The sequence below is a fragment of the Mustela erminea genome, chromosome 19 (assembly GCF_009829155.1).
Source record: "Mustela erminea isolate mMusErm1 chromosome 19, mMusErm1.Pri, whole genome shotgun sequence".
NCBI lineage: Eukaryota > Metazoa > Chordata > Mammalia > Carnivora > Mustelidae > Mustela > Mustela erminea.
This window is the reverse complement of record NC_045632.1, coordinates 29,701,334-29,773,422: the sequence shown is the minus strand read 5'-3', so window position 1 is coordinate 29,773,422 and position 72,089 is coordinate 29,701,334.

Sequence of the window (72,089 nt, the reverse complement as noted above, 5' to 3'; positions counted from 1 at the left end):
AAGTTGATTTTATGCAAAAGTAAGTAATAAAGAGGGATATTTCACAATATTAAATGATGTAATACATCAGGAAAAAAGAATAATTTTAAATTTGTATGTACCTAAAACAGAGCCTTAGAGTATACAGAGCAAGCAACAGAATTAAAAAGAAGAAATACTAAAACACATAAGCAGAGTTGGAGATATTAATGTACTTTTCTCAATCATTGAAAGATGAATGTTTAAGAAATTATAACATGAGCCACCCAAACTACATGACATTACAGAATATTGCACCCACAACTGTAACACTGCAAGATACATATTCTTCCTTAAGTAAATATGGAATACTTACCTATTTGGGGCTGGGAGGCAAATATCAATGAATTTCAAAATTGATATTATCTATGGTATGTTCTTTGACCACAGTGCAATTAAACTAGATATTAATTTTTTAATTATTAGAAAATTCTCAAACATTTGGCATTAAAGAGTGCATTTATAAATAACAGGCCTCAAAGAAAATATCAGAATAGAAATTAGAAAATACTTTGAGTTTAAGAAAAGTACAATATAGTAAACATCTTGGAATGCAGCTACAACCATGTTTAGTGTGAGATTGATGGTCTTACAGGCACTTGTTTAAAAAGATAGATTGAAAATAAATGTATCCATGTCAAGAAGTTTGGGGGGGGTGGAAGCAAATTATGCTCAAAATAAGAATGATAGAACTAGCAAATGGCAGAAATTAATGAAAAAAAAAAAAGAGAATCAACAAATCTAAAGAAAATTTGTTTAAAAAATCAATATAATGGTAAAACTTGGCAATAATGGAGATAATCAAGAAAAAAAAGTATGCAGGAAAAGATGATCCAACAGGCTTGGGTTGCCCAAACTCTGTGTTTGTAAGAAAGGGCTGCATTCAGTACAGGCTCTTAACCAGCTCCTGGGAGATGAGCTCTGAGATTAATATTCTAGAATATTCTGCTTGGTAAGAGTGTTACAGGTCTGAGGCCTTGGGCCATGCAGTACTAGTCTGATCAGATCGTTTACACTGCCAATGTAATTTATGGTGAGCACCTGCTTTTAGGACAGGGAGCAGGAGTATGACTGAGGACCTGAAGTTAGTCTCACACGTGCCTCATGCCTACATGAGTGATGCCCAATAAAAACCCTGGACCCCAAGGCGCATGTGAGCATCTCCAGTGGATAACACTTTGCACGTATTGTCGCACATTATTTTTGGGAAAATCAAATGCATCTGTGTGACTCCACTGGGCAAGAACACTGGGAAACTTGCACCTGGTTTCTCTTGGACTTGTCCTCATGAACCTTTTCCTTTGGCTGATTTTGATCTGTATCCTTTCACTATAATCAACTGCAACTGTGAATATAACAACTTTACTTAGTCCTGCAAGCCCCACCAGGAAATTATGGATACTGAGGGTGGTCTTGGGGACCCACAACAACAAACAACAATGACAACAAAAACAACACACACACACACACACACACACACACACACACACACACACACACGTCACAAATTACTGACAGTAGGAATAAAAGGATAGTAAGAAATTACTCTGACAATTTAAAATAGCCTGAATTTAAACTAATAACATTTAAAAACTTGGAGAGAATCAGCAAACTAATACAAAACACAACTGAAAAATTACAAATAAAGTAGAATATATGATAAACTGTATATCTACTAAAGAAACAATAAGCATAATCAAAAAATCTATTTACAAAGTAAAGCAATTCCTCTTGAGCGTCAGTATAGTGAAACCAGTTTGAAGAAAAATTAGAGTAAAGAATTTACACTTCCAGATATCACCATCATTACAAAGCAATGGTAATGTAGAGTATGCTTTTTTTTTTTTCAAATAGTAGACATACAAATAATGAAACAATATAAATGTCCCCAAACCCCAGATCCAATGGACAAATGTAATACTTTAGTGCAATCAAGAAAGAGTGAATGTTTTGATAAATGGTGCCAGGCCAGATGGATATTTATGAAGAAAAAGAAGCAAATCTTGGCTTCTATTTCCCACCAAAGTCAAGAAAGAGATTTGGTCAGAGATTTAAGCATAAAAGGTAAAAATAGTTTCTTAGAGGTGATGTAGGAGAATTTTTTGATGATGGAGACCCCTGGAAACCCCTGGATTTTTTATACGTAGTGTCTAGCTGGCAGGTGTGCTCTTGGAGAATAAGAGTGAGAGCTGAGCCTGTGGTCTCCTCAAAACCCAGTGATTCCCTTTGGCCAACAAGGAAGGCTAGCACTGCTGAATTAGTGTCATTCTTCCCTTCCCTTTACATTCATCCCACAGTGTGCTGTTCCTTCCGCACACACAAAAATGGGGGATGCAAGGTGAACTGGGGTAAATCAGAGGAGGAGACGAAGCATGAAGAGACTGTGGACTCAGAGAAACAAACTGAGGGTTTTGGAGGGGTGGGAGATTGGGAGAGCCTGTTGGTGGGTATTAAAGAGGGCAGGTATTACATGGAGCACTGGGTGTGGTGCCTAAACAATGAATCTTGGAGCACTGAAAAAAAAGGTGGGGTGCTTTTGGGAAAAGAAACTTTCGCTGTCCTGAGTTGGGGGTGGACTGGGGAGCAAAGGAGTCACCAAGTCTTCTAAGGAGCTTGGAGAGACTCTGACAAAAATAACTAGCTTTTAGTTTTGGAGCCTCTTCTGACAAGATGCAGTCTCGGATTTGGGAATTTCAGTTCTTAGCAGTAGGCAGGGCCAGGTGGGAGAAATCAATCCTCACAATAGCAGTTAGGAGGACACAACCAACTATTGCCATAGCTGTCAATAATAACATCAACAAAAGCTGACATTTCTTGAGCTCTCAGTATGTGTCAGGCATAGTGCTAATCATTTTACAAGCACCAGCTCATAGAATCCCTCCAAGATGGTGCCAAGATGGACTAGAATATCAATTTCATGAGAGTAAGGAATTTTGTCTGTCTTGCACTTTGTGTTTCAAGGCAACTTAAGAGACTGCCTCGTTTGTTAGTAGACCGTTCATGCTCCATAGCTGGTCAAATGAGCTTGTTGGCTCTTATCACTATATCTACTGCACAGATAACATGAAGGTAAACTTGCCTGCATCTAAGAAGTGATCAAGCAAGGATATTGCTCAGGTCATTAAGCTCCAAAGACCACAGTCTTCACCATGACCCTATTTTGAAGTTTTAGGAAAATAAAACTGGTCAAAAATGGAAAGAGTAAAAAAAAAAAAAAATTGAAAGACTCTTGGTGGAGCATTTTACCCAAAGGGTCTTGCTGACCCAAATCTCTATGGCTTTACAGCTGTCCCCTTGTTTTAAAGTCAAGGGATGATGTTGTCAGGATGTTGTGGAGAGGCAGGAAGGAAACAAAAGTATCACTCAATACTTGTTCACAGGATGAAATGAATGAGTGAAAGGAACTTTGTTGATCTTATTGATGATTCCCTTAAGTAGTCAATGGAACATGTTCATCTGCTCACTTCTCAGGATCACAGGAAACTTTTCATATTCAGACAAATTATAAAATGAAGACTGTTGTGAAATTGAACACCTACACATATTGAGGGAGGAAGAAATGTAGACACAAGTGGATCCTGGTTCCTAAGTAGCCATTTCCTGTGAATATTTAGTCCCTGGTGACCGAGCCATCTAGATCAATGGTGATTTCATTCTCCCAGGACACCCTTCTCTACATTTGGCCCAAGAAGTTCTGTGTCCTCCTTTGCAAAAACAACCAAAGTAAACATGAACAAATCTTACTAAAAGACTCTTTATGTTATTATGTCTAAAGTGATTTTTTTAGCCAAGAATGAACTATGACCACAAATTCTCTAAGGTAGCTTCATTCAGAGAATGAGCCTCTAGGAATAGTTTAGGGAATTAGTGATTTTCAAATGAATCTCAAAATTTGCTCTTAGAAACTGTTAATGTTCTTTTATGATGTATTATTTCTGTATTATCCTGATTCCTTTCAAATGCAAGTTATAGAAACCTGACTTAAAATAGTATAAACAAAAATGGTAATGCAGTCGTTCACATAGTTGGAAAGTCTAGGGTCATGTGGCTCAGATAAGATATCCCAGATATCCCAGATTCCATATAAATTTTTGGATTATTTTCTCCAGCTCTTTGAAAAATACCAGTGGAATTTTTATCAGAATGGCATTAAAAGTATAGATTGCTCTAGGCAGTATAAACATTTTAACAACGTTTATTCTTCCAATCCAAGAGCATGGAATGGTCTTCCATCTTTTTGTGTCTTCTTCAATCTCTTTCATGAGTGTTCTGTAGTTCCTTGAGTACAGTTCCTTTACCTCTTTGGTTAGGTTTATTCCCAGGTATCTTATGGTTCTTGGTGCTATAGTAAATGGAATCAATTCTCTAATTTCCCTTTATGTATTTTCATTGTTAGTGTATAAGAAAGCCACTGATTTCTGTACATTGACTTTGTATCCTGCCACATTACTGAATTGCTGTATGAGTTCTAGTAGTTTGGGGGTGGAGTCTTTTGGGCTTTCCATATAAAGAATCATGTCATCTGTGAAGAGAAAGAGTTTGACTTCTTCATTGCCAATTTGAATACCTTTTATTTCTCTTTGTTGTCTGATTGCTGTTGCTAGGATTTCTAATACTATATTGAACAAGAGTGGTGAGAGTGGGCATCCTTGTTGTGTTCCTGATCTCAACAGGAAGGCTGTGAGCTTTTTCCCACTGAGGATGATATTTGCTGTCGGTCATTCATACATAGATTTTGTGAAGTTAAGGAATGGTCCCTCTATCCCTATACTTTGAAGCATTTTAATCAGGAACAGATGCTGGATTTGATATCCAGGATCTATAAAGAACTTCTCAAACTCAACACACATAAAACAGATGATCATATCAAAAAAATGGGCAGAAGATAGGAACAGACACTTTCCAATGAAGACATACAAATGGCTATCAGACACATGAAAAAATGTTCATCGTCACTAGCCATCAGGGAGATTCAAATTAAAACCACATTGAGATATCACCTTACACCAGTCAGAATGGCCAAAATCAGCAAGACAGGAAACAACATGTGTTGGAGAGGATGTGGAGAAAGGGGAACCCTCTTACACTGTTGGTGGGAATGCAAGATGGTGCAGCCTCTTTGGAGAACAATGTGGAGATTCCTCAAGATATTAAAAATAGAGCTTCTCTATGACCCTGCAATTGCACTACTGGGTGTTTACCCCAAAGATACAGATGTAGTGAAAAGAAGGGCCATCTGTACCCCAACGATTATAGCAGCAATGGCCACAGTCGCCAAACTGTGGAAAGAACCAAGATGCCCTTCAACGGACGAATGGATAAGGAAGATGTGGTCCATATACACTATGGAGTATTATGCCTCCATCAGAAAGGATGAGTACCCAACTTTTGTAGCAACATGGAAGAGATTGTGCTGAGTGAAATAAGTCAAGCAGAGAGAGTCAATTATTATATGGTTTCACTTATTTGTGGAGCATAACAAATAACATGGAGGACAAGGGGAGATGGAGAGAAGGGAATTGAGGGAAATTGGAAGGGGAGGTGAACCATGAGAGACCATGGACTCTGAAAAACAATCTGAGGGTTTTGAAGGGACGGGGTGTGGGAGGTTTGGGGGAACCAGGTGGTGGGTATTAGAGAGGGCACAGATTGCATGGAGCACTGGGTGTGGTGCAAAAACAATGAATACTGTTACGCTGAAAAGAAATTTAAAAAAAAAAAAAAAAGAAAGAAAGAAAGAAAAGAAAGGATGGGAAAAAAAAAATACATCCCAGAGTTCAGATGATGTCATGAGCATTCCTTCTCTCTTGCTCTAGTTTTAGGCTCTACTCTCCCGTGTGCTTCATTCTCTGGTAGGCCCTCTCAAAGTGGTAGCCTCCAATGGAATCAAGTGTGCTTCATCCCTCTGGCTCCCAATTCCAACCAAAATCCAGGAATTTAGTATTCTTGGCTTGCCTCAGGCCCATGAACATCCCTAAACTGAAACCAAGACTAGACAGAAAAATAAAAGGACCTGCTCTAGGAACTTAACCCCATAAAAAAATGTATCCAATATCACATACCTTGAAGAAGTTTGCAAATATGATTTGAATTGTTGCCTTTCACCTCTGGAAGCTAATCTTTTTGATATATTTTATGAAGTAAGACCCTTTGTGGGCAGAGTCTACCATTATTTTGCTGGACTAGTCCTGGTTGGTTCCTTCTGTATGTGTATGCTTCACTTCTACAAACTGCTGTTCTCCTCCTCCTCCAGAAACTAGTGGGTGGGGGGTAATCATAGAGTCCCAATGGATACAGTTAACTATAAGAGAAGAGTAGGGAGATAAGACACATGCCTGGAAGGTAGGGCCTTGATATCTGGAGTCCCCAATTGGTATATCATTATTTACTTATAAGTGATTAGTTCTTATGGTGTAGGTGTTAATAATATAGACTAAGGAATAAGATGGATCAGTATTGGTGTCAGGGCTATGATTTAATATAAATTATTTAATACATATGTAAAATGAAGAGATTAATAATATCTATCCCACAGGTGTGTGCCTCACTCATCACCAGAGGAGCTGTCACTATTATCTTGTCTACCCAATATTTACCTTCATGACCTGCATGGTCCCCCTTTTCCATGAGTTGTAGGATTTACCATAGGAAGAGGTTTTCCCCTCCTAAATCCTAGACTTGACTCTCCCAGCACTTCTCCCTCCTATATAATAAATTCTCAGATAACCCTCGGTTCAAATCTTTCCTCTTCTACTTACCAATTGGTTCACATTGACCAAGATAAATGCTCTGGTCCTCAATCTGCTCATCTGTAAAATGAAATTATGTTGAAGTTTAAATTGGACAGTGTGTATAAGACATCTAGAACACAGTAGATGCCAAGTAGTTTTCCTTTATTTATTGATTACTTGCATACATGTGCCAATCCTTGTTTTAAGTACTTTGGAAGTTTTAACTCATTTAATCATTTTTGTTAAAAATCAACCCTACCATCATTGTTTTATAGGAAATGAAAAGAAATGTTGAGAAGTACAGCCAAGTTACCCAAGATTACACTGTTGGTACATGGTGGGAGTAAGATTTGAACCCAGGCAGTCTGACCCAAGTTCTGTTATCTTAATCATTTTTCTTCTCTCATCTACTTCTTATCAGAAGATGGACATGTGATCAGAATTGAGTGAGAGGATAGGATGCCATCTTTTACCTTTTTAGTAGAGCTTGAATCCATCCTACTACTCAATGGCATATTTGCCCAAGGAAGCATTTGGTTATGGAGAGTGGCCACATTTCTCTAAGACTTACCATCACCGTTTATGCCTTGCTCTGAGTAGTAACGACACCAATTCCTCTTCATGGGACAGGTGCCATGTGTAATCACTGATCACACATCATTAAGGTTTACAACATGCAGTGAGACAGCATCAAACCCCTAGGATTGCTCAGTCAGGATATGGCAGATCCATGATTTGAACCCAAGACCCTTGGTCTTCAAAGGGCTTGCTTTTAATGGTCATGCCATACCATCATTCGTGTAACAAAGAACCTTGAGCGTATAGAGCAAATATCCTTTGCATTTCTATGATGGCCTTGTGTTTTTAGAACCCATGTTAAGATCTTAGCTAAGGGAACCTGGGTTAGTCAGTTAAGCATCCAATTCTTGATTTTGGCTCGGATCATGATCTCAGGGGGATGAGATTGAGCCCTACATCAGGTTCTGCATTGGGTGTGAAGCCTTTTTAGATTCTCTCTATGCCTCCCCTTTGTCCCCCTCTCCCCCCGAAAAAAAAAGACCTTAGCTAAAGGAATACTTTTACTTAATTTTTTTCAGCCTGCATTTATTAAGCATTTACCATGGTCTAGACAATAACTATGTGAACCAGGAGGGAGAGATCACTTTTGACCTCTTGAACTGAACTTTAAGCCATTGCCCCAGTCACAACAGCTTGCTTTAATTCCCACCAGCCTTGCGTGATGGAAAGTACCAGTGTGACTTTAGGATGCATCATCAAAGTCATCAATTATCCTAGTTACAACACTTAAAAACAAACCCCTGTTTCAAGTTCTTGCAAAACAATAACTAAAAGAATAAAAAGTCTTACCATGAGTAAAATAAGTTTTGGATTTACTTTCCTAGTGGTGGTCATTTCATTGTAATCATAAGCTTTATTGCAAGGCACAAAAGCAAGGAGATGCTGATCTCACAAATATTGGACCTCCCATCATCCTCGTCATCATACACTTTAGATTATATACTGGGCCAGGAATATCAAAGTTTGCATGGATTTGAGGATGAACAAAGCTAATACTTAACTTAGAGTCACAGTTAGAAGGTAAATATTATACCAGTCAAATCTGACCAATATTAATGAGCTATGTCTGCCAGTTCGACAATAGGAAGATGCCCTTTTCTCCACTCTTTATCTCCCGAGCTTTATTTGTTTCTTAGCCCACTTGGGCAGTGGCATGTAAATTTGGGGGAGAGAATCAAAAAACGCTTGTCAGAATAAATGGTTACAGTTTACTAATTTCCAAATGACCCCATGTAACATTATTCTAAAGTTTCTCACTATTAAAATCTGGGCTCTCCTGTCTCAGAAGTGACCCCTCTGGCTAAGAAGACCATCAAGAATACGTGGCATCTCAACCATCTCCTGCCCACAGACCAGCCTGATTAATCCCGATTGAGTCTTTGGAAAGCACACAAATATAAACTATTCATTTATTTCAAATCGGCGGGCGCCGTGGGGAAGTTATCACATATAATCTAGTGTTAGTCTATCCACTGCATCATAAAAATTAATTTGTCTAATTAATGACATTAGTACTTTTATACATGCATAATTCATATTAATTGATAGGTCTGCCTAAAAAGAATACCTTTTGGAAGAAAAATGATCCCATTAGCGCAAGTTTAATCCAAATCAGGGCTGACAAAGCATGGAGCCTTCAAGGCGTATCTTCAGCTTTGTTAATTGTCATAAGCATTCTAAATTGATTATTCTTACATTAGCATGAGACATTTCATTCATCAATGCTTTGCTGTAAAGGAAATTTGTCTAATGGATTTGGGTAGCTCAACTAAATAAGTAGTATTTTTTTTTCCCAGGGTAGCTAGAGGGGCATTTGAAGCATATTAATTCACTAATACTGGAGGGAAGAAAAATTAGCAGTGGAAATATATAGAAATATCATACAAAATTAGATTTCTGACACTGAATAATTTTTGTGATATCTATTTCAATGGTAATTGAGTGAGTGTGCCTGCACTTTTATTGCTTTTCTGTTTTGCAAGCTCCATGATAAACAGCTAATGTTAATATTTCTTATGAGTTATGTTCCTGCACCTGGTAGGGCCACAGGGGTATGAAGTGGAGGATGAATAAGATGAATATGCATTTTTGGGGGGATACTGCTAGGAGGCACAGGGATTACACAAGGATTGGCTATAGCACCGTGGACCTTGGGCTTCTGGGAAAATCATCTGCAGCCAGCTAAGCCATGGAAAGATAGTAAACACAGATTTGATTGTGTCCCCGTTCAGAGAGCCTAGAGATCTGGAGATTCATTGAATTTGGGGACTGCCCCTTCTTTTTTTAGGAGACACTGTGGAATTTGTTTTAATGGCCAAAACCAAAATTACTGGTTCCTGGCCAAGATTTCCGCAAAACTTTGTTGGGATCCTCTTTGGGAAGCAATAAGTTAAGAATGAGCTAGGCAGGTAACAGTTGCTTCTATCCTCATTTTGGACTGTGTAGACAGCTTCCACACTATAGGTTTGGGGCACACGTAAGAAATTTGTCTGGGGTCAGCCATACTTGTGCTGTAAGGATCTTAGTTAGCCCCAGACATTGTCCATGTTAGTCTCCTCCTTGGAGTATCTCCTTCTCCTACTTCTCCTTCTCCTCACCAGAATGGATTTGATGTATTTCCAATACTTTATGCTGTCATAGGCACTGGAGACAGCATACCTGTATTAGAAACTATGGGACCTTGGGCAAGCTGCTTGATGTCTTTGAGCTTCAGTTTCTAATAGCAGCAATTTCACTGTGGTGTTGTGATGATCATGAAAATGAAATAATGCACACACAACGGGTTTAGGATCATGCCTGGCTCATCACAGCTGTCCAATAAAATGAAAAAAATATTATTTGCTATTATTTGGCTGAACTAAATGGAGACGAGGAGAGACTTCGTGTGTGTGTGTTCTTACTCCTTTTTAAAATTTCCCTTTCCTCCTTTTTTGAAGGATTTTTTACTCCAAGTGAAATTTTTTTCATTATCTCAATTTGCCGTGAGTTTTAGAGAGGACTCTTGTGGTCACTTGTCCCTCCCAGAAATTCTGGGCAAGGAAAAAGTACTAACCACCCTCATCAACCTTCCAGACACTGTCATAGTCGTTATTACAAGTAAACCATTTACTTCAAGGCCTCTGTGCTTTGTCAAAAGAGCCAACCTTGTGGGGTAGATTAAACTCACGTTTCAGATTTAGATAAACCTGAATTGGAAACCCCTCTCATTCATTCATTCATTCACTAATTTATTCAGTAGATGTCGAATGAGAGTACCTGTTGTATACCACACACTGTGCCAGGCCTTGGGGATACTGATGTGTGCTCAAGAAGCTGACATTCTAGTCAAGTTGATGGAAATTTTGCCAGAGAGCATCAGCATAAAAAAGAGAAGAGAGAGAAGTGCTGGAAAGGGAGGTAGACCAGAAAGGTGGTGCAGAGTGGCTGGGTTCTGGGCAGAGCAGGTAGGGAGATTTCTTGAACAAGGACGGACAGAAGAGGACTTTGCTGTGGAAGCAGACCCGTGAAAAGGAACCCTCTTTCCAGGCAGAGGGAACACCAGGTGAAAAGCCTCTGCAGAAGGAAGGTCCTTGGCACATTTAAGGCATGGAAAGGAGTGTGTCACTGCAGAATTTTCATCGGGGGGAGGGGGATAGAAAATGAGTCTCAGGGCGGGGGTGGGGGTGACCTGAATCAAACCCATCTCTGCCATTTACTCACTAGATTTTCTTGGGAAGATTTCGTAGACTTCTAAGCCTCAATTCCCTCATCTCCAAGATGAAACTGACCATGCTTGTTTTCTCACAAGGTTTTCTTCACAAATAAATGAGAGATCTCAAGATTAGAGATAAATCTGGACTCATCAAATGTTGTTCCCTTGTCTCCTTCTAATCCCTGAGTAGCACTCAGTGACCAATATTGAAATATTCCCATTCTTTTGAATAAAAACCTAATTTATCTGGGGGTTTTCACACAGTCCAGTAGACAGTTGCACACTTCCTTCAACCAGAGGAACTACCCTCTACTTTGTGACTGTTTGTCTCACTCAACAAGACTGCGAGAGTCTGGAATAAATGGTGAGGACCAGAAAGAAGCCTGTCCCCCATGGCCCCCCACTTCTAAAACAGAGCTGCTGCAGTCTACACTCTGGCCTCATCTTTGGATCTGTTCGTCTTCTAGTGTCTGTGCTCACTGCTGGCTCCTCTGGGATATTTTCAGGAAACTCCCTCCAGGCCCCACATATCCGAAGATGTTCTCCCTGACCCTTCAGAAATGGAATCATTTCTTGCCTAGGCTGTAATCTCTAATCTTCTTGTTCTAATAGCTAATGATTTTCACATCCATTTTCAATCTGTTCACCAAGCTCTCTGTTTAGGTCTCAAGTTACAACAGAAAGGAAACACTTCCTCAAGTTGTTCATTTTGGTTTCCAGTAGACAGAATTTGGGAAGGATAGAGATATTACATATCCCACAACTAAAATATACCAGATGTGTGGCTTTATTCTGGTTTTTAACGTATAATATTCCTGTTTTCCTAAATGTAACTTAATATTGCTTTCAGCATGGAATGTGATACCCAAATTAGACAAAACATAAGCCATACCACTGCCTGAATATATATTTATACATAGACTAATGGAAGGGGCTAGGACAAATGATCTGTGTTGGGTATTCCAAACGTGAAAAAATGAGGTTTGTAGCGCTATATTTAATAGCTATTGGGGGAGTGCTTACAATAATTGGTTATTGTTGAAAAGAAATGTCAGATATCATTATTGGCATTTACAATTTTAATTAGCTTGATCCCTGAGTCCAATATGTTATATCTTCCTCCTTTCAATTTTTTTTTTTTTTCTGGAAGGAAATAAAACCAACAGGCTTTCACAGTTATTTAAGGAAATGTTATTAAGACCCACAATGCTGGGATGTACTAGTAGTTTAATGGATAAAGAATATGGGTCATTTTTCATGTTAAAACCAGGCTTGAAATGAAATACTCTCCCTGTTTCCTACAGAGCCAGAGAAGCAGAATGCACTATTTTCTTGAAGTCCTTGGTTTGTTCAAGGTTTCCTATAGTCTTTGATCTCTGTGTCATCCATTCTCCACTGCCCATCTTTGTTTCAAGGAAGAGGATGAGTGGGGACCGCTCCAGGAGATTTTGAGCGGGAGAACCAAACTCTGTGTGAGGCAAGGCTCTGAGGCTTAAAAGGCAAAGTCTTTCCAGCCTTCCGGGCACCTCTGGAGTTAGACATTTCCTGCTTATCTACAGGTGGTTCTGGTTCTGTACATGGCCAGTATCATCCTAACCATGCCCTTTCATTCTACAAGGTGTTTAATAAAACCCAAACACACACAATTACCGGAGCCATCTCTAATCATCTCCATATAGAGCATTTTGCTGGTGAGGTATAGTATGTGCTTCTCCTCAGCTGTAACACTTTGAACTCACATACCTCAAGCGATCACAAGGTCATCTCTTTTCCAAAGCAATCAATTTGGAATGTAGATAGGTTTTCAAAGACCACTTTGGTATTTATCCATTGTGATCTTGTGACAGAGTAAGAGATCTATACTTCAGTGTTCATCCCCAACTCTTGAGCAGAGCTCTTAACACCTTTGAACTTTCCTATGCAGCAAAGGTACTAGGAGCATCTTTGCTTCTGATATTTGTTCTTTGACTTTGGTTCCTAACGCAGAGCTCCGAAATTCCTTGTAATTTCTTGGGTGATAGGAGAATTTTTGTTTTGATGAGGTTACTCTTGGGGTCCTGGATAGCTGCAGGATGGAGGCTGGTCCTCAGACAAAAGCATGATTGGAAGCTTGGAAATTTCAGCCCCACCTGCTATCCTCTGGGAAGGAGAGGAGCTGAAGATTGAACTAATGATCAGAACTATGTAATGAAGCCTCCACAAAATTTCCTGACCTACATAGTTTGGAGAACTTCCAATTGGTGAACACTTGCATATGCCAAGGGGGTGATACACCCTAACTTCCTGGGGATGGAAGCTTATACACTCAGCCCCTTCTGGAAATTGCCCTATTTGCCTCTTCATCTGGCTGTCCATCGGTAGCCTTTATCATATCCTTTATAACAATGTGTTTTCCTGAGTTCTGTGAGGCATTCTAGCAAACTATCAAACCCAGTGTGGGGGTTTTGTATCCATTACATATAGCTGTTTGGTTGGAAGGATAGCCTGGGACTTGTGATTGTTATCTGAGGAGGGGCCAGTCTTGTGGGACTGAGCCCTTAACCAGTGGGTCTGTGTTTACTTCAGGTGGCTAGTGTTAGAACTGGATTGAATTGTAGGATACCCAGCTGATGTCAGAGAACAGTTGGTGTGGAAAGAAATCAATTTGTTTGGTGACCAGAAGTATTGTGAAGGTTCTAGGAGTAGAGGAGAGAGGAAAAACAGACTTTCTCCTTTTATACTCAACACATATGCACACACATACACAATTTGCATGCTATATGTATCATGCATACTCTATCCTTGAATGACTTATTCAAATGTCAAGATACATGGAATTATTTTTAAAGATTTTATTTATTTAACAGAGAGAGAGATCACAAGTAGACAGAGAGGCAGGGAGGCTCCCTGCCAAGCAGAGAGCCCAATGTGGGGCTCGATCCCAGGACTCAGACCATGACCTGAGCTGAAGGCAGAAGCTTAACCCACTGAGTCACCCAGGTGCCCCAATACCTGGAATTTTAAATACAACTTTCTGAAGCCAGACAGAAAAACATTTCCATCAGTCTTATTTGGGGACTACCACCGTTATCTTAAACAGGACACTAAGGACATATAACTGATACAAAGACCATTGGCTCCCTTGTAACGGTTGTTGGGACTTGGGGGAAGGAGGCAAAAGAGGCCTATATACCATATGTTTCAATATTTAAAATTACAAATCAAGCTAACAAACTTTTTAAAAAAGATTTTGTTTATTTATTTGTGGGATAGAGTGAGTGAGAGGGAGTGAGCACACAAGAAGGGGTAGAGGGAGTGGGAGAAGCAGGAAGCCCAACATGGGGCTTGATCTCAGGACCGGATCATGACCTGAGCCGAAGGCAGATGATTACCAACTGAGCCATCAAGGTACCCTGCTAACAAACTGTTTAATATGTTCCGTCCTTGACAGACATAAAGCATAATTTCTCAAAGTCACACAACAGAGTGTGGCAGTTCCCTGAGAATGAACTTCTAGCTCCAACCTGTGGTACACAATCTACCTTCTTTTCCTTCTCCGGGTTCCTCCCACATAGACGGAGCCTCTAGCTTTTGAGTGTGGACAGTCTGGCCTGTATTCCTAATCTCTTTCTCCTCCTCTCTAAGGAACCACCCCTTCAGGCCTAGGTGTGCGCACACCAGTGGGGCCACCCACCAATGGAACAGCAGAGCCCAGGAAGCAGACTTAGGCATGACTGATTAGGGGCTATCAGGGTCCTGGCTCCATGCAGTGTGGTCCAGAGAAGACACAGAACTCAGCACAGGTCCAATTCCTTGGCCTCAGTGGTATTTTGGCCAGAGGAGGCCAGAGTTGAGACACTTTGAAGGATGAGGCTCAGGGCTAAGGATAATATTGAGGAGTCTCTTTGCATGGTTAAGTTCATTCTCTGGATGTTTTAGCCTTAAAAACTCCCTAAAAATAGGTCATTTTAAGAATTAGAAATGAGGTTAGCTTTTGTCAAATTATCCAGTAAGCAAGTTGTCTCTTCATTGCCATTTCTTCAAATAAACCCAAACCGTATTGCCATGGTTCATTCTTTTGGGGCTGGGAAGATATGAGATCTCACTTTATTAGGAAGAGTGGGAAGTTAGAAGAAGAAGACAAGGAGGAGGAGGAAGGGGAGGGGCAGGGGAGGGGAATGAGGAGGAGAAGACATTCTAGTATAATTTATGGAAAGAGTAAGAGAAGCTCAAAAGAGGGAGGTACTGTACTGTTGGCTAAAGGAAGAGATTACAAAAGTGTTGGAAAAGCCAGCCTGAATCTTAACTCTTATCAGAAAGATACTTCCATCATGCTTCAATTCAGGGGCCTTCATCTTATCCAAGTCAGTTGCGTGTTCTTTGATGAAAGAACTGTGCCTTTTCACTTAATGGGTCTCAAGGAAGTCACATAAGTGAAGGTTGTTTGTGTCAGTGTCTAATTTCGGCAAATTCAGTAATGGTAGCGTTCCATTTATTTTCCCCAAGTGTAATGAATACTGTATAAGCCTGTGTTCTTGGTCATTGACGTCAGGTTTCTTGATGATTGGAAGGAAGATTTAACCCCTTTGTTGGCTCAAGCATCAGGCATCCATTTTCTCAGCACACTGTCTCTGTGGGGGATTGGTGGAGAAAATATTCAGTCAAGTTCTTCAATGCTACCTACGTCTTCTTGGACAGTTGGGTTGATTGGACCTGGAATCCTTACTTGAACAGAGTGAATGAGTTCCTGGCAAGAGTTTGGAAGTACCTGCTGGGGCCACTGTGTCATCATGAGCACTTAGGAAGGAGCAGTGACCACAGCGGGTGGAAGTGGGGGCAGAATGTGGGAGCAGCCTGAGGCCTGCCAGTCTATGAAGCAGCTGGCTCTGGATGGTTGAGCATTAATTGTTTGTTTGTTTGTTTGTTTGTTTGTTTTTAATTTGACAGAGATGACAAGCAGGCAGAGAGGCAGGCAGAGAGAGAGAGAGAGGGGAAGCAGGCTTCCTGCTGAGCAGAGAGTTCAATGCGGGGCTCGATTCCAGGACTCCGGGATCATGACCTGAGCTGAAGGCAGAGGCTTTAACCCACTGAGCCACCCAGGCACCCCAAGTTTTAATTGTTTTGAGGCAAGAAAACTTCAGAGACATTCATCTGTTTTATTACAGAGTTTTATTACTAGAGAGAGAGAGAGCATGAGCAGGGGAAGCAGCATAAGGACAGGGACAAGCAGACTCTCCACTGAGTAGGGAGCCTGACACAGGGCTCTAGCCCAGGACCCCAGGATCCTGACCCAAGCTGAAGGCCGACAGGTGCCCCCAGGGACATTCTTGATAAACTATCTGGGCTCAATTTTCTCTTAAGGAGGCCTGAAAAATAGCAGATTCTTCACCCTCCCTTTCCCCCTGCCTGAATGAGATAGAAAGCTCAGGGAACTTCTTGCCCAAGGATTACAGAAAAGGGATGGATGGATATCTCAGGTCTTCTGGATCCTCTAGGATCCAGGCCTGCCCTCATCACCACCCTTATCCTATAATACTTCCCCTCTTGTTTTCTCCTTTCTAGGCATATGAACCTTCCTTTATGTCTCCCAGTAGCTGGGTCAGCTCCCACCTCAGTACCTTTGCACATGCAGTTTTCTCTGGAATGATCTCTCTAGACACCACTGGACTCCTTCCTCACTGCACCTTTGCCCTTCTTGCTCCCCAGTATCCCTCAGGTCTAAATTTTGGAGCACCATCCTCAGGGATGCTTTTGCTTATCCTTCATGTTACATTAGGTCCTTTGCGATGTGCTGCTTGCACGGTATTCTTGAGCGTGGACTTTGTAGCGCTGTGTACGCTGCTAATTACTTGGTGACCTCTTCCATTGGTTTAATGTCTGTGTCGCCAACCAGACTGCAGAACACCAGGAGAACACTGCCCATGGCCTGGCACAGCGTGGGTGCTCCGTATGCCTGCTCTGTGCACGTAGATATGCATTTGCGTATACGTATACACAGTGTAGATATTGACTTGAGGTCTGACAGCCAAATGGAAGAACCTCTGTCTCTCTGGAGGGAGGCATCAAAGATTAATGTAAAGGACTTTGGTCTGGAAGTTAAGAACCGTAGACCCTAGTCCCAGGCCGAAAGCTGATTTCTTAGGTCACTTCAAAAGGCTAAAAGAAGAAAAACTACCTAAAGATTCCTAATATCATGGCAAAGTAAGACAACAGAGGAGAGAAGAATTATTTGAGTCAACCATATAAAATTGCTGAGTTTGACTTTTTTTTTTTTTTTTTCCTTTAAACTTACTAAAGTGGCAGTTTCACTGGGTTTAAACTAAGGGAATGGAAGGTGTATCTAGAATCCCCATTCTGCCATGGAGTCGCTGAGTTTTGTTTGCAAAGCCTGGGGTCCCCATTCTTAAGGGGATTTTCTTCCAAGATGGTGGGGCCAGATGATGGAGAAGAAAATCCATTGTGTCCAGGACACAGAGGACTGGCCCTAGCTAATCCTTTTGGGCAAAGAAGGCAGACTGTGGAAACTACCGTCCTATAATTACATTTCTTCAGTCCCGGTCATCAAGCCCAAATCTTCACTTTTAACATGCTTTGAAAAAATGATCTTTTCCCATGTTCTCATGCCTGCCCCTCGGCCTTTGTGAAGCAATTTCCACAGAAACAATGGTCTGCCACCAAATAAGAGTTTACTAAGAATAAAAATTGAATTTCTTCTGCCAGTTGACAAGCTGATTGATCTGGGGGCTCTCGTGACTGAATCCTCTCCTAAGCACATTCTCATTTATCATGTACAAGATTGTTTCAGAATCGATAGCAGCCCAGCACGGACACGTCTCTGCTGGGGACCCGTCAGGGCCCACAGCCTTCCCTGTAATACTGCTAATTTTTTTGACAGAATTATTTCAACAGTTAAATCGTTCTAGGTCTCTTGGCCGCAGACTTTCACTGGAGTCGTTTGTTGAGGTCATAATTTTTAATATACTTCTTACAAATGCTGAACCTTAAGGAGTTTTCCCTTCCCCACCCCCCCCGTGATGTTCATTTCTTGCCCCTGCTATTCTTCCTCAAAAAAAAAAAAAAAAAAAGTCAGTGTTTGGGAGTTATGTTATACTTCGGGATGTCATGAGGCTCAACTCTCTACAACTGTTATCAAAAGACACACCGTACAGGAGTAGGAGTGAGGCAATGTGACCTCAGGACTAGCCCTGCTTGGGTTAGCTGTGTGGCTTTGGAAGATACCTCTCCCTCTCTGGGCTTCATGTTAAGAGATTGGGTCAAATCAAGTCGTCAGTACACTCTGTCTTGCACAGATGCTTTGCCCAATTTCAGAGAATGTGAATTGGGAGTTTCATGGCTGGGACTGGGCCTACAGATGGGTTTCATTTGGCTTCTAAAGTATCCGTTTTTCTTTAATTTGTTTAATTTGACCCAGCTTTTTCTTCTTCTTCTTCTTCTTCTTCTTCTTCTTCTGCTTTTAAAAAGTAATTTGTTAATACTGTAAATTCACCTACAGTACAACTCACTTTTTTGGGTGTGCACTCTTTCTGGCACAAGTTTTGACATGTGTGTGCATTCTTGTACCCACTGCGCACAGGGTCTAGAACCAGTCCAACATTCCAGAAGATTCCTTCATGCTTCTCCCTTATAACCCAGCTCTGCCCTCCCTCCAACCTCTCATAGCCAGCTCTGCTGTCTGTTCCCACTGTGTCGCCTTTTCTAGGTTGTCATAGAAGTAAAACCATACCGTTACGTGCCCTTCGAGACTGAGTTATTTTACTTAGCATAATGCATTCGAGATTCATCTATGCCGTGTATGTCACCAATTTGCTCCTTTTAATTTCTGACTAGCATTCACTGTATGACTGCACCACCGTTTGTCCATTTGTTCACTGAAGGTTACTTGAGCTCTTATTTTGGGGCAATGATGAATAAGGCTGCTCTAGGCCGTGTTCAGTTTTTCAGATGAATGTGTTTTCAGTTCTTTGCTATAAATACTTAGAAGTAGGATTGCTGGGTCATACAGTAAGTGTGTTTTTAACTTTTTCAAGAACTGCCGGAGTGTTTCCCAGAGCGACGGTGCCATTTTGCACTCCCTCCAGCCGTGTGTGGGAATTCCTGGCTCTCAGCATCCTCACGGACACTGGTACCGTCAGCAGTGTTTTTTTTTGTTTTGTTTTGTTTTTTAAATTTGAATCATTCTAATACATGTGTAGTGATATCTCATTGTTATTTTAATTTGCATTCCCTAATAACTAATGACAATGAGTATCTTTCCTTGTGTTTATTCAGCGCCATAGATCTTGGGTGAATTGTCTGTTCTGATATCTTGCCTGGTTTTGTTTTGTTTTGTTTTTAATTGGGTTGTTTATTTACTTATTGTGTTTATGAGGGTTTTTTTTTTTTTTCTAAATGTATTTTAGATACAGGTCTTTTGTTACATATGTGATTTACAAAAAATTTCTCCCAGGCTGTGGCTTATCTGTTTGCTCTCTTAATTGTATTTTTCACGGAAAAATGGGTAAAGAGAAGTGTTTCATTTTGCCAAAGTCCCCGTCATTTTTCTGTTTATCGTTTTTTTGTGTGTGTGTGTTGTGCTTTTGAGGCCAAATTTAAGATGTCTTCGACTAAACCAAAGCATGAAGATTTAGTTCTATGTTCCTTCTAAGGGTTTTATCGTATCATGTTTTGTGCTTGGGTCTGTGAGACAATTCAAATTAATTTTATCTAGGGTGAGATGTGGGTTAAGGTGTTTGTGAGTTTTTTGTTTCTTTGTTTGTTTGTTTTGCGTATGGATATCCAGTTTTTTTAGAGCACCATTCACTGAGAAGTCTATTTTTTCTCCATTGAGCCGTTGTCAAAAATTTAAAAGTCAGTTGATATTTGTGTGCACCAGAAAATTCCTGAATTTTCAAGTTCTATTCCATTGGCCTATGACTCTCAGTGTTCACCAAAGCCACCCTGTCTTAACTCCCGTAGTTTAATGGCAAAGCTTAAAATTTGGTAGTGTGGGTCCTCCAATTTTGTTCTTTTTCAAAATTGTTTTGTCTATTCTAGCTCCTTTATCTTTCCATATAAATTTGGGCATTAGTTTAGTGTACCTCACAAGGAATCTTGCTGGAATTTTGATTGGGATCAGATCAAATCTATGAGTCAATCTGGGGACATTTGACATGTTAACTATATTGACTCTTGCTCAATGGGCACAATATGTCTTTCTCTTTAGGCCTTTTTTGTTCTCATGTATCAGCATTATGTAGTTTTAGCATACAGATCCTGCACATATTTTGTCAGATTTATGTCTATAATTTCATTTTGGGGAGCTATTGTAAATGGTGTAAATGGTGCTGTTTGAAAATATTTTACTTTCAGTAGTTTGTTCATTGCTAGCACATAAGGATTACAATTGATTTCTGTATATTGACCTTTTATTCTCCGTCCTTGCTAAACTCACTTGGTTCTAGGAGCTTTTGTGTAGTTTCCCTGTGCTTTTTCCACATAGGAAATCATAGTGTTTGTGAATAGGGGTAGTTTTGTTTTTCTTTCAAATCTGAGTGCCTTTTATTTCTTTCTATTCACTTATTGAGTTTGCTAGGGCTTCTAGTACAATATTGAGTACAGCGGATATCCTTGACTAGTTCCTGATCTCTTATGGAGAAAACATTCAATATGATGTTGGCTTATAGCTTCTTCATAGATAACTCTTTATTATGTTCCCTTCTATTCCTAGTTTTCTCTGAGTTCTTATTATAAATGGATGCCAAACTTTGCCAAATGCTTTTTCTGCATCTATTGATACGACCATACAGTGTGATGAATTGTTGTGATTGATTTTCGAGGGTTGAATCAGACCTGCAATTCTGTGGTAAACCCCTCTTGATTTTGTGGCAGATTTTAAATGAACATTTTGAATTTCTTGTTTCTCTTAAAAATTCAGAAGATCTGGCAACACGGAGTCAGAAATCCCACCTGGTCACAAATGAGAGATGAAGAGAGGCCATCCGCTGGTAGACTGCCAGGTGCTCTTGGTACACCACCGTAGAGGCCAGAGTCAAGACCTATTTACCATGGCATGTGCACTTCTGGTTTTTTTAGGGCAAAGAAATATTTATGACGGTGTCTCCAAAAATGTGGAGAGTGAAAGATAGACAAAGAATGTTGTGTATTTCAAGGAGAATGGAAGAAAGCATATAATTTCAGGCATGTGATCAGTATTCCCAGGTATTTTTCTTTTTTTTTTTTTTAAAGATTTTATTTATTTATTTGACAGAGAGAAATCACAAGTAGACGGAGAGGCAGGCAGAGAGAGAGAGAGAGGGAAGCAGGCTCCCTGCTGAGCAGAGAGCCCGATGCGGGACTCGATCCCAGGACCCTGAGATCATGACCTGAGCCGAAGGCAGCGGCTTAACCCACTGAGCCACCCAGGCGCCCCCCCACCCCAGGTATTTTTCTTATCCCTGCCTACTTCCACCCCAGTTATTACCACCTGGGCCCCTGTAGGCATCTGTATTTGAAACTGTAAATGATTAGTCTAGGTATCACTCTCGTATATGCTCAGCACACAACCAGCCAGACCTCAGCTCTAGTGATGGTTCTAAAAACTCATCTTAAAAAGCAAATATGCACAGAGTAAAAAAAAAGTCAGAGTTTCTGAAAGGATATGCAGTAAAACCGAGGTGTCCCTCTCACTCTTAAACCCACATCCCATAGTACTTGTCCCTAGAGGAGACCACTCTTCCCAGTCTCGACCCTCCCTCCAGAGGCCCTCAGTGGAGCACGTGCGTCTGCAGGACTCATACACAAGGGAGGATGGGCCGCACATTTTCTTACCTTGCTGCTTTCCATAAACACAGCACAGGGCTGTCGATGTGTTTTCTCTTCCCTGGGATTGCTTTTTGCTGACACTGTCTTTCCTTCACCTACTTTATTGTAAGAACAGCATATATAATATGTACCACATACAAAATATACGTTAGTGGCTGTTTGTGTTGTCAGTAAGGCTTCCAGTCAACAGTGGGCTATGAGTCCTATAGTTAAGGCTTGGGGGAATCAAAAGTTATACACAGTTTTTTTTTTTTTTTTTTTAAGATTTTAGTTATTTATTTGACAGAGAGAGATCACAAGTAGGCAGAGAGGCAGGCGGGAGCCGGGGAGAGAAGCAGGCTCCCTGCCCAGCCAAAAGCCCAATGTGGGGCTCTACCCCAGGACCCTGAGATCATGACCTTATTATAAATAAGGTCTGCCCAAAGGCAGAGGCTTAAACCACTGAGACACCCAGGTGCTCCTATACACAGATTTTTGACTGTGTGAGTGTTTGGTATATCCTAACCTCCACACTGTTCAAGGATCGACTGTATATGTTTCTATGTATGTACACATTTACATATATTTAAGATATTATGTTACCATCATATGTATTGTGCTAGATGGTACTGAGCGTTATTGTGATAGGAAGATAGGAAATACTGAGAAATGGGGTTGCAATCCTAAACCGAGTGGTCGGGGGAAAGGCCTCGCTGAGAACCTTTTTGGGAGGGAGGGAATTGTGCACCTAGATCTACAGATAACTTCCTTCTCTTAAGTGTGGCATAGTATTCTAAGTGTACGATGTATAGTACATTTGCCAATTTGTGATAAAGGACTATTAGGTCGTTTCCATCATATGGCCAATAAACAATGCCATTAAGATTATATTTGCAAACACTCTTGGGATATATGTGCCAATTTAACTATAGTGGGAAAAGTCTTAAAAGTCGAATTACTGCACCAGAAGAAAGAGTACTCTGTATACATTCCCATGTCACCACTCAATTGAGTTTCTTATGGGTGGGGACCATGTCTTAGACATCTTTGAACTTCCTGAGATAAGGGATTTTTTTTGGTTTGAACACAGAACAGTTCAGAACTGACAAGGAGCAGAATGGTTTGAGCATGGCTTTTCATTCTTCCAGTAAGCAAACCATCCTTCCGAGTTCCACAAAGTATATCCTCCAGCCTCGATACATGGCCACCATCTTGGATTCTAACCGATGTGACTGAGCTTACCTGGGGAAGCCAAATAAGATAGAAAGTGAAAAATCTCTTCCATTAAGCAATAAACAGTATGTTTTCTCTTGTCCATAGAATGGACCTTGTGGATTCTGGGTGTTAATCCTTGAAGACTCACCCCAAAAGGTAAAAAGAATCATTTAGGGGTACCTGAGTGGCTCAGTTGGTTGGGTGTCTGCCTTTGGTTCAGGTCATGATCTCAGGGTTGTGGAACTGAGCCTCATGTTGGGCTCCCTGCTTGGCAGGCAGCGTGCTTCTCCCTCTCCCTCTGCCACTCTCCCTGCTTGTGCTCTCTTACTCACTCTCTCCTTCTCCCTCAAATAAATAAATAAATAGATAAATAAGATATTTTAAAAAAAAGAATCATTCACTTAGCATACTTACACACTTGCAAACATATGAATGTTTCCTACCCAAAGCTGTTTCTTTGGGGTATCCAAAGAAGTCTACACATCCTCAAGGTCAAGATAACTAAGGAAGCTGACACATTCCAAGAACTGTTAAAGTTAAAATCAGCCTCATTTGGGGGGGAAAAAAATACAAAAACAAAAAAACAAAAACTCTCCTGGGCAAGACATGATGGATACATAGCAACTTAAAGCCCTGATAATATTTTCAGAGGATGTCAGAACATTTACAATTATTCAGCGCTGAGAACTCATTTGCTCCCTGCCATTATCTTTGTTGGTCACAAGAGGAAGTATCCTTGAAGGGGATAGGGAAAGGTCAGCTCATAAATATAACAGGCAAGCTCTTTGCTCTTAGTTTGGGGAAAGGAGGTAAAAATATATATACAAATCAGCAAGTCAGCTATAAACAGTTGGATGGTATGCCTGAATTTGTAGGGCCCGAGACGGTTGCTGGCCCCGGAGCCTGGTGTTCCCAGGTAAAGCAACAAGAAGCAATTTCTATTAAGCCCTCATATCTTATTATTTTTATAACATAAATTGCCGTTAGGCCTTCCCGTGGAAGAGACGATGATGATAATTTACACATGCTGGACAGATAAATGGTTCAATTCTTAGTTACAAGAGACTGTTGACAGTGATTACTGATGCTCATTTCTTTCACGCACATTATGTGGGGCAGGAAACTCCAGTTTAGAGCCTTTCATGTTTTTTCAAAGTAAATCAGTCACTCCCATAATAATTATTTATTATTCCACATTGGCAGACAGTTGGATGCATTTATGACAGTTAAGAGCTTTAGACAAAATGCTGCAAAGTGGTGCAACCGATAAAATATTTTACAGCATGGGAGATAGCAACAATAATTAGAAGGCCTGGGTACACCGTGAGAGAGGAGACAGCCAGACTTTCCAGGTGACTCCAGCTGGGTCCTCACCTAGACCCTCAGCTTGTTCAGGACCCAAGTGCCAGTGTTTACCCAAGCTTTGGATTCAAACCACTAGGGGTCTTCATAAAGAGCTTTCTTCCCCAAATATCACCCCCCCTCCCATCTGGTCACATGTCCCATTTTTTTGTTCACGCCTTCAACTTTTATCAAGCATTTTCTCTGTGCCAAGTATCCTCTGGAGTGACACCTGTGTCTGATCTTACTTGCTGGAAGGACCCTTGACCAAGAACCATGTGCATTCCCATTTTAACTGCGAATGGCGTACCTCTCTCAGTTCCCTGTGCAGCCATATTCCACAGGTTCCTTGGAGTTATGTTTCCGGGCTAACAGGAAGTTTTGAATCTGGCTTCTTAGGTCACAAGGCTTGGTTGATGTGAACCTTCTTTCTCAAAGCGATTTCTCTTTGAAAACACATCACACAAGAAAATACAGTGAAGGGGCACCTGGGTGGCTCAGTGGGTTAAGCCTCTGCCTTCAGCTTGGGTCATGATCTCAGGTCCTGGGATCGAGCCCCACATCGGGCTCTCTGCTCAGTGGGGAGCCTGCTTCCTCCTCTCTCTCTGCCTGCCTCTCTCCCTACTTGTGATCTCTCTCTCTGTCAAGTAAATAAATGAATAAAATCTTTATAGAAAATACAGTGAAAAGCAAAGTTTCAGGCCTCACATTGGTGACTGCCAGTTGCCTCTCTGAGGTACAAATTGCTTGTGTCTCCTCTCAGAGGTATTGTATGAATAGTCAGTGGTGCTAGGATTCCACATAGGCATTCCTAAGAATCACCACACTGCAAAAAAAAAAAAAAAAAAAAAGCAACAAAAACAACAGGGCTTATGGGGAAAATAGGGGTTGGGGTGTAAGACTCAAAAAAAATCAATAATATGTTTTTTGAAGAAGTAAAAACTGTAAGAATTAATTTTTAAAAAAATACTAGCACAGTGTGACCCATGTTAAATATTAAGAAATGCATAAAAAAACTGTAAGTATGGCACCTTACCTTGAAAGGGACCTGGCGTTGGCTTGTTGAAGTGAATGATGGAAGGATTGTAGATTGTGAGTTTCTGTCAGTTAGTAGAAGCAGGGTTACCTGAAATTGGACAGAAATTTCAGTTGCTGAATGTGGATGGGTGTGGCTCCTAACACAGAGTGAACCAAGATAGCAGGTAGATGTCTGACGTGTGCGCGTATGTGTGTGTTTGTATATTCCTAGAAGGCTCCCAGTGGTGGGGTACAGTGTTCTATGTTCACCTACCATTGCTTTGTGTAAGAAATTGTACATGAGCAAAGTTTACATGATGTTCAAATTGTTCCCTGATAGATCAGTCACCTTGGAAAAAGCTTGTGTTTTCAAAGCAAGTATTACAAGACTGAATGTATCTATGAGAATGTGTCTTTTACTCGCAACATAAACTGTAATGTAGAGTATCTCCTTTTTTTAATGTTGAAAATATGTAAAATGAAAAAGATGGTTCACTTTTAATCCCAGAATGACCACAGTGGGTTTCTTTTCTCTCTTTCTTTCTTTATTTCTCCCTTCCTTCCTTCCTTCCTGTCTTTCTTTTGTATCTTTTTCTATTTTTGAGGTATTTAATTTACATATATAATTAACCTTGACTGACAGAGAGTGCCTGTCAGAGGGATTTGTTGAATTCAAGTAGAGTTTTCTCCATGGTAAATGGTAACACTTGCTCAAGAACTAGTTTTAGGTGGAAACAGCCCAACTGTCCACCAGCTGGTGAGTGGATAAACAAATGTGGAATGTCTATACAATAGACATTACAATTACTCAGCCACAAAAACAATGAAATGCTGACACATGCTACAACATGACGAACCTGGAAAACATCATGCTAAGTGAAAGAAGCCAAGCATAAAAGGCCACATAGTATATGATTCCATTCATATGAAAATCCAGAATAGGGAAATCTATAGAGACAGAAAGGAGATTAGGGGTTGTCTAGGGCTGACGGTGGGGTTGGAGAATTATAGGATTGATAGATAAAATGTATAGAGTGTCTTTTTGGGGAGATGAACATTTCTGAAAATTCTGAGGATGGTTGCCTGTACCTATATATATACTAAAAACCACTGAAGCACACATTTTAAGTGGGTGAATTGTATGGTATGTGAATTAAAATAAATCTATTTAAAAATGTCATTTTCGGTTTTATCCATATGGCACTGTGAGAGGAGGTACTGAGACCTCCATGTTCTTGGAAGCTCATTAGTGTAATGGACTCAGCCAAGCTGGTATGTAGAGGTCATGATTATTTGCAGACTTCTAGATGTTTGGATATTATGCATGTTGCTCTCCCACCAAGAAGTGTTCTGGTTCCTTTCTACGTCATTGAGATTTTGTCCATCTTCATTTTGATGTGTTCCTTGGCCTCCTGTGGTATGCCCCCAATCTGTTTAGGAAAAACGCATAAGCGGTTTGTCTTCTGAACTCTCCCGTATCTGAGAACATATTTCTCTCGTCTTCCACTAGGCAAGACAACTTATGTGGGTAGAAAAATACTAGGTTATTATCACATTTTTCTCCTGAAGTCTGCAGATTTGGTAATACTGTCTTCGGCCTTCCAAAATTTCAGAGACGTTTAAGAGCAGCCTGATTTGTTTTCTTTGAAGAAATCATGACTTTCTGCTTGGATACTTAAAGTATCTTTCTTTGTACTTAGAATTTTGAAATGTTTCCAAGGTGAGATTTAGTCTCGGCCTTTTTCATTGATTTTTGCTGGGACTGTGGAGAGCCCTTCTGATATGCATGTGTTTTATCAGCTCAGAAAGGCTTGATGTCTACAAGTATTTGCTACAGCTCCAATTGTTTTGATTTCTTCCTTTAGAAGATTTGTATTTTTAACATTTTAAAATTTGTATTTCGATTCTTTATCCTCCATAGCTATTATCTTGAATACTCTTTCTACCCTGTGTTATTTTCTTTTGCATTTTTAGGAGAACTTAATGCCAACCTCCTCTCGCTGACATATTTCATACTATCCCAGTTCTGCCTTCAGTGCCCCTTATGAGAACTTCTGATGCTTTATTTTTCATTTTTCCTTTCATCCTCATCTACTCTGGTCTTTATGACTTTCCACTACAGCTTCAAAGAAGCTATGTCTTATGGTTTCCTTCTAAATAAAAAATGGATTTAAAAGGATATAGGATTTTTATAACAAATGACTTTCAAAATTCTGTTTTTCCTTTAGATCTTCAGAATAGCAGAGCTGTATTTCCTTTTTACTATTTCACAGGTTCTAATTTTCTTACGGGCTCAATCACAAATGAGGCAATAGAACAGAGTTCTCGAAAGTAAAGGCTCAGGTATTTGGTGATCTCTGTCTAAATCCTAGCTCTCTCAGTGACTCTCTGTGCATCTGTGGTCTAGTTAGTTATACCCTTCTAGTTTAAGATTCATCATTTGTATGACAGGACTATTTATACATGTAATGAAGCTCTTTTCAGTATTAAATGAGATAATACATGGAAAGCACTTAGTGCATACCTGATGTATAGCAAATGCACTGTGTGTGTGTGTGTGTGTGTGTGTGTGTGTGTGTGTGTGTTCAACTGAGAAGAAATCTGCTCGGATCCAGAATATGGCAACAAGCGAAGTGTATGGACTTTCTCCTTGGTTCTGCTTTCTTCTCATATGAGCGTGTGTTGAATTCTTTCCTGGTTCTAGAGCTGGACAGTAGGTTTCTGGGCCCATAGCCTAGCAGATTTTTATCAACTGTGGCTCTGCCTACTGGAGTTCTCTTCCTTCTTTTGGTGCCTAGCACTATGATCCTCTGAGCAAATGGGATACATGAACTGTTCCCATCACAGAGTATCCTATCTTCTTTTTACCTATGACTCCTGGCTGGTCAACATATGCTTCCTAGTTTTCCTTCCCCTATTAGGTTCAGGTAGTCTCCAGAAGTTATCATCTATGAATGGAGATCAAAGGACAGTCATTCATAAAAGCTGATGAAGGAAATCCACAAGTCCAGTTTTTTCAACTAGAAATATTCATGGAAATAAAGAGACAGCAGTTTTCTAGTTGGAATAGTTCTTGGAATTTTTGAACCAGTGAAAAGCAGCAAAAGTCAGAATAGAAATCTTCCTATGCTTGGGTTACTTTGGTTCTTCAATCCCATTGTGTTGCCTTTGGTCTGTGAGAGTTGATTCTAGAGTCTATCTATTGATTGGCAAGCCTTATTATTGGTGATGGTGGTGCTGTTCTTGCCTTCTCCCACATTCTGCTCAAACTTGGAGCCAGCAAAAGACTCATAGAGCCTAAACATGTGTGCTATTTGGTCCTTTGAGGTTTGTTGTGTCAAGGACGTTCTTTTGAGGGGCTGACTATCTCTTGCAACAGTCTCACAGAGGCCACCTTCAAAGGGAATCAGTTGTCCCTTTGCAAATCAAGGAATCTCAGAGTTGGACAGGACATTAGGAATTATAGAGCCTGGTAGTCAAATTCCCCTCATACCAACCCTTTCATATGGCTTGTCCAGTCTTTTCTTAAACTACCTTTTATGATAGCAAGCTTACTAGCCATCAGCATGGTCCATCCTTTGTTGGACAACTTCCTTAACCAAACTGAGATCTGTCCCCTTGTGTTTGGTCTTCAAGTGAAGAAGAAAGCTATTACAGTGGGGAAGGATATGTGCAGGAAATTGAAAGCCCTTGAGTTATTACAAGCAGAGAGGTATTTAATAAAGGGGCTTAGGTACTTCAAAATTAATTAGGTGGATCTGAAGTCAGAAGATTGATATCAGATTTTTTTTTTCTAACTTTAACTTCTATTGAACTATAGTGTACATGGAGAAAATGAAGTTGAGTTTTTACTTCAGGATCAACTGACAGAGAACAGCTTCTCTCCCCTTTTCCCCACAATTGTCTCACACCCACAAATACAGTTCCCAGGCAAAGGAAACAAATAGGGCAATTGCCAAGGCTCATGTCTATTATAGGTTGCTTGTCCACCAGCCTTGCCAAGGAAAGATAGCATTGTCTACTTGTTCCTTTCCATATCTCAGAGGGACCATCTCATCTGCAGAACTCAAATCACAGTGAGTGCTCTGACTGCAGGGTGATTTGGAAAAGCAGTTTTTCATTTTTGCCAACCTCTCAAGAATGCATGCTGAAGGACAGTAGACAGTAGACAGTAGATAGACAGTAGACTAAGTACTGAATGGAGAGAAGTCTCTTGCCAAGTATATTTCTTCCCATGTCTTTACTCATGTAATCTATAGCAGTGGGACTCAAGAAAAGAAAATCCTTGATAAGTTATCGGTGTCTTCTGAGTAGGAGAAATGTTTAACCATTGTGAGACATTCACAGCCAAGGTCAAAATAGTTCTACATGTTCATCAAGGATCTGGTGAGAAAGGAATTACCATTAGGGTCCTGAGATTCAATAAGGTAACTGAAGGAGGGACCAGAAAAGGAGAATTAAACAGTAGTGAATGTATACGGAGTTTTGTTCCTCAAGAAAAGATAGCTCCAATGATTTACTCCACAAATATTTAGGAAAATAAAAGCAAAGGACCCCAAAGATGGGGTCGTCAAGAGGATTCCTCTCTAGTGGGCATGTCGTTCAATTTTGTATCAATAGGCAATGAGCAGACACCATGAGCAACCCACCATGACCACACTAGGCTGGTGGAAAAAAAGATGAAGTTTATGGGATGCCAAGGACATTTGTCTGTTCCCTTTCCATCTCTCTGGAGACTAGCAGTATGATCAGGAAGTTTATTCACTTGTAAACACACCTTATTTTTAACATCTTAGTCATATTCAGCTGAGTTATCATTGCTTATGTTATTCAAATGACTCATTTCCTCTTGCAGCCTGCAAATATTAGACATTATCATATCCCATATCTGTCTTATTCTCTGTATCCCTGAGGACTACTGTTTAGTTTATCTAAAATAAGAGTTTTAGAGGAAAATCATACCAAACGCCATGATCATGCAAGAAAGAAAAAAGCAAATTTTCTATGTAGCTTTTTATTTGAAGCCTCAGCACTCTAGAAAGGTTCTGTGAGTGGTCGTGGTAGAATATAGATGGATGGCAGCAATAAAATCAGTTCCAGAGAAAAAGCAATCAAATCACCGAATAGGTCACATTCAAAATATATTATATCTGAAAGGGGGAAAATCTACCTTAGGGTGTATGTTGCCTCCCAAAAAAGGTTTCTGTATCCTTCTCTTCGACCTAGACATGCCTGATGTGATACTATATTTCACATCTTTTCCTCTCCTCGGAACCTGTTCTGATTGTTCCATGAAAATCTTATGTTTACTTCTCCATTTTTGTCTTTGTGTTCATAATAGATGCTAATGTGTGTGTTGGGGGGGGGGGTCCTCATCCAAATGCCCTTTACCAAGCCAGTGCTCCCATTCCCTGCTGCTGAGCTCTGCCTCGCTCATGAGATTATCCCCTGAGGCCAAGGAGCATCCATTACCGATGATTGTCTGGTGTGAGGCTGAAAGGTCCTTCTCCCTTGCTTTGAAGCGGGGGACAATTCCATAATGCATCCTGATCTGTATCTCATGCTCTTCTTTCAGGGAAACGGACCTTAGGTACTGCTAATGCAGCTTTTTCTCTTTTTGTGCTTGAAACTTTGAGGCCAGGTCCTTCTGCTTCTCCAGGGTGGTCAAGGTCCACTTTAGTTTCTACTTCCTTCCAGCTCCTTCCCTGATATCCCAGTTCTAGCTCTTTCTCTTCTCTGAGCTGCTGGGCCCTTCTCAGGCAGTGGCACTCAAGTTGAGTGCTCTCACAGCTGCTATCTTGTTGGGTTAGCTGCTAGCTTGGCATATGTATAAATTACAAGTCGCTTAAGGGTGCATGCTTTTGAGGGAGGCAATATGTGGTCAGTAAAGGGTGTCCATCTAGCTTCATCTGTGGTAGACTTCCCAGGAGGGGTTGAACTTTTCAAATGAACATCTAGAAACTGAGACATTAGGCCTGAGAACCTGGTTCCGGGATTAAAAGTAGACTATGCATGGGGGATACTTCTCTTAAGTATAGAGACCGATCCTTTTAAAAGCAAGGTAGGGCAGTCACCTGTCAAGATGGAATGATTGCCCAGTTTCTCAAGCTAGTTTTTGAAACAATATTCTCTAGGTAAAGTGAGAAGAAAAGATTCAATCTTGAAGTGGATTTGGAAATACACACTATAGCCAATGGAAATTCCCAACATACACCCAAGGCTGTAAAAAATCCCTGTAAGTTAAAAAAAAAAAAAAAAAATCTGTCTAACTTCATTTAATGTAGCATTTTCCCAGATTTGTGTGAGCATAGAATTTATGTTAGTAAAACAAGAATTATCTCAGGGAACTGTGCTTTCATAGAAATCTTTAGAAATATGCCAGGAGTGGTAGTGGTAGTGTTGGGGTGAGAAGGAGTGAGAGCTAGTGAGGGTCCCAGTCACCTGGGAGCATGTGAGATTTGCATGAGCCCATTCTAAACATGTGGGACACTTTGTACAAGGCCACTCATCTTCCTTTTCTTTTTGAAATTTATCAGGAGAAAACTCATTTGGCTAGAAGCAGCTTGAGATATCTCAGAACTTTTGTCATCCATCTTGTAGATGACATGCTCATGAAACCCCATCCCACCTCCCCTCCCCCCGCCCCAATGTCAGTGACTCCTATGGTAACTTGGGATTGAGATTCTACTGAAGTAGGGGGAGTTGTTGCCTCCTGACTTAATGAAGATGTCAGTTGGTTTGGTGTGGGGTTGACCATGGGGAGACAGCAGCTGGGTGGAGTCTATTTTATTTCTGGGATCACTAGTTTCTAAAACCATTCCTCCAGGTGGTGCTCCAGGAATGATATAATTTGTTATTCATAAGAAGCCCATGAAATCTATGGAAAAGGTATTAGCATCGTCCTCACATTATAGGTGAGGAGAAGGAAGCTCAGAGAGAAGACAAGTGTCTTGACTAGATGAGACTTTTTTTGGTTTTCTATCCATCCGTTCATTCCCTCAGGAAATATTTACCAAGCACCAACTCTGTGGCAGGTCCCCCTGCCCTTGCCTTCTGCCCACCTTTGTTTTGTTCTACACAGAAAATGAACAGGCCTCTCCTAGAGGTAAGGTGCTTGGTCTGGCCACAGTAACAAGATGATGTTCAGTTCAGCCAACATAGGTAAAGTCCCTGCTCTGGGAAGACCCTGGGTCTGGGCCATTTCTTTGGGAGAACTTGGGAGATCTGTAAAATCTAAAAAACAGATTCTTAGTTCTGTTTTTCACAGGCTGTTGTTCAAACCCGTCTGCCTTATGTTTTCTTAGACTATAAATATGAAGTCTTAAAAGGTTTATACTTTTCCCAAACTATCCAGTTTTGATGAAGTGACTTTAGTTCAAGAGTAGTGGATAAAAAAACAACTGGTGTTGGTACTGTTGACATTCTGGGATAACTGATTTTATTATGAGGGCCTGTTCTGTACACTGGAGGACGTTTAGTGGCATCCCTGGCCTCTATCCATTAAATGCCAGTAGCTTGCCCAATGTGGCCACACCAAAAATGTTCCTAGACATTGGCAAATGTCCCCTGTTGGGGTGGGGCTCATTGAATAGGATTAGCCCCAGTTGCGAGCCACTGTCCTAACATGCGATCAGGGTACTGCATGGTCTTTAAGTCTAGGCCCTGCCAGCGAAGGAGGCAGATAAGGCAGTTGAGGAATGTGTAACAAGTTGTAAACCAAGTAGCTGAAGTTCTAGTCGGCATTGGCTCCATGGTGAAGGTTAGAACCTATGACTTCTGACTCCAGCCCAGTGCCAGCCTCTTTGCTCCACCATGGCAATGACCCTCAAGTGCATGGTTTCTGCCAAAGTCTGGGCCCTATGCAGCCAGAGGTGAGAGGACAAGGGGAGGAAGAAGTCCTTACTCCTAAATGGAGAGGATTCTATGACTTGGTCTCTGGAAGTGAGGAGCCTGTGATGTGTGCTTCCCGATTTTGTCCACAGTTAGGACTGTGTGCCCTTGAGTGGCCCAAAGATCATCATGTTCTTCCAGAAGGACTGTCTTAACTCATCATGGGGTCTGGAGATAATGGATATGGGGCTAATGACAATCAAACTGTCCCTTTCCCAGACTCCAGGTCAAAGATGGTTAAATTGACTCTCTGTTGGGCAGCAGAATAACTGTGTCTCCTCTCTTGCTCTTTGTATCTGTGTACATACTGTCTTGAGTTAAAACACACACACACACACACACACACACACGCACGCACAACATTGGCTGGGCAGGACATGGGGTTGGTAGGGAGCCATGGGCCTAAGCCTCTGTTTATGACACATGTCATATTTCATGGACCACGTCTGGACCCCACCTGCCTCCTTAATCTCCTTGGAATGCTGGTGCTCCCTCTGTGGGCTGTGTGTTATTCCGATGATTTCAGTGGGTACTGCAGTTTCCAATTTCCTAACCTTTCTATTAAAATTAATATTTAGATTTTATAACTTGAAAACTGGAAGAATGATGGGAGCAGTATTTGATGTTTATGTCTCTCAGTCACGAAAATGCTCCCAATTTCACTCGTGCCGGGCCACACACATGTAGTCACAATAAATAGCATTTAACATGTTTACAGAATGGAGAGGATGAGGAGGACTTCTGTTTTTATATTGATGGGCTCAGCTGGGCTGGGGATACTATTGTTTACAATGAGCTACATTTTTTGTTGTTCTGATTTACCCGCAAATTAAATCTTTATTTCAGAAACCAACCCCAGGGAGTCCCTGTAACGAGGGAATGTAATAAACAGCATTAGGGAAGGACCCAGAGCCTCTGCTCCCTGGTAATTAGTCCAAATGTCTCAATCAGAGTAGTTTTCAAAGTTTTATGGCTGCAGTTTGGCCACAAGTTTATTTGTAAAAGCTGGTTTGGCATTTTGCTCGGGGTGGCCTTTGCCCTTTGGGGAGGGGTGTCGGGGGTTTGCCGACATGGAACATGGGGAAGTCAGACTTTCAGGTTTGCTTGGGGGCGATGCCCATGTTTCTTCTTAGCATCCATTTCTAAATTAAAAATTGTCCATATTTAAAGCAACTGGGAAGGGAAATAAATATAAGGCCTTGGTTTTGAGGACACGCAAGGGAAGAGAAGGGGCTGAGGTTGGGACTGGGTGTGTGGGAGCATTCCCACCGGGGGAAGAGTGATTGTCCTCTAAGCCCTGGCAGGAGGGAGAAGGTTATTAAAAAGCTCCTGGTGGCGGTGGGCGGGTGGGGGGAGTTGGGGGCTGGCACTTCCCCTCTTCCCAACTCAGTGGGGAGAAGGAAGACTGAGCCCTGGTCACACCCCCACCCATCCCGAAGTTCCCTGGCAGCTGTAAACAGCAGGACCTGCAGGCCTCCCAGAGAAGGGACCAGAAAGCACAGGGTAGAAGAGCCAGCTGTGGTCAGACTCCCCTTTCACCCTCCCTGGCAAGGCTAAGCAGGAAATGCAGAGCCCTAGCCAGTGCCTCCCTGCACATTTCCATGTCCATGTCCATGAATATTTCCTGTCCTCCAGACTTCTCTTATAAGGCCTGTTTCTTTACTCCATTTACTATGATAGACCTAGCCATGTTTAGCCATCTGATTTTCGGGTGCAAAGGGGTAGCAGGTTTCTTAAAGCACGATAGATGGACATCGAAATCAGAAAATCCAGAAAGCACAAGGTCTGCATTTAAGACCTTCTGCCTGCCACTAAGTCACTTAGCCTCTTAGAGGGCACAGTGAGGCCTGGAGACAGAGGTGTTCAGTCAGATGGACCCCTCCATCCAGTGGGAAGAAGAGTACAGTTGGAGAGTGGGAGGGTGCTCAGAGGGAGGAGTTCAAGTGGACTGCTCCCTCCGTACCCACACTGCTGTGTTATTTCTTTACTTTTAAATAATTTTGTAAGACCTATCTCCTGAGAAACCAAGAAATCATTAGTCCCTGAGCCCAAGGGTCTGTAGACCTTTTCTATAAAGGGCCATATGGTAAATATTTTAGGTTTCATGGGCCACAAGTCTCTGTCACAACTATTCGCTGTCCTGTTAGGCAGAAAACAGGCCTAAGCCTCACCTAAGTGAATGGACATGGCTGTGTTGCGATAAAACTTTATTTAAAAATCAGGTGATGGGCAGGATTTGGCCTAGGGCTCGCCCACTTGATTTAATCTTTCATTCCCCTTCTGCGTTAACTTTTATTCTTTCTTTACTCTCCCTCCCCTACTTCCCTCTTCTTCTTCTTCCTCTTCCCCTTCTTCTTCTTCTCTCTCTCTCTCTTTTCCTTGCTTTCTTCTTTTTCTCAGTACAATTTATGTCATTCACTGTGACAGGCACAGGTTCCCAAAGAGCTTCTATTAAAAGCTTCTATTAGGAAATAGTAATGAGGAACCAGATGATTAAAATACTGTGGCTCATGCTAGTTACTCAATATTCACCTCCATTTTTTTCTCACTATTAGACAATTTTGTTCAGAGTGGTGATGTCCCAGATTTTTTAAAAAAATCACTTCTCCTAATTCTCTTATAGCTAGAGGTTGGTGGCCATGTGACACAGATAGAAGTTCTTTGAACTAGCATCCCCTCCCAAATGAAAAGGCAAGCCTCTCTCCCTCTGACTCAAAGCCCTTCCATTTTCTTTCCACCTGAAATGCTGTTATGATTCCTGGAAGCACAGCAGCTCTCTTGCGAGCATGAGGCTAAGGGCTGTGTGCTAAAAATGGGAGCAAGAAGGTGCAAGGAGCCTGATGACATTGCTGATTCTTGGTACCGGCTCTAGACTACCTACCTCTGAACTTCTTGTTGCCTAAACATTGAAACTTTTTATTTTTTAAAGCTAATACAATAGACCTTTCTCTTACATCCAACCCAAGGACATAGTAATGGACCAAATGGTTTGTAATATAGCAGAGCTATGGAGTAACATTTAGTGCTCAAGAATTACTTGCAGAGTCTAAAAAAGGAAATAAACATAACCACTCTTAGATACTTGGGGGCAACACCTCACTCTGTACCTCAGTACTTAACAATGTTCCCCGCCGTTAAAGGAGGCACTTTGCTGACTGTCCAGATACAACATTGTTTTAAAAATGATTTATGATTGGGGTGCCTGGGTGACTCAGTCAGTTAAACATCCAGCTCTTGGTTTCAGCTCAGGTCATGATCTCAGGGTCTTGAGATCAATCCCTACATCAGGCTCCAAGCTCAGTGGGGAAACCAAGATTCTCTCTCCCTGGGCCTTCCCCTGTGCTTGTGTTGTCTCTCTCTCAAATAAATAAAATCTTTTTAAAAAAAATTTATGAAGACTGAATTGTTTACCAACTCTGGGAAACCAGTACAGTAAGTTTAGATGTAAGTTGAAGGGGCAGATAATGACTCAGTTTTAGAAACTTCTCTTTATAAAAACTTTCTTTCCTCTTGCTGCGCAAGACTTAGTCATGGACTCAGTCTGAATTGTCCACAGTAAGGTTACTGCCCTGACTGTGTCTCTTGACTATCAGATATGTTGCTCGTTTGGGGACATTAGTACATGAAAAATAATGTGCATGTGAACATATTTGGGTGTATATACATGCTTCGGAGCAAACGAGGTCATCATGACCACAGCAGCAGATTAGCTTTAATGGACAGCTTCAGAAGTGCCATTTCTAACAGATCTCAAGAAAGGGCTCAATCATCTGTTGAAGCCTTTAGTCGAGCCCCTATTCCAGCTTAGCCAGTGGGAAATGGACGAACGTCCACACTGCTGGTGGGCGTCAGTCAGCTGATGAGCTGTTGGCATGATACTCCATTCTCCGAACTTAAGCACACAGCTCAGATTCACCTATTGTTGGGGAATTGTGGAGTGAGATGAGGGACGGGCTGTCGGTCAAAAAGCTACAGAGAGGGCGCCTGGGTGGCTCAGTGTGTTAAGCCGCTGCCTTCGGCTCAGGTCATGATCTCAGGGTCCTGGGATCGAGTCCCACATCGGGCTCTCTGCTCAGCAGGGAGCCTGCTTCCTCCTCTCTCTCTGCCTGCCTCTCTACCTACTTGTGATCTCTCTCTGTCAAATAAATAAATAAAATCTTTAAAAAAAAAAAAAAAAAAGCTACAGAGAAAGTTCCTTGAAGGAGTTGAGTCCGCTGGAGGGTTCCTCAGCAAAACAAAGGAGAGGGTCACTCGACCTACTTTTGATTGAAGGTCATTTACACTGATAACATTCCAGAGACACACTCACTTTGATTCCTTCTCAACACTAAACTGTAACAGTATTTAGAAGCCAGGATCTTGGCTTAAATGCTTGGGATTCCTGCACTTGTAACATCCGCGGGCCATACCATGGTCATCGATAGCCCTTAGGTATTCCTGGCTCTCTTCTGTCTGCTTGACCTCGCTTTCCTATCATCCTTCTTGGTTTATTGATATGTGGAACAGGCCTAGGCTACAGAACACTGTCCAGATGGCCTTTTTTTTTTTTTTTTTTTTTTTTGAGAGATTGTTGCATTGTGCCACACCTGGGCTGTATTCAGAAGCTTTCTAGGAAACTTCACTGCACTTCACAGGAGGCCTCAGCTTTTGGGTCAGCATTTTGGAAGGAGAGACAATTGATTCTCTCAGCCTTGCAGAGGCAATTCTTTTTGATGTGTATCAAGTGTGTTTTGACACAATCCCCTGAGTCACTGCGGTTTTCAATATTCCGGGGCCTATAATGAAAGTCAAAGAGAGGGAAATCTTTCCACTTAATGTTGATTTCTGATATTGATGGCACATTAGCTCATTTGTGTTTCAGAAGCTTCAAGGGATAGAATTAACCCCTTGGGTTTCAGATTAGGTGCATCTCTTGTGGGACTGTGGCTGTCAAAAGCTAATACTGTCACTGGAGACAAAAGAACGTCCTGGGAAGGACATGCCATTCTTATGCAGGTAAAAAAAAAAAAAAAAAAAAATTATCATTATCAATTTTATAGTACATACAACAGCTGCAGAAGAATTTGTGGCTTTTTTTTTTTTTGGCTGTAAGGCATCTTAGAGAGTGTTTGCCAATTTTCTGTCTCAAAAAAGGTGTCTTCGCATCTTGATTTAGCCCTGAATAATTCAACAGAATCTCTAATAACAGACTTGCATGTTGCAAAGCCCCAAACCATGTTGTAAGCTTAAAGAGGCAGCAAGAAATTTAACATCGCAAACAGAAGCCGAAGAATCAAAGCTAGGAGGTCTTTAAATGGTAGGAGTCAGTGCTTCACACATGTGCTGATGCTTATTTTTGCTGACAGTTTCCTTGTTTTTTCATAGAGAAGTGGCTCCTAAAAGGGACAAAGAACATTCCTGGAGGTTGGCTATTGCTCTTAATTCCCTTTTTTAGTGAGAATTCCCTTCTTATGGCCCCTTTCTTCTTTCTTTCTTCCTCCCCTTGCGTCTGCCCATCTGTCCTTCCTTCCTTCCGTCCTTCCTTCTTCCATTCATCCATCCAACACATAATGATTCAGTGCCTACAATTTTCTAGCCACTGTCTTGGCGCTTGAGGATCTGATGATTAATAAAGACAAACCTAGCCCTTCGTCTAGAATATAATAATGTTCTCCCTCCCAAACATCAGGTACTCTTGGAGTTCTCTTGGATTCTGAGATAAACCAATGTCTTTCCAGCAAATTCCCTGTCATCCTACTACCCCTCCCTACCAATTTCCCCCTTAATCTTCCTAAGTGGCTTTTGTTTGGTGGTTTTCCACCAAAATTATGATGAGTGTATTAGGAACCCTGAAATACAGGGGAGCATGGGAAGGAACTGGGGTTCTGGATTTGGGGAGGTTGTAACTTTGGAAGATGTCTTTTTGTATTTATTTTATGTATTTGAAGGATTGTCTTTAGAAGTGGAATTGGCTTATTCTAAATCTTTCCAAGGGGCATATATAAGACTAAACGGGAAACAGATTTTGGCTCAAGGGAACCATAAATTTTCTAATGATCCCGGTAAAGGGAAATGTGCCTGACTCTGAGTTAAGTATGTATGTCTGTTTGTATTTGCATGTATTTCTCTGTATGTGCAGACCATGGTTTCTCAACATCACCACTATTAACCTTTTGGGTCAGATTATGAGGACATTGTGGGAAACTATCCTGTGCTTTTTAGGATGTTTAGCCTCCTGATTTCTACCCTCTAGATGCCAGGAGCATCCCCAATATGGCAGCCAAAATATCTCTAGTCTGCCAAATATTCCCCGGAAGGCAGAGTTGCTTTGGTTGAGAAATACATACATACATACATACATACATACATACAAATATATATATAGCACATATTATGATTATATTACATATCATATATTATGTAAGTGTATAATAATACAATAAATATATCATGGTATATTTGTATATTTTAATTTTTATTATTGAATGTATTTATTCTGTTATCATGCATTTTATATTCAATATAGAATGTAATCTTTATAATATGCATTGCATATTATACAAATATTTTATATATTATATTTGTATGTTCATATATCCTTGTATATATAACAAACTATGTGGTATAATATACAGACATTGGATGGATAGACAGACAGAAGGATGGATAGCCTTGTCTGGGATAGAATTAGATCTTTGACCTAAAACCTACAGATTTTCTGGAAACCACATAGCTTCTCTGAGGTGTTAGTTCTAGAGTTACTGAAGTAGACCACCCTTGTTAGGTAGAGTAGAGTAGAGGGGATATTCTTCAGGTAAGGGTCAGACTCTGAGATCTGTAAACCACTCCCCCACCCCCACCCCTGCTTCCAACTAACAGATCTTATAATTTCATAAGACCAGATTTCGGTTAATGAAATTGGTGTCGGTTTCCAAGGGAATATACCAAATGCAGCTTATGTCAGTGGGCCCCACAGTGCTGTTTGAAATATGATGCAGCTTTGTAGGGTAGGATGAGTGGAAACAGTTGAGTTTGTTTGGGGTTTAATTGACAATCAAAAATTTGCTTCCTGGATGCAGGCATGTCACTATAAAAGCACACCCAGGACGTTTCTTTCTCTGGCTAAGGTTATTACTATGTGTGGATTGATGTCAAAATGGGAATTAAATCATAAATGGGCTTCGGGGCCTCAGGCTGGTGGCCTGGCAGCTTCTTTAGCCTTGTCACTTTGGAGAGACAGCTCACAGGGCCCTGCCTCATTTTACTGATGATTACTTAAAGATTTCACTTTATCATCATTTGTCTGTGAGCGGGCTTTGCTCCCTATCCCATTAGTATTGCCTCCACCATGATGCGGTCAGAACCAAACTTGTTACCTGCAAAGGAACCCGGGATGGCTTTCCTACTTGAGCACAACAATGGGGTCATACACTCTGTAAAGAAAACAAAACAAAATAAACTGTGCCCAATTAGTGCCATTTACAGACATGTAACACTGTGGCTGCTGATCAGGAGTGTGTGTCCCTTTCCCACGGGAGTCCCAAAATTCCTAGAGCCCGCTCACAGGCAGAAAAAGGCATGGTTTTTCTCCTTTCCAAGTTAATCCAATTTGAGTGTGGGCTGAGAGGGACCAGAGCTTCCCGAAGGGCCTGGCAGAACCGGGCAGATCGGCATCATTACCAGACCACACACATTATGTTTAATAGCCAGACTGTGCACTGGACCAGAGAAAAATCAATGAATTAAAAATGCCTTAGGAACAGGCACTGTGATCGCTGGCGTTCTGAGTCCATCATCTCTTACCTGAATTTCCACCGTCTCCTAAAGGATTCACGGAGTCTGGGCGTGGCTCATTGAAGTTCACGCTCCGTGGTGTCGGCAGAGTGATCTCCATGAAGCCAAGTATGAACATGCCATTTCCCTCACTTAATACCAATTCCAGTTCTTCTGTGCTTACAGGACAGAATTCAGAATCCAATCTTTTGGGATAAATGACCCTTCTGATTCTCTTTAGATCCAGCCTCTGCCATGGAATCCATCCTGTCCTCGTGGATCTTTCCCCATGAGACATTTTTTGACAGTGACCCTATTTGATCTGTGGTCTCCTTGGCTGGGAAGCTTTTTCATGTCCCAGCTGCAACACAGTTTTTATTCTCCAGAGCTCCCTCACACATATGTCCAATCCATCATGTGATGTTTCAGTTTTATCTGTTTACACATTTGCTTATTTATCTGTTTATAAGTCTGTCTCTTTTTTCCCCTCTAGCCTTGATAGGTAGAGTAGAGGCTCTTTGATATCTGAGACATAAGTAGTTGCTCATTAAAATGTTTCAGGGTGAATGCATAAAAACATTATTGAATGTAAGTGTGAATAAACAAGCAGGTTATTCTCATTTCCAAATCATTGCTTAGAATAAATTGGCAGGGGAACCTGGGTGACTCAGTTGGTTAAGCATCTGACTTCAGCTCAGGTAGTGATCTTGGGGTCCTGGGATTGAGCTCCCTGCTTAGCAGGTGTCTGGTTCTTTCCCTCTGACCCTCCTCCTACTCATGCTTGCTCATGCTCTCTCTTTCCCTCAAGTAAATAAATAAAATCTTTTTATAAAAGAATATAAATTGGCAAAATTCATATTAGTACAGCATAGAGTAGTGGCAGAGAGCCCGAATTCTGGATTGAATCCTAGCTTCACTACTTACTGATGTTTGACCTTGGCAAATTACTTACCCTCTCTCTGCCCTCAACCATTTTATCTGTAAAATGGAGACAATAATATCATCTGGTTCTCAGAGTCATCAGGAGAATGAACTAGATATAAGTAAAGCCCTTAGAACCTGGCCAGCAATAAGTATTCTGTTGACACTATTTCTGGAGATGTCAATGCTTTCCAGAATCTCTCTAATGCAGGCGTTCCCCACCTTATACAATGGAATCATCAAGAGTGATTAACAAAGATATAGTTCCTAAGGCCTTACCCCAGGCCAGCTGAATCCAAATCTCTGGGAAGAGGCCCAGGCAGGAATTCACTATCAGATATTTAAGGAAGAAACTGAATGAAGTGTTTGTTTATGGAGGAAGAGTTGGGGAGGTCCTCAGAAGCTAGCAGCAGTGAGAAGCCATTAGCACCGCTGAACTGAAGGAAGAAGGGTGAGTAGTATCAGTGGGGCCAGGGAGAGCTGGGGCCCTGGAGAACTGGCCGCAGGGGCTGTGGTCACCCACACTCACCCTGGAGGGGAGACAGCACAGAGGCAGGAAGACGTGGGAAAGAACCACCCGACCTCTTTCCCCTCCTGCCTTTCCATCTCCAGCACCAGCCTCCCTTGGGGCAAGGCAGAACCCAGGAGGTCAGGGACCGGATCATCAGGAGTCCATAACCACAGACATAGCCCAGGAAGAGAAGTACAGGGAGTGCTCAGGGAGTCAAAGGGGGAAAAGCCAACATACCAGTTTTAGGGGGGAAAAAAATCCCCAGGTGCTTTTGATGCACGGTGCAGAATGAGACCCACCACCTTGACCAGACATCCTCATGGGCCCTCTCTCCAACTCCCCCAGCAGCCAGCGAAGAGAGCCTCCCGTGGCCAGAATCACACACAAAGCTGTCCTAGACCACAGCTCTCAGGAGAGAGCTTCCTGTTGCCATCCTTACTCCAGGACACCGGGGACTAGAGCAAATGGTTTCTAGGTAGTATCCTGGGCATTTTATGCCCAAGCGAACAGCTGCCTTTCTTCCGGAAATGTGGGTACTGGGCGCCCAGGAGCCTCCATCGAGGGGAATTTGTCACACACCCCCTTCGGTGCGGGAAGGAGACTCACAGCTCTTGCCTTTTTGCTTTTAATCCAAGCAAACATGCCCGAGGAGACCCTGGAGATTTCGACCATATGTCAGATCACATGACTCAGCCTAATTTGCATTACCCCCTGGTGGAATTTGGGAGTGGAAGGGTGCTTGGTACCCCAGACAGAGTGCTCCAGCTTGCACTGAACCCACCAGCTTGTTTTCCCATCGACTGTGTCGGCACGTTTCAGAAGACTTCATTTCTGCTGCTTCCTCTCCAAAAGGAGGAAGATATAAATCACAGGCGCAGAAGTAACTAGCAGTTGTGACATTTTGTTACAGAGTTTAATTACATGAATCATAAAATATTGCTACAATTTTCCAAACTGTTAAACCTTAATTAATATGAACCCACAGGGACCACCTTGATCGTTCTAAATATTCTGAATCACAACTCCTACAGTAGTGCTTCCATCCGCCTGAAGTGCTTTGTAATTTGCAAAAAGTGATTAATTATTAGAAATGAAACCAGACAAATTAATTTAATATAAATGAGGCTGTACATGATTTGATTAATTCTTTTTAATTACCTATATGTTATTTTTTCAATAGTTGAACAAAGGACCCTATTCTTCTCCTGCATGTTCATATTCATTAATCTCATTAGCACAGAGTATTAATATAATTTTATCGCACATTCCAGAAGTACAGCACATTGACAAACCATAATGAATCGTGGCATTAGTGTCCTATCACTACATTAATTTCAAGACATGCTTGGCTCATCTGCAATTTACTTTGAGACTTAGTTTAAAATGAGCTGAATAAGCGTGTAATTATGACATCTGCTTCTTTTCAGGTACCTCCTTTGTAAATCAGTGACAAAGGAATAGCAGGTTTAAATATGTGTTAACACTTGGATAGCATGTATAATTGCAATATGGCGATGTGTAATGAAGATTAAATTAGACTGTACTATACCTGACATATGCAAGAACATAATTGAACTGTAGTCATTGTTATAGTAAAAACAGCTGCAAAAAACCAATATTGGAATTGAGGACGGCGAAACCAAGTAAGAAAAGGTAAAGAGGATATTCTCAATGAGTTACCTGGAAACGACCCATACGCAAACCCTAGGATTTCAGCCTCTTCTCCCTTTGTGGTTGATGACAGTTGGTCATGAATTTCATGAAAAATTCCGAAAGGGTCCATTTCGGATGTCACTGGGGCATGACCTCACACTGCATATCTTGGATGCTCCGCACTTATGCTCCAGGCCGTGGGGTGGGCACCATGCCCAACTTTCCTGTCTTGAGCCTCAGGCGGGGAATTGGAATTCTGGGATTGATGTCTAGTCTCTCCATGTGGTTAACCCTAGATTTCCCTGAGTGAGACATCTAGGATGACAGAATGATTGGAGATTGCCTGGGAAGCACAGCAACCCCACAACTTGGAAGGGAAGATTTAGGGGTTCGTGGTCATCGAGGGCCATGCAAAGTTGGGATCCAGAACAAAATTTCATCTTCTATCACAAGTTCTCCCCCATCTTCCCTGAAAATGAATGCTCATAGCAACCTTTAGGATTTGTTCAGTTCTGGGTAAGGATTTATCACATGCCACATCTACTGTGTGCCTTGGGTATTCCTGGGCAAAGTGGGGGTCCACTTAGCTCTGTCTGTGGTTTTTCTCTCTTGTAAACTCCGAAGTGCTTGAGTGCAGAGCTTGACAAGGGCCAAAAAATGTTGCTTTTGAGTTTAAAAATACTCTGAAGGAGTTGGGGGCTCTATCTCCAAGAGATTTTAAGAAATTGGCTTATCCAAAGAAATCCCCATGCTGGTCTTTTTAAATTGCTTGCAAAGAGAAATGAAGAAGTCAAAGGAGATCAGAGGAACAGGGCTTCTCCTGAAGGTGCTCGAAGGGAAAGGCAAGTACAAGAGGAAGTAGGGAGCATTACTTACTCAGGCTAAGGTGTTCAGCTCCTTGGGGCTAGAACCCTGGTTTCTTGACTCCTGGGCCGGTGCTTTTTCTTCTGATGTTGAGCATACTTGGGAAGAATGCAGCAGATCTTCCAGATCGGGGACCCCTGTGTCTGCTGTACTTTGTTCCTTAAGTTGCAAACCGATGTTCTAATGTTCAGTGACTGTGCGCTGAGGTGGCAGGCCTGTCACCAACTCATGAGTGCAGCCAAGCTGCACTGTCAAGTGCCGACCGGTAGAAAGGACGGTCATGGAGATTTTGCAAAGGTTCTTGTTGCAAAAAAGGTTCTTGTTGCAAAGGTTTGCAACAAGAAAGAAAGGCATACCATAGAGGGTATTTCGATGCCCTTCTTTATTCCCTGCTCACCCATTTATTCCTTAGTGTATCTATTAATGTTAAAAACCGCAGCAAGCTCATCCTATATGCCACGTATTACATTAAACTCCCAGATTATGAGAATGAACAAGATAGAAGCAGTTTCTACCCCTAGTAGGAATCCTGGAGATCCTACCTGTTTGGCTGGCAAAGTAATTTGAAATAAAGCGTGCCTATTATATGGCTTGTTTCTCCCTTTTCTCTGTGCTCACAGCTGTGGGAACCTAGACTTCCTGATATAGAAATGATTGTTTGGGGGATACTCATTCTTTCCTTATCCTTCTCCCCGTCTACATCCCCCTCAACGTGAGCGAGGGAATGGAAATCGTCTTTGAGGCCCAGCCTGAAGAGTTGATCTTCTGCTTTCTAAATGCTGCCCACTTCTGCTTGTCAACTCTGCCAGGAAGCCCCCGCGTCGGCATTTCCCTGAGAGCACCTTCAGATGAAGCGGTTTCCTTTCATCTCCTTTACTTCCTCGCCCCGTGTCCTGACCAGTTACTGACAGGATCACTTGTGTAACACATGTATAATACTCATTGTTTAAATATTAATTCGTGGACACCGCACGAAGCACAGCATTCACAATGACGGAGCTTTCATTCTCTATTAGAGCAGCTCTTGTTTCGACTCAGCCCTATTTTCAAGTCCCCAGTTCCTTAAGGATTGAAATGAAGAGAGCCGGCACACATGTGAGCAAGGGCGTAAACTGAATGAGATTCCCAGCGTTTCAGCTGGGGCTAGTCTATGCTGGAGTGACAAGTGACACAAACATCTCAGGGACAGCAAACAACAAAGGCTTTGTTTGTTCCATGTGGTCAGAGAAGCTTCCATCTCAAGAGGCTGAGTGAGCTCCAAAGGGTCTGAGACCACAGATTAGAGTGCTAGTCCAGGGGCGTCTGGGTGGCTCATTCGGTTAAGACTTTGCCTTTGGCTCAGGTCATGATCCCAGGGTCCGGGGATCGAGCCCCACAATGGGCTCCCTGCTCATTAGGGAGCCTGCTTCTCCCTCTCCCTCTACCTGCTGCTCCCCCTGCTTGCGCTCTCTCTGTCTCTCTCTGTCAAATAAATAAATAAAATCTTAAAAAAAAAAAAAAAAAGTTCCAGTCCAGATGCGGCTCCTGCTACTTCCAATCACAACTCTTTGGCCAGAATTAGCTGTATGGCCCCATCCAAACTCCAGAGACCAAGAGCATAATTCCACACATGCTCAGGAGGGAGCAGGATACAAGGCTTTGGCAGACAGCACTAATGACTGGCACAGAGGGTAATCAGTTATGAACATCCTTATTGAAGTTTCAAATCTACTTGCTAGAATGAGGCTCTGAATGGGCTAAAATGTATAGCCCCAGCCTGAATTTCTTTGCCAAAAATCAAACATCTCACCTACCCCAAGAAACTTACTCGGCTAACCTATTCTCTGTCCTTGAGTCAAAGTGGAGTTTCTTGGAAAGTTGCAAGGAAAAAGCAAATACATCATGTTCCTAACTATGAATTATAGTGAGGGGTGCGAGGCAATGCGGTTGCAACTGCCTTTAAAACATTTCTTCCAGTGTGTGGAAAACCAAGAAAGAGAGACACCTGTCATTGGTATGGGACACTTCTGGCGCGATGAGTAGTCTTCTCTTGAAGATTTAGGTGACACCCCAGCCAGTCAAATGATATAACAATGGCTCTTTGGAGCAGCTGAAATTTTTGTGTTGTTTGTTTGTTTTTGCTCTTTGGAACTTGAAGCCTTCCTTTGAAACCACAGAGTTCTCTAAACAAGGCATCCCCTGACAGCAAGAGCTATTTCTGCCCAGAAGAGGAAAGGTTAACATTTTTCATAATAATGGGTTTCACTCTCCTGACATGGATGAAGCCTGCAATTGTTCCCCATCTCCTCTGGGCTTGCCTAGCTATCTGCAAGTCAGAGTAGTGGGAGGGAGCTGGGGGAAATCACCACTGAACTCCAAGCCAGAGCTGCCGGCCTGGGCTTTCGTGTGCTCGGTTGGAAAGGTCTGTGGTCTTGCTCTCGTGGATGTCTCACTGCACACTCGTGTCTTAATATTTAAATCCCCCGAAATGCCTACATGGCTGCGGTGTGAAAGGAGACTCTGGAGTCTCGTTCGGTGCTGGCCAGGCCCATGATTTTGACATTGACTTTGAAAGACTGTAGCAATATGTACTCTAGCCAGACATAGGCTTCCCCTTTGACTTAGCAGGTCCACTCCTAGCTACGTTGCCAATAGAATAGAGGGTATATACTCGCCAATGGACGTGTATAAACGTCTTCAAAAGTCTTCCTAGCAACAGTAGGCTTAAAAGCCCCAAATTAGAAACATGTATCCCATCCGCAGGTGAGTGATGCAGATGTGGCCTGTTCAAATAATGGAAGGCTCCGCAGTAAGGCTAATGCTGAGCTGCTACTCCATGAACCTCCAGATGCGGCACAGAACAAAACGAGCCAAACCGAAACAGAGTATCTATGGTACGGTTCTACTTATATAAAATGTGGGGAACAAAACCGGCAAAACGAATCTATAGGGAGGGAGGTGAGAAGAGTAGTCGCCTTTGGGGATAAGGAGAGGGGCAGGCAAGAAGCTTCTGTGGTGCCAAGATGTTCTCTGCTTTCATCTAGGTGGGGAGGATGTGGGTATCAGATGCACGAGGATACGTGCATTTACTGTCTACACATTCTAAGCAGTGAAAAAAAGGTGTGCGGTCTACCTAAATAATCTCTTATTTTAACCTATAGAGAGCATGTAGACACACAGGGGTGTGTATGTGGAGGGTGTGTGTGTATGTGTGTGTGTATGCATACTTTAATTAGCTATGTAACACGGACGTTTATTAACTTACATACCCAGTTACTTGTTCAATTTCCTTAACTCTAAAATTATGATAACAATAATACTATCTGCTTAGGGGACTTGCTGAGATGGTCAGAATAAGACATATGCATGATATATGTCAAAGAGTCGCATAGAGTGTGTGTGTGTGTGTGTGTGTGTGTGTATTTATTTACGGGAGTCTGCACCCATGCATACACATCACACACGCATGCATTTCCTGTGTGAAAGAGGAAAAAGAACATTTGCCAGTTGCTCATTCACTCACTTACGGAGCAAACACATATCAAGCCAAAGGCATACCATGTTGAGGTCCCTGTGATGGAGAAGCAAAGGAACAGACTCTCAATGTCCATGTGCCCTGAGGCAGCACTTCTCCTAGAGACAACTGGACACATACTCAACTTCTGGCTTTTGGAGCTGTTTCCTCCTGGTTCTCCCGCAGGCAGGACACAGGGCCCCAAACTGAGTTGACATTTACAAAAGTACCATCCTGTCTTCCTGCCCAGAGATGCTGTCTGGCTTAGACTGATCAGAGTTCCTATAGACCTCCACTTTGTGTGTACATTAGAGGTGGTCCAAGGCCCCGACTCCGGGGTGAGACTCCCTGGTCCAGATCCCACTCTGCCTCTTACCAGCTGACTGACCTTGGCAAGTTATGAAACCTTACTCTCTCATCTGAAATATGGGGTTTTAGTAAAGATTTAATTAAAAAATACACACATATATATAAATATCTTCAAAGTTATTTTATATGTAATGTGTATATATATATTACAAAATACATGCACAATCACTTCCTGTAAGTGTGAATTAAAATCTCTACCTCATAAGGTTTTTGTAAAGAGTAAATGAGTATATAAACGAATATATTCTTTGAAATATCTTCTAAGTGATTATATACAATGTGTATGTGTGTTGTTACCCTAATCACCCAGTGTATAAATGTGTAATACATAGATATCATATACATATATACATATAGAAGTATATATACACACATATCACTTAGAAGGTTATTGCCTGGGTGGATATTTTGTAAGTTTCTATAATCAATTATCATTACTTATAGACCGTAGATAGATAGATAGATAATTACATCTGATTTTTTGTGGCTTGAACTCAAAGCGCAACCCCAATTCCCTCCTTTTTTTTTTTTTTTTTTTGCTTTTGGAGCATTGGGGTGAAGGTTGAAAAAAAGAGTGGAATCCGAGCCTTGCCTCCCATACCCAGCCAGCTGAGACACATTCCGGAGTCAGAGAAGGACAGATACCCAGTGAAGGCTGCCTCTATCCGTCGCCTAATGTGAAACATAAAACAGTTCAAATCATTGAATAGGTAAAAGAAAATTTTAAGAAAGAAAGAAAGAAAGAAAGAAAGAAAGAAAGAAAGAAAGAAAGAAAGAAAGAAAGAAAGACAACTCTCCAACATTCTAAAACAAGAATAAAGAGGGATGGAGTAAGGAAAGCAAACACGGTCTGAGGGCTGGCAGGGAAGGCCTGTGTGGGGTGAGTAGCGAACACAGCATCTCATTGAGCAAGTTTAATGGGCTCTGGGGGCCCCTGAAGTGGGGGTAAGAACACAGTTGGAAAAGGGAGAGAAAACGAAACTGATAAATTGTGCAGAGGGGATTACCCTTTGGTTCAAATTTAATTTGAAAGAACTGGAAGACAGGGTCCAGAAACCTAGGGCTTTGGCTGATGAAAAAATAACCAAACATAACATTTATTTTCACTAATTGAAAAGGACTTGCTTGACTCTGGGGCCAAGAAACAGGCAAGCAACTGAGGCCCAAGGCAGCCTAGCCTGGGCTTGCTGGCCATGTTGGTGCAGAGGGAGAGCAAGGAGCTACTGTAGAGAAGAGATTCCCCCCCCACCTGCCCCCCCAGCCCCTCTGCTGGGTGCTCCTTGAAGAATGGCAGCTGATCCCTGTGGGCAGAAAGATGATTCGGTCCCTGCCATTTGGTTAGGTGAGGTTTCCCCAGACAGGGATGGGGTCCCCACTGCCTTTCATCCAGGTGAGAGGAAGGTCTTAATGCTGGGAATCAAAACCCAATAGCCCAGAAATCAGGCCAGTGACTCCCTCATGGTCCCATATGTCTGCACTGAGGAGTCTGCACGGTCCCAGGGAAACTTTTGGGACAAGTGTTTGCCACGAGAGCTATGTTGGAGGCACCATTTCAGTGACGTCAAATTAAAGATGAGGCGTATCTTGAAAACTGATTAGCTAGCTTGGGGTCTCTCTCTGCGTTTCTTTTCTTCTCCCAACGGCAACTGGACCCTGTGTTTGCTACCCAACCAACCAACAAGACCAGCTTCCTGGGTCCACCACCAAGTCTGGCTTCATAAATAGGCAACCTGTATAGTGGAGCAGAGCCTGATGCTTAGAAGGGCCCTGTGCCTAGTGCACTATGCGGCCATCTTGAAATTCTCAGTAATTGTGAACAAGGTACCCCACAAAGTGTGTAGCTGGTCTTGGCTCCCCCTTTGGGACCAAGCCCCTTGTTTCCCCAGCAGCCAGGACTGTTGCCTGCTGAGATCTTGCCGCTGAGGCTTTGCCCTTTTTTGAAGACAGCCATCTTGCCCAAGGTTGAACCCTCTTTCCAGAAGCAGAGCAGCGTAGGGCAGATTTGAGGGTACCGAGACCCAGCCCCTTCGTTCTAGCTGGGACAACTGGTGGGATCCATGCTGGTGCTGGAGCTCCCCACAGGTGAGCCTTACAGGGCAGCATCTCCTTCTGGCCAGCTCTGTGTCTCTCACTCCCTTTCAGGTGTGGCTCCGGAGGGGGCTCCTAGTCAATTTCCCATATGCAAATCTCCATGTCAGACTCCATCTCTAGGGCACCAGAACTAAGACACTCAGGTTTTCTGTCAAGTGGTGCCTCTGGGTTCTGTTTATCTCAGGTGTGCTAGGATTGAGGGAAGGAAATCTCGCCTCCATATGCAGACCAGGGAGCGAGCACGGTGGTAGCGGCAATAATCATGGACAAATTCCCCAGGGTGAGGTAGAGAAAATGGGGTCAGAGAGGTTAATGAGTTGCCCCCCCAAGGCCCTCCAGATGGTAAGAGCCTTGGCTAGGAATTCAGACTTGGGCTTCCTGACCCCTAATTAGATTCCTTTGCAATAAGTTGTCACCCTCCTTAACCCCACGGGGAGCCTGGTAGTACTGACGGAGCCCTCCCTGCAAAGGACTTGGGGGGCCTTCTCCCCTTCTTTGAACTTCCAAAATACTTTCCTAGGAACTTGTTGGTGGCTCTTTGTATATGACATTTTATAACCTAGAAATCACTCTTTCCTTTGAGATTCAGAGAAAATCGTGTTATTTCCTCCCCCACGGTTAGTAAGGAACTCGGCGTGGCTTCACAATCTGGAAGATAATTCCACCTGCTGCATCAGCTCACCTGTGGGCATCAGGAAGGAAGCATTTTCAAGTCCCAGCACCCCAGACCTGCTGGATCAAAGCCTGGAGTTGGAGTCCAGCAAACCTTCCAGGGGATTCCACTGGAGCGGTTCCCCTGCTCCACAGAGCTGGGCTTGAGAACTGGCCCAGCCAGGCCTGACTCTGAGTTTTGCCAGACCGTAGTCTCAACTTCTCTGTAGAGATTCCAAGACCTCCCAGTGAATATCTGTAACCATAGTAGTACTGAACTCTCTATATCCTGCATTTTCTCTACATATACTTACCTATAATTAAGTTTAATTTATAAATTAAGAACAATAAAAGATTAACAACAGTAACTGTTAATAAAATAAAATAACCATAACAATATGCTGAAATAAAAGGCATGTGATTGTGGTCTCTCTCTCAAAATATCTCATTGTCTTGTGCTCTTTCTTCTTGTGATGATGTGACATGGACAGTCTCTTGACCTTCTGACTCCATGTCAGAAGGAGGATCATGAGCTTCCTGACCACGATAATTGACACTGCGGATAAGGGGAATTAAGGGACGCTTGATGTCAGTCTCTCTCATGTCTCCCCTCTTGCAGGTGTCCCTTATCTTTGCTTCTTGCAAAACCCAGCAAGCAACTCAGCTCCATTTTTCTGGATCTCCCCCAAATACCACTTACCCAATGCCAGTTGAATGTGTCACATTTTACCAAAAAAGGAAAAAAAAGGTGGGAGGGGGGGGATACTGGAGGAGAAGGTCACCTCCACAGTGCAACCCAGTCCAAATGTGGAGCTAACCGTGAGCCATTTGGTCCTGTTCTTCTGAGTTTCTCAGCCACAGGGGATTTTCTTGGATTGGCTCTTCATCCCCAGCTTCCCCCCTCCTCATTGCTAGTGGGCTTCCTGGCTTCTCTTCCTTTGCTAGTCTCCCCTCCTCCATTCATTCTTCTTCACCCACTTTTTTCTTCCTGTCTTTCCAGGCCCCTCTTCATCTCACCCAAGGGTTATCTTTCCAAAACCACAGTGACCCATCAAGAGGAACTGGATGTCTGTGCTTCCAGGGGCCATGATTCCTTGGGCACTTGTAACTCATTCCAACAGGTCATCCAGCACCTCCCACATTATGCCTTTATGCCACCTATGTCCCCAGGACAGGCGCTGCCACTTCGGTGACCAGTTAATCCCTGTTGGCTTGGGCTGACCCGGACCCAGTACTCCTGGGGATGGCATTGGTTTTGAGAGTCCACCTGAGCTCTCGGGCACCTGCTGAACCACAGAACTTGAGAATGCCCAAGTCAAAGAGATGAGATAAGCCCCTCTGAACAGGGAGAGTTGAGGACAAACTGTCTGAATGAGCAGGGCCAGCCCTGACCACATTGTGGCACATCCTTATTAACACTTTTCAAGTCCTTTCTCACCCTGCTCCCTGCCCTGCCCACTTGGCCCATAATTCTACTGCAAAGGCCTTTGTCTCGATTCTCTGGGCTCTCATTCACTCTCAGGAATCCTAGACCTCCCCCTGCCCAGAGCCTCTTTCTCTCAAGAGAAAGACAACAAAACCCTCCCCATCCACCTGTCCTAATTCTCCTGAGCTTGGTAAGGACCCGATCCAGTGAAATTAGTTCATGCTAGGGAGCTAAGGCTGACGAGCATTTAAACAAGACCCCTCCAGGAAACCTCTCTGTTGTGGTGGTTCTGCATGCTCAATCTTCGTTTTAGCATTTTTGCTGGGAGGCAGCATGCCCAGAGAGGAAGTCTTCTGGCTCGGAATTCCCATTGCCAGGATTTGAACTCTGGCTGCCCTCCTGCTGGCTTGCCTACTTGCCCCTCATCTCTCTGTTTCTCCATGATTTCACCTACGAAACGGACGCAAACATGGTATGCGAGCAAAGCAATAATTCAACAAGAAATTTAGAACTCCATGAGCGGGGGTTTTCTTACTGTTCTGAACGTGGGTGGCCCTGTTGACCCACCTAAATGCTGGGGCGACTGTAGGAATTCAGCAGCTGCCTCGGAATCCAGTCCCATCCGAGATCACACAGGGCAGTTAAAGCGACGTCCTTCATCCGGAAAGCAGAGGAGACATCTTGGTTTTGGGCCTGAGGTTCCTGGTTTCAGCAGGCCCCGCTTTGTTCCATCCTCCCCAGCCCAGCTGCTGAGGCCGGGTGTGGGGAGGGGCGCTACCCTCTTGGCGCTCTGCAGGTGTCTTCCCCACAGCCTGGCCAGGATGCTCGGAGTGATACGGGACGTCAGTTGAGAAATGAGTGGTTAGTTTCGCTGACAGGCCAGGCCACGATGCTGTCAAGCAGCCCTCCCCCAAGGGGCCCACGGGAGCGGACGAGAAGTCCCAGAGTCTCCCTCTAAATGTGCACCACACCCGGGGAGGGCAGTCACTCCCACGTGAGGAAGACCCCTTCTGTTCGCACACCCACGGCCCACCGACAGAATCCACCCCAGAGACCGACTCCGGAAATGCTTCCCAGGGAAATGATTAATAGTAACAGGTTGGAAAGCTTGAGAATGTCGCTCCACATCCCGCAGATCAAAATCCAGCGCCTGAAGCAGCCCGTGATTTATGTTCCACGACAGTGCCCTCCCATCTGCCTCGCTCTGGTCACAGTAACCGTGGCCGAGGAGCTGTTAGTTCATAGGGATACAGTTACCACTGATTTAGCTGGAATCATGTGCCAGGCTCTCTGCTGAAGTCTGCGTGGGCAGCTTCTTCTGGGATTCCACCCCTTGTCTTAGGCAGTGTGGACTCTTAGCTCTTTTGACACATGAGGAAATCGCTCTCTAGAGGTTAAATAATGGGCCCAATGTCACACACTTCCTGATGAACCTGGGCTTGGAGTCTGCCTCCATAATTGTGTCCTTACTTAACCACTACTCTTTCTTGTGGCCGAGCAACCAGCATTCCAGGGCCCTGTTATTCAAGGATTACCTCTGTCTTGGAGTCAAACCTACTGTCTCAAGAGGAACCAGAAATTTTTTCCTTCATACTCCATAATATCCTTTTTTATCGCTGTTCCTAATACATGGTACTATAATTACTTGGTTATGTCCTTGGACGTTCACCATAGCTGCCTGACAGCTGGGACCAGACTGCTTTAAGAGATTTACATTCTGAAGTCTATTATACACAACAGACATGAATGAATGAATGAATGAATGAATGAATGAATACATGTCCACGTGACTCCCAGTCCAGTGCTCCATCCACCATTTTCTACAAACCAGATTTTATTCTGTGGCCCTCACCTGGTTTTCCGCTTGGGATTTTCAACAAATTGAACTAGAATTAACATTTCCTCATGGTGTTCAGGACTAATAAAAATAATTCCCCCTGAGATCTCACGAGACACTGACCAAGTTTACAAAACAAAGCATCTCGTTTTCTTTCTTATCTCCCGGGAAACCCATGCCACTCTCTCTTGCAGTGCAACTGGGAGAAAGAACAACAACAACAACAACAAAATGATGGGGATGTTCTCAGGCTATTTGAAAATATTGGTCAAAGTGTCATCTTCTTAAATGATTTTAAGCTAGACGTATAACTGTGGGACTGACGTTCCCTGGTGATTTATACAATAAGGGGTGATTCTCCCAGAGTGATTACTTAACATTCCTGTAATAACCTGTGCACATGAGCTTTGGGGAAGAGGGGGTTGCCTGTAAGCATGATGCTAAGCCACTTTAGTCTGTTAGTTGCATCTCTTCCTGTCTTGTCCTTTTCTGATTACTTTCATATGATTGTCCTATGGAGGTTATTTTTGTGCACTGTGCTACTCAATTAATGTTATAATAGGAGCATTTTCCAGGGTGCTATAAAGTGGTAGATGCCTCTGTTTTAGTCATTCTTAATATTTCCAAGTGAACGTATCATAATTTAGTTAGCTTTTTCCCTGTTGTAGGGCATTTATGTTGTATCCAATATTACAATCTTACGAAACAGCAACGTGATAAATAACTCCAAGGAGGAAGCTTTCTCTGAGCTCTCTCTTCGGACTGTTTCCTTAGGGTCAATACCCAGCAGCCTGCCATTTATTCTTGATAACTGGGTTTGTGAGCAAGAGATGAGCTCGCCAGGGGACACAGAGCAAGAGAAGAAAGTTAACTCATTAGTCACCAAACACTTTGAAGATTATTATCTAGCTGAGATGTATGCCCTATTCTAGGGGAAACATGGCATTTTGTTTTAATCTTTATTTTCCAGTATATTTTTATTCAAAAGCAATACTCTCGTTGTAAAGAGTGAAGCAGTATAGAGAGGTATAAAGGAAAAGTCGATGACTACCTTCTGCCACAACTTCTCTGTCCCCAGCGCACTGTGAAGACAGATTTTAACAGCTTGGTGTGTATCCTTCCACACGTTTCTCCATGCCCATACAAATAAACACATGCTTATCAACGTTTTTTTTTTTTTTAAATACAAGTAGGCTCCTATATGTCACACTGTATTCTAGGTAGCTTATTTTATTTTTTTGGGGGGGGGGATTTGACAATATACTACAGAAATCCTTTTAGGTTAAAATGTAAAGAGCTGGCTCATTCAAACTGAATGATATTCCATAATAGGGATGTTCCACATTTTATTCTGCTATTTTTAAGTTCCATTTATATAAACGAAACTTAAAAAAAAAGTTCACAGGCACCTGAGTGGCTCAGTTGGTTGAGTGTTGCCCTTGCTCAGGTCATGGTCCCAGGGTCCAGAGATCAAGCCCCGTGTCAGGCTCCTTGCTCAGGGGGGCATCGGCTTCTCCCTCTCCTTTTGTTCCTCCTGCTCTCTCTATCTCAAATAAATAAATAAAATACATATTTATAAAGTTCACTCATTTGTCCCGCTCCCAGCCCCTTGCCTCTGGCAACCATAGGTCTGCTTTCTGTACCTGTGACCTTGGTTTGTTATTTACTTGCTTATTTTTCAATTCAGCATATGACAGATCATATAGTATTTGTCGTTCTGTCTGGCTTATTTTACTGATAATTTCCTCAAGGTTCAATCATGTCACAAATGGCAAGATTCTTTTTTTTAAAGGCTGAATACTATTTCATCACACACACTCATACACACACACATACACACACACACACACGCACACACCCCACAATTTCTTTCTCTTTTCATTCACCGATGGACGTTTAGGTTCTTCCTCTATCTTGGCTATCCTAAATAATGCTGCAGTGAATGTGGGGGTTGCATATGTCTTTTTGAGTTGGTGGTTTTTGCTTTCTTCAGATAAATACCCAGAAATAGAATTGCTGGATCATGTGTTGTTCTACTTTTGATTTTTAGAGTATCCCCATACTGAATTTCATAGCAGCTATACCAACTGACATTCCCACCAACAATGTACAGCATTCCCTTTTCTCCACTTCTTCGTCAGAACTTGATATTTCTAATCTTCTCCTTTTTTTAAAGATTTTATTTATTTATTTGACAGACAGAGATCACAGGTAGGCAGAGAGGCAGGCAGAGAGGGTGGGGAGGCAGGCTCCCTGCGGGGCTCGATCCCAGGACCCTAGTCATGACCTGAGCCGAGGGCAGAGGCTTTAACCCATTGAGCCACCCAGGTGCCCCGATTTCTAGTCTTTTCGAATAGCCATTCTAACAGGTGGGAGGAGATATTTCATTGTGGTTTTGATATTCATTTCCTTGATGATTAATGATGTAGAGCATCTTTTCATGTATCTGTTGGTCATCAGTGTATCTTTGGAAAAATTCAAGTTTTCTGCCCATTTTTAAATCAAATTGTTGGTATTTTTTTTCCTACTGAGTTTTATGAGTTCTTTATCTATTTTCAACATCAGCCCCGCATTGGATATATAATTCACAAATATTTTTTCCCATTTTGTAGATTGTTTTTTCATCTTGTCAATGGTTTCCTTAGCCAGGCGTAGGTTTTTTAAGCTTGACTTAGTCCCACTTGCTTATTTTGGCTTTTGTTGCATTCACTTTTGGTGTCATACTATAAAAATCGTTGCCAAGACCCATGTCAAGGAGATTACCGCTTGTGTTTTCTCTTAGGAGTGTTGTAATTTCCGGTCTTATGTTCAAGCCATTAATCCATTTGGGGTTAAATTTGTATATAGTGTAAAATAGTGGTCCCGTTTCATTCATTTGCCTGTGGCTGTCCTGTTTTCCCAACACCATTTGTTGAAGAGATCATCCTTCCCCCATTGTATACTCTTTGCTCCTTTCTTGTAAATTAGTCGACAAGGAGGTCAATTTCCCTATTTTATTCCATTGATCTAAGTGTCTGTTTTTAAGCCAATACTACACTGTTTAATTACTATAGTTTTATAATATAGTTTGAAATCAGGGAAATGATGCTTTCAGTCTTTCTTAGGATTATTTTGGTTATTCAGAGTCTTTTATGGTTCCATTCAAATTTTAAGATTATTTGTTCCATTCATGTGAAAAATGCCATTGGAATTTTGGTAAGGATTGCATTGAAGTTATATATTGCTTTGGGTAGTATGGACATTTTATTTTATTTTATTTTATTTTTTTAGTATGGACATTTTAAAATGCTAGTTCTTCTAATCCATTATAATCCAATAAAGTTCCATTTATTTATGTCTTCTTCAATTTCTTTTATACGTTACTTAGTCTTTATTAGTCTTCTGATTTTCATTCTACAGGTTTATCACTTCCATGGTTAAATTTATCCCTAGATATTATATTATTTTTGATGCAATTATAAATGGGATTATTTTCTTAATTTCTTCCTGATCATTCATTATTAACATATAGCAATAATAACAGGTTTTCATGTATTGATTCTATATCCTGGAACTTTATTGAATTCATTTATTAATTCTTACAGTTTTTTGGTGGAGTCTTTAGGATTTTCTATATATGATATCATGTCATTTGCAACTAGTGACAATTTTACTGCTTCCTTCCAATTTGGATGCCCATTATTATTATTATTATTATTAATTATTATTATCATTAACATTACCTAATTGCTCTAGGTAGGGCTTTCGATAGTGAAATTGTTGAATAAAAATTATTGAATAAAAAATTTTGAATAAGGGGTGCCTCGTTGCCTCAGTCGGTTGCCTTCAGTTAAGGTCATGATCCTCGGGTTCTGGGATACAGCCCCGTGTCAGCCTCCATGCTCAGCGGGGAGCCTGCTTTTCCCTTTCCCTGCCCTTCCCTCTTCCCTCTGCTGGCTCTTTCTCTGTCTCTCTCAAATAAACAAATAAAATCTTTTTAAAAAATCTTTAAAACAATGTTGAATAAAAGTGGTTAGAGTGGGCATCCTTGTCTTCTTCCTGATCTCAGAGGAAAAGCTTTCAACTTTTTACCATTGAGTATAATGTTAACTGTAGGCTTGTCATATATGGATTTATCATTCCAAGGTACACTCCCTCTATACCTAATTTGTTGAGAGTTTTTCTGATAAATTGATGTTAAATTTTGTCAAATGCTTTTTCTGTATTTATTAGGATGATCATGTGATTTTTATCACTTATGTGGTTAATCATATATCACATTGACTGGTTCATGGATATTGAATCATTCTTGCATCTCTGGAATAAATCTTGATGATGATATATGATATTTTTAACATGTTGTTGAAATTGGCTTGTTAATATTTTGTTGAGGATTTTGCATCTGTGTTCTTCAGGGATATTGACCTGTAATTTATTTGTGGCATCCTTGTCTGGTACTTTTAGGCTTGTAAATGAATTTAAAAGAGTTCCCATGTCTTCTATTTTTGGGGAAAGTTTCAGAATGATTGGTATTAATTCTTTGAAAATGTGGTAGAATTTACCAATGAAGCTGTCTGGTCCTGGGCTTTAGTTTGTTGGGAGGTTTTCAATGACTAATTCAATCTCCTTCCTAGTAATCTGTTTGTTCTGTTTTTCTATTTGAGTATGTTTCAGTCTTGGCAGGTTGTGTGTTTCTAGGAATTTATCCATTTCTTCTAGATTCTCCAATTTGTCGTCCTATCATTGTTCATGGTAGTGTCTTATAATTCTTTGTATTTCTGCGGCATCAGTTGTAACATCTCTTCTTTCATTTCTGATTTTATTTGAGTCCTCTTTGTGTGTGTGTGTGAGTCAAGCAGAAGATTTTTCAGTTTTGTCTATCTTTTCAAAGAATCAGCTCTGAATTTCATTGAGACTTTCTATTGTCTTTTTAATGCCTATTTCATTTATTTTTGCCCTAATCTTTGTTATTTCCTTCCTTCTACTAAACTTTAGGCTTCATTTCTTCTTCTTTTTCTAGTTCCTTAAAGTGTTAAGTTAGGTTATTTACTTCAGCCTTTTGTTTCACAAGATAGTCATTTATCACTACGAACTTTCCTCTTAGAGCTGCTTTTGCTGCATCACACAAATTTTGGTATGTTACATTTTCATCTTCACTTGTCTCAAGATATTTTATTTCTCTTTTGGTTTTTTCTTTGACCCATTTGTTGTTCAGTAGCGTGTTTAATCTTCACATATTTGTGGGTTTTATAGTTTTCTTCATGTAATTAATTTCTGGTTTCATATCATTGTGGCCAGAAAAGATGCTTGATGTGATTTTAATCCTTTAAAATTTATTAGGACTTGTTTTGTGCCCTGACATATGATCTATCTTGGAAATGTTCCATGTGCACTTCAGAAGAATGTATGCTGTTGCTTTTGGATGGAATTTAAGTCCATTTTAAGTCTGGTCCAACATGTCATATAAGGTCAGTTTTCCCTTATTTATTTTCTGCCTGCATTGAGGTAGGTGGGATATTAAAGGCCCCTACTATTATTGTATTCTTATCAATCTTTCCTTTTAGGTCTGTTGATATTTACTTTTTAAATTTAGATTCTCCTATGTTGGCTTTATATATTTGTAAATGTTATATCTTCTTGTTGGATATGCTTATTTATCATTATGTAACACCCTTCTTTGTCATTTATTGCTGTTTGTGTTTTAAAGTCTATTTTGTCTGATATAATTATAGTTATTCTACCTCTTCTGTGGTTGTTGTTGTTTTCATTTGCATGGAATATCTTTTTTTGTCCTTTCACTTTCAGGCTGTGTGTGTCCTTACTTCTGAGGTTAGTCTCTTGTAGCCTGCATATAGATAGGTCTTGTTTAACCCATTCAGCCACTCTGTCTTTTGATTAGAGATTTTAGTTCATTTACATTTAAAGTAAGTGTCAATAGGCATGTGCTCATTGCCATTTTGTTCATTGTTTTCTAGCCATTTTTGTAGTTCCTTCTCGTCCTTGCTTCTCTTGCTCTTATGCCCTGTGTTTGATGGCTTTCTTTAGTGGTATACTTATATTCCTTTCTCTTTCTCTTTTTGTGTATTTACTGTGGGTTTTTGCTTTGTGGCTATGGTAAGGCTTGCATATAACAACCTATATCTGTTACAGTCTACTTTAAGTTAATAACTTAAATTTAATACCATTGTAAAGCTTAGCAATATTACTCCCTCCTGTGTTTGGTGGTTTTTATGCCACATTTTACATCTTTTTGTCTTGTGTGCCCTTTAATTAATTATTGTCATCATAGTTTTTACTACTTTTGTCTTTTAATCTTCATGCTGGCTTTATAAGTTATTCATCCACTATCTTTACTAAATATTTAGCTTTCTAGTGAGCAATATTCTTTCATATGTGTTCTTGTTACTCATTAGCTTCCTTTCTTTTCAGCTTGAAGGAGTCCCATTAACATTTCTTGTAAGGCCAGGTTAGTGGTAATGAACTCCTTTAGCTTTTGCTTGTGTGGAACAGCTATTTTTCAGTTCATGGAAATTCAGGTTGTTTCAATAAAATAAAATTTCTACCAAGTTGTTAGGAGGGAAAAAAAAGTTTAAATTTAAATGTCACTAGAATTATTTCATCTTTACCCTTAGTTCTTCTTAGCAATTCCCAATTATTTTCATGGGTGTATGTGTTTTCTTAACTGGGCACAATAATGTCTACATCTGATGATTGTGATGAAATGCAGAACTCAGTGCCACCCTACTTGAATAAGCAAGTTTTTTTTTCTAATTGGTTTTTGGTTATTCTTGTGTTTTTTTTATAGTTTATATTGCAGGATGGGCCTTTATTTCAGTTGCAACAAACATTTATCGAATGTCCATTCTGGCCCTCCAGCAGATATAGGTGGAGAACTGAGAACTGTAAAGAAACAAAGAAAAAAAGATGCTGTGGCAATTAAAAACAAAACAAAACAAAAAAACAGTCTCTCCAGATCAAAGGGATTATACAGTAAACTATTTAGTTTTACTAGACAAAGACTGACTAATGCTACCTAGATACAAAACACTGTGCTAAATTGTGATGCCTTCAAAGGAACTTATCGTCTATTAGGAGAGAGAAACCTTCATACAAATGACACAAGGAAGGGCATAGAAATTGCAACAGATATTCTGCATAAAGGATTAAGTATGGTCAAGCCCCAAGCTTGACCCGCCAGAGTACCCATTGCAATGTTTAGAGTTATTTTAAACCTGAAGACAGATAGTATTATAGGTTAAAAATATATATATATATATATAGTGTCGAGGTGAAGTACAGGTCAGTCTTAGAAAACAGTCTTTGGAGCCAATAGTGGTTTCCACTCTTGTCCCAGACATCAGTGTCCAGCTTTGATCACTGTGACGCAACAGAAAGAAGACCGGCTTCGCAGCCAGCGACACGGAAGTTCAACTCCACGACGCATGGGTTCATCTCTGCCTTCGTTCACTAAGCACCAACCTTAGGCAATGTACTGTGTGCACACTGTGGATACAGCAGAGCATACGGCAACGTTCCCACCTGTTGAAATTATCGTCTAGCGGAGGATGGACAAGAAGCAAGGACCCTCAGACAGTGATGAGAAGTATAAAGACAACACAGAGGGCTGATGTGCTAGAGAGGCCTGGAGGGACAGTCCAGATCAGACGATGAGAAAGGCCTGGCTGGGGGAAGGCGGTAGTCGATGGTGTGAGGAGGTCAGAGGAAAACTCAGATAGAAGAGTCTGGATTTTATTTCCACTGCAGTGAGAATCTACAGGGTGTGATGGGAACGTGGTAGGTGGGAAGATGGCAGGGTGTGATGCAATCCAACTTAAACCTTCGAGCTCATCCCTTGATTGTTGTGTGGGAAATGAATCGTGGAGAGGCAAGCATGGGAGCCCCGTGCACAGTGGGGAGGCTAATGCTGCGGGGAGACGCTACAGTGGGCTCGGCCAGGTAACGGCAGGGAGAGGACACTTCCTGAAGCGAGGAGCCTCCCATAAGCAGCGACTTGACCCCTCAAAGCGCAGAGTGCGTTCATCTGTTAGGTGGGGGGATACCGGCTTTCTGAGGTTGCTGGTGGGGAGGGGCAGCCCGGAAGTTGTATGCCAGCACCTAGCACGGTGCCTGGCTCATGGTCCTAGCTCTCTGCACACCATCCCCACTCACTCTGCTTTACCTCGTTCCTGCCAGACTGCCAACAACAGCCAGCTCTGGGGAATGGCGACAGGGGGATAGGATGCTGACTGTTCTAATGGCTTAAGATGAGATGAAAACGTGGGAGGAAAAAAAAAAATTGGGGGGGGAATGAAAGGAAATTTACATCGACGTACTGAAGAAGGTATCAAGAGGCCAATGCAAATGCAGGGTTTCTTTCCCGTCTGTGCAGTGGTCACGTGTCTCCAGGAGCCGGGCATACAATCACCAAACGTAGAGAATCCTATTACAGGGGACAGACAGAGAGAGCTGGCAGAATGGCGCTTTGTGTTTTCATCCCCCCTAATGGTCTGTGAGTGGGAGAGGCCCTTTATGTCCCTGGTAAACGTGAGCCCTACTGCAGGTGTTTGAGTTTATCACAGAGAGGAAATGACTTTTTTTACACCTAATTTAATCTGAAGCTATTCACAGTTTAAAATGTTTAGTAACGGTGACCTTTTTAATGACTAACACATTGCAGGTGGTCCTGTTGTAGCCAGCAGTTAATGTTTGCCATCAGAAAGAGAGAGAGAGAGAGAGAATTAAATGACCACGCCATGGCAATTGTCTTTGCATTGCAGGGTTCAAAGGACAGCTGGTTCTGAATGGAGCCAGAGTTAAGGATCTGGGGGCGGGGGCGGGGAGGATGAGAGCAACTCTCCTTTTCTTGGTCTTTCTTGGAACTGAGGTGTGGGCAGAACATCCCAGAAAGAATTATAAACGAGACACCACAAGCTACCCATCCTGGTTCTGAGTATGTTTCCTTTTTCCAAGGACAGATGGGTCTATGGTATTTCAATGGCCCAGAATGGATAGGGAGTTGTTTTGGTTGCTGACCATTGGCTGGATTCTTGAGCTTTTCACACCATTTTGTACTGAGACTTGTGGGTCCAGAGGATGTCCAGGTAAGACCTACTGTTCCAGATGAGTGATAGAGGCCTGGGAAGAGAAGAAGGTATGGACACGATGGGCTATAACAGGTCTCATACCACAGGCCAGCTGTCTTGACAACGCCTTGACTGCGTTCTGTATCCTGCCCACCCTCAGGGGCTTTCATTTTCAGCCATTCCCAAGCTAGGTGATGTGCTGGGCTGCTTGATTATCTGAGTGGCTTGGATAAGGACCCATACCTTGTCTCTCATCACCTTTCAGGCTCTTGCATCTGTGTCACACCCGAAAAGGTCCCCTTTACAGAGACTGCAGTGGTTCATACATCAAGGCAAAAATATCCCGAGTGTGGACTTGGCAGCTCTGTGTCAGCCAATCTCATTTTAAGTTTATAACGAGGGAAGCAGATCTATAATGCAGTGTCTCGACTCTCCCAGTAAGTCCTCTCTGGAGCAAATGTCCCTGTGATGCTCAAAGCTGTGGATTTCATTGTTTTAGTCTTTCTCTTCCCCCTTCTGCTTGGCCTTGACACCTAAGAGCTCCTGGAGGCTATACAGTCCCCCACTCAGACTTTTGTGGGAAGAAGCAAGGGGACCCAGGAAGGTCTGCCTTGCTGACGGGTACCTTGCTTCTCACCGTGAATAGGGTTTCCCAAGTCCTGGGTGATACAGATGGCACCTGCTTTTCAGGAAGCAGGTCATTTTATTTGGAAGTCATTAATGTCCCCCCGGTCAATCATGCTGGAAGTCAGACTTCTGAGATCTGTGCTCATCAAACTGATTCTGGCTTACTGTCTTCTTAGGTTGCTGGGATCACAACAGTGCTTATATGGGATTTCTTACTTCCCCCTAAGGAATCATAGTGAACACGGAAAGATAGAATTCTGTGGGTACAGGGAGTGTTTTCAGGGCTTCTAATGAGAAACCAGTTGGCTCTAAAGAGCCTGCATGGTCTTGAATTTTTCCATGCAAATGCTAAGGACTTAAGCCATTCAGTGTCACATATAGGGAGGCTTGGTCCCCAAGCTTACTCTCTTTCAGAACTTTTCCTGTTCCGTCTCCCCTGCTCCTCTTAGCCATTATTATTTCTTAAAAAAGAAATCCTTCAATTCTAAAACTAGACAGGGATGGTGGCTGCACAACTCAGAAAAATCCAGTAAAAAAAAAAACATTGATTCCCATACTGAAAATGTGAAGAAAAGTGAACTTCAAATATTTCAAGCCCTATACAATCCCAATGTATTTTTTTTCTTCCTATTCATTAAACTCCAGTAAAAGAGTTTATGACATGAAAAGCTCACCTGAAAACCAAAAGCATTAGGAAAGTCACATGTGTATTTTACATCTTATTCAAATCACACCTTCCTGAAGTGCTTTCAGAAAAAGAAAAAGTGGCTGATTTCTGGAGCATCCTTTCTTTGGCCTGCGAGCAGTCGCAGAATCTTTAAGGTATTAGGAGAATTCAGAATTCAAGATGATGTATCGATAGATTTCAAATAGCATGAGAAAATAAAGCTACATCTTTCAAAATGTAGGGAATGAACTGTGTTTACCTCATGACATTGCAAGTGCATCTGAAGGCTTCATCAGCCATCGTCTGTGTACGTGGTATCATTTGTTCATATTTAAAATGGTGTCAGGGAAGAAATCGAAAAGCCCTGGAAATCTTTCTCCTTCATCCGACCACATCCTCACCCTGAACCTTTTTTTTTTTTTTCCTGAGCTCAAGAACAGTTAAAGTTGGTACCTATATTAATGTGAGTACTTTATTGTCCTGAAATTACGGCTTTTGAAGTTTCTTCCTTTCTGAAACAAAAGAGAAAAGCTACGGTTGACATCAAAGGGGACGCATTCTCCTCACTAGCAATTATAGTCCCTTAATGTTACTCAATACCCACCCCGTTGCAAACTGCCTTTGCTTTTTGTAACATGTACTTATTTTGATCAACACCTTTAGAAACAGTACCTAAAAGTACCCAACTACCTATAAAATTCTTGCTGGACCCTTCCTTATGGTGGTTGTTGTGAATCAAAATACTCCTTAATAATGCATTCTGCCATATATGATGGGTGGGTGTTTTTTTCTTTTAAAGAAAACATTTAATTACTATTGGAGAGTTGTAACTGTTAGCTGTGAGTTACCAGATGTGAAACCAGACACAAGGGTGAGATTTTACAATTTTAGCACAGCTGCTTACGACCAAATCTGGTTTAGGACACCGTCGATGGATTTAAAAACATTACATTTATATTAAAAATAGCAGGGCCTCATATGCAACCCAGCTGAAGGTCTTCTTGGCAAACTTGTTAAAATCAGAACGAGGCCCCCAGTCAAAGCCCAAAAGCGGCCTGGATGCTGGGACCACTGACACGTGCTGTCACTGCCCGCCCACCCCACCCCCCACCCGAACATTCTCGGGGAGACACATGTGTCTGGGTCCTTTGTCCGAATTCTAAATTAAACCTCCCAATTCTTTTCATTTGCACGTTATGCGCACTCAGCGCCAGAATGGGAAGGCTTGAAAGGCATCAGCAGTGTGTGCAGGCTGGAAAACCTTGAGTAGCTGCACTGAAGATTGAAGACAAAGGTGGCGATTTGTCTCCCTGCCCGCCCCCCCGCCACCCCCCTGCCGCCCCCCTGGTATTTGAGTTTTTACAGTGTAGGAAGAAAACAGCGCTCCAAAGCTTACTTTCTCTTCTTCTCCCCACACTACCCCCCGTGACTTCTCAAATCGGTGGCCATTATTCGGGGCCAAGTTGTCGCCATGCTTCGTGGAGCGTGCGGAAGCGGGCAGGACAGCCGGAGTAACTGGGACCTGCTGGGCACACTGCCCGCCCCCCCGCCCCCGCGCCCCCGCGCCCCCGCGCCCCACACATTCGAGAGCGCGGCCTTGGCCTGGCCCCCCCCCCCCCCCCCCCCCGGTCTGCCGTGATTTTAACAAGAGTTTTGACAGTTTCCAGGACGGGGGAAGACAAAGAGAACCCCCAGTGTCGAAAGTCTGGCCCCTCTAGTAAGTACTGGAAGGACCCCTTTACCATGTATGCAGACTCTACGACAGGGTATCCCGCGACGGGCCAAGCCTGCGTCCTTCCCTCCCCGGACCCTTTATCTCCAACCACCACACCATCTCCCACTATCACTGGTTTTCTTTGCAGCCTCCCAAGGGTTTCCTTTACATATATAAGCAAACGTGCGCGCGTGTGTGTGTGCTTGCGTGTGTAAATTGAAGCAAACTAGACACATTGTTCCTTACTTCCCTCATCGCTTCACAGTGTGTCTTGGAGAGCTTCCCAAACCCAGTCAAACGGCCTCCTCATCTTGGTAAGGGGATCAAGTGTTTATTCCAATGGACATGGCGGCCACGTTCGGTCTTGGGCTTATTGCCCGTGGTGCTAACAGTGAACATCCTGATGCGGGTATCTCTGTTCCTGTCTGTAAGTGTGTCTGAAGGGTAAGTTCCTACAAGTGGAATCATTGGCTTGAATGGTTTACATAGACGTCTCCAGAAAGGACATAAGGTAATGTGTGTGTATGAGCCCGTTTCCTACAGTTTTGGGTCGGTGTGGTTTTAAAGTTACAGGTTCAAGTTGAGAAGCCGTCAGTACATGCAGACTGTGCTCCCCTCCGGTTTGAGGCTTGGCGGGGCGGGGCGCAAGGAGGTGGGTATTAAGATGAACATGCCACACACACACACACACACACACACACAAGTGCGCGTGCACTCATTCACTTGTAAATCTCTTATTTGGGGAGTTTTATTTATTTCTTCGACAGAGAGAGATCACAAGTAGGCAGAGAGGCAGGCAGAAAGAGAGGGGGAAGCAGGTTCCCTGATGAGCAGAGAGCCCAATGCTGGGCTCGATCCCAGGATGCTGGGATCATGACCTGTGCCCAAGGCAGAGGCTTAACCCACTGAGCTACCCAGGCACCCCAATTTGGGAGTTCTTAATATAATGTAGATGGGATGTCTCTCTCTTGTTTTCAGCCAACAGTATAGAAGCCACACATGTAAAGTGAGGATTGGCCTCATCTCCTGGTTAGGCATATTTCCTGTTCTGAGGGCACTTTTCAGGGCATGACCCCTTCCTCCTGGTTCCCGTATTTTCTCACCTGCCCCCTGATCTCTGGCACCTTCCACACCTCGGTGAAGAGGACTGCAAACCACCCTGGGGGTTGCCAGCCGGGGCTGTGGACAGACCAGCAGCGGCAGAGCCCATCTTTGCAAGAAGTCAGGTTCAGCGGCTGTGTGGAAAGACGATATCGAATCCCTAGTGGCGAGTGGGGAATGGACGGCGTGTCGGGTGCCCATGCTCTCCCGCAGGCTTCGCTCCCTTCTGTTCTGCTATTAACATCCCGAGTAAATTCATTTCAGTCATGCAACCTGGGGGGGAAGTGGGGGCCAGAAGTGGAGGAGGCTGAATGAGGGCAAGAGGTAAAATTCTATTTTAGTCCAAAGACAAGCCCTTTATCTATATCTGCTTGAACAATTGGAATTGCTTGGGAGGTACAGCTAAGGAAGTGGTGGGGTGAACTTGAGGAAGTCACTTCCCCTTCCTCGGCCTTTTTCTCTGCCTGTACAGTGAGCAGGTTTGGCCAGATCATCAGTTCCCAGAGTGTGTTCTGTGGAACACTTATCTGAGGAAGTCTATCTGAGGCTAGAATTGTGTAGATAAATAGTTTGGGGAAAACACTGGATTTAGGGACCTCCTGGACATTCCTGAAGTTTAGCCATTTAAAGACGGAGAAGTCCTTCAGCAAATAACCTTTCACTTTTCTGAACTCAAGATTTCTTAGTCGTGTTTGACAATTGTTTTGCAGATTCCTTATTAACAGTCTGCAGGACCCACGTAGGGAAATACTGGAAGTTCTCTGTGGGTCTAGTTCCAATGTTCTGTGCGGAACGGACCAGTTGTCACTAGCTCTTGTAGACCAGTCCTCACTCCCCCTGTTACTTCAAGGCTCCCTGTCACCACTTCTCACCCTGGGACCAAAATCTGTCTCCTCAGCTAGCCCAAGGGTCCTGACCCCTCCTGCAGCATCAGGCCTGCACACAGTAGGTGCTCAATGAATGCCTGCTGTTGGGTAGAAATCACTGCCTGGTGGCCTCTAGGTTTGGCCTCTATTAGAGACATGCGGATTTAGGGAGGGATCTGATGAAAAGGAGAAAAATATTGGGGGAGGGGGAAGGAAGGAGAGCCTAGAGTAGGGGTAAGGTGGCAGGGGGCAGAGAAAGGCACAAGGGAACAGAGAAAAAGAAAAGAAGAAAGAAACAGAGAAAAAGAGGAGCTGTGCTTGTTAGGAGGGTTTAGAAAGCTTATAAAATGTATATCTCGTTCCGCAGGACTGACAGTGAGCTGTGGCTCTCTTTCCGGATACTAATAGTAGTGATACCACCTGGTCCCTAGCGGGTGCTTATTAATATTTGCCAAGTGAATAAATAATGACCCTAACAATAATAGCTTGCAAGTATTGAGCTCTGTCTGTGGGTTAAACTTTTTATGTGAGTTATCTTATTTATAACAGCCCTAGAAGCTGGGTGATAACCCATTTCTCAGATGCAGGAATTAAGGTTCGAAGAGCTAGACCCCCTGCCCCGTGCACAGGCACTCACACCAGAGTGCCTCTAAGTCCCTCCACCTCAGCCGTGTGCTGTGCCCTCTCTGTAGGCTCACCCTCGTCCGAGGGACCCAGCGTCTGACCATACTGCTCCCTCAGACTCCAAGGACAACTTTTTCTTTGAAGAAATAAAGACTGTAACCCAGTCTTTTGTGGAGAAGATAGCACATTTTCTGGGTCTCCCAACTCCTGTTTTCCCAAAGAGAACAATAGGAATGCCTGGGGGTCGGTTGGTGGAGGGGGTGGGGGTGGGATCGGGAATAATGACTCTGTGCAGGGGGCGGGGGGGCTACTCTGCTTCTCTTGTGTCTGAGGGTCCCTCCACTGACGGCTGGTCTATACAGCCAACATAAGGGTTTACTTGCAAGCAGCCATCTGGACTGGCATCCTGTCTGTCTGGGGACGTGGTTTCAATACTGGGCAGCCGAGTGCGTCATTTCTCAACCAAGACTTGGGCATGTTTCACAGAGCGGGGCAAGATGGTCTGCACAAATCCCTCACTCCTTCCCCACTCCCACCGCCCCATGCCTCACCAGCCCCCTTGACTCCTCCTGAGGCCCGTGGCTTCTGCAGTCGGGGTTCCAGGGTGAGAAACCTCCCAGGGAGGGAAGTTTATTTAGAAAAAAGCCTCCAAATTTTAAGGGTTTTATCTTTGTTTTAGGATGGGTGCATCTGAAGTCTGAATGCTCAAAGACCTTGGTGCCTTTGCGTTGTTTTTTGAGGGTCAACTTGCCTCTCCCGTTGTAGCTTCCATACAGTAGAAGTCCCAGTTAGACCCTCTGAGCTGTTGTATCTTATCCCTCAATTTACTCCCAGACCTCCCCACTTCCCTGCTTCTCAGCCTTTGGGATGTGTGTCAACATTCACCTGTTAGATTCTAGTGCTTTCATGTGTACATCTGCACCTGGATAAGGAGGGCAGGGGATAGTTTAAAGAAGGTCCAAGATAGGGGCACAGGCGCCTGTGTGGCTCAGTGGGTTAAAGGCTCTGCCTTCGGCTCAGGTCATGATCCCAGGGTCCTGGGATCGAGTCCCACATCGGGCTCTCTGCTCAGCAGGAAGCCTGCTTCCTCCTCTCTCTCTGCCTGCCTCTCTGTCTACTTGTGATCTCTATCTGTCAAATACATAAATAAAACCTTTAAAAAAAAAAAAAAAAGAAAGTCCAAGACGCTAATCGGCCTACATAATACAAGATGGAGACCAATGCATGCTAGCTATTATTGTTATGGTTATTTTTTTTTTTCCACTTAGCAGCTGTTACCAAACATTTCCTGTGGGCCAGCTGGTGTCAGAAAGCAGGTGTGGAGAGCACAGAGAGGCAGACAGAGAATGAGACTCACTTGGAGGAGACAGAAGAAAGAGACCAGGAGATCTTCAAGGCTAAATGGGATTCGGTGGCGAGAGGATGAAGAGGGAGTTTAGGGTGACTGGTCTGATGAATGTCCCACAAGGCAATTCTCTTTATCTTCCCAAGAGGCTTTGTGATTCCTTAAATTGCTTTTTGGCTCTTTCGAATGTTAGACTGCTTGTTTAAAACATTGTCATTGTAGGGCGCCTGGGTGGCTCAGTGGGTTAAGCCTCTGCTTTTGGCTTGGGTCATGATCTCAGGGTCCTGGGATGGAAGCCCACATCGGGCTCTCTGCTCAGTGGGAATCCTGCTTCCCTCTCCCTCTCTGCCTGCCTCTCTGCCTACTTGTGACCTCTCTCTCTGTCTGTCAAATAAATAAATAAAATCTTGAAAAAAATAAAAATAAAATAAAATAAAACATTGTCATGGTACATGGTCACAAGGCACCGCCTTTCATTAGGGATAGGGTATAACAGGTCAAGTGACTTGCTTGGAAGTGTTCTCCCTGACATTGGCTTCCTTCTCCAGGACTCTGGACTTGGGGTAATGGCTTCTTCTTAAAAAAATAAAAGAAAAGAAAAAATAAAAGAAAATTCTATTTATTTGACAGGGAGAGAGAGAGCGCGCGCGAGGGAGCGCGCAAGTGGGAAGGGGAGGGGCAGAAGGAAAGGGAAAGGCAGAATCCCTGCTGAGCGAGAAGCCTGATATGGGGCTTGATTCTAGGACCCTGGGACCCAGACCTGAGCTGTAGGCAGGCGCTTAACTGACTGAGCCACCCAGGCGCCCTGTGGGACAATGGCTTCTGGAAGGTTTGAGTGTCCGGGGAGGGTAGGCTTTAGCAGGAAGGGTGGTTAGACTCTGTGTCTTTCTTCACCTTCTTCCCCATTAATTTTCCTGTCTCCGATTCACCCTCTGTTCTACAGCTCTCTCTCCTCCTTCCTCATCACATTCAGATTCCTCCGTGTTCCCGTCTGTCCCCTTTTTCCTCGCTCTCCTCCGACCGCTTAATTGTTCCCTTTCCCATGTTTTGCGCCCTCGTCCCCCAGCTGGTCTCCCCCACCCCACTCTCCTCGTAGATCTCCCTCCTCTTCACTTTCACTCTTCTTTCCCATGTTTTCCATGTTTCCTCTCAGCTCCGTAGCCCACATAGGCCAGGCCTTTGCTCACTGGCAGCTAAACGGTGGCTGAAGTGGTTAAAAAACAAAAAAAAAATGAGTTAGTCATGAAGTAAGCA